The sequence below is a fragment of the Protopterus annectens genome, chromosome 1.part1 (assembly GCF_019279795.1).
Source record: "Protopterus annectens isolate FY-2018-M chromosome 1.part1, PAN1.0, whole genome shotgun sequence".
Lineage (NCBI taxonomy): Eukaryota > Metazoa > Chordata > Ceratodontiformes > Protopteridae > Protopterus > Protopterus annectens.
The window spans coordinates 1,305,551,113-1,305,623,201 of NC_056726.1; the positions used below are offsets into that span (position 1 = coordinate 1,305,551,113).

Consider the following 72,089-nt stretch of genomic DNA (forward strand, 5'->3'; position numbering starts at 1 on the left):
CTGGGGACCCAAGTTGATAGCAGTCTCTCATTTGAAAACCATGTGGCCAAAGTGGTTAGAAAAACGTTTTATATAGCCCACCTAATCATGAAGGGATTTACATCTAGATCAGGGGAGGTCATAGTGCCTCTACTCATCCCTCATCAGGCCCATAATTGATTACAATGCCCCTTTTGGGATGTACCTTACCAGACACCTGCAGCAACTGGAAAGACCCCAAAAGTACCTCACCAAGAAGATCAAAGGGCTCAAACAGATGCCATACGCTGCCTGGAAACTCCAGCTCTACTCAGTGGCATACTGCCTGCTCAGAGGCGATCTGCGCATGACATATAAAGCCATGCCCAACCCAGAATTAATGGACATGCTGCACCTCAGAAAATCCAAATCCATAGAGCTACGCGCTCGAGAGACGTTAACCTCAGCACTGAAATAGGACATGCTGGAGGGACAGATTCATAACCCAGAGGCTCCCTTCACTCTGGAATAAAATCCCAGTCCAGGTTAGGCAGAGTCCCTCATTGACTCTAGTGGATGGAGATCGTAGGTTTACCCCGGGTATCACTTGTGTCAGACAGAAGCACAGTATACTAACCTCGAAAAAGGGCATAGCAAAATTCATTTAAAATGGGTGGTGAAAGCCAAACACACTGGCTAGGCTTATAAATGCCCTAGGGCAGATAGCCTAGTATGAACCTATGAAAAGTTATAGCCCAACCACTGAAACATTTACTAAACCTAAATAAAGCAATAGTCTTACAATGAACAGACTTCGCATTAAAGCTTCTCTACCTTTGAAACTCATTCACTGAAACAGCATGGAAACCCACATTCAAAGAAAATGCATTTGGCCAGTGGCAGTTCAAGCAATAGGCTCCTTGCACACCTTGTTAGGGGCCATGCAAAGCAGTTATTTTGTTCATTTCTGAAGCTAGATGAGCCAAAACCAATGAAGTGCTATCCATAATTATGTCAGTAACATTTTTCCAACAGACTCATGCAGAATTGTCAATGTCTGTAGACAGAAAGCAGATTGCAACAGTCATTTTGGCGACAGTGCATTGTGAGTGGACTTATGGAATCACTGAATATACTGTAAAAAGCACTTTCCATACCTTGATAATCACTTTATTCAGTACAATACTTTATCTTTAAGTATTGCCTTGCACAATTTAAATAAAATTCAATGTGTGGCAAAACATCTGCTCTGCATAAATCAAACAGTAATGCAAATGCAGAAAACTCATAACAAGGTAGGTAGAATTGCCAATGATTCAAAGGGTGAAACCCATCATCACCAATCTATGAAATACATAGTATGGAAAAAAAAAAAAACAGTTAACCATGCAAATTGTTTACCCATAAGCTTACTAATCTCTATTCAGATAAAGCCAAAACTTCTTCCTAGTACACTTCTGCCAACAAAAATCAAGACTGGTGGCAAATTATTTCTAAAATCATCCAAGTATGATAGTAAGCCATATAATCCCTTAAAATGGAAGAGTTTAGCCAATGTCATTAAAAACATGTGCAACTTTTTATAGCAATAACTTTAGTTTAATAAACTAAAGCCAGATGACTGCACATAAGCATCTAGTTTGATGCCATACAAACTGTTCAACATGAGAAATTTACAGCATGGTAGGAGTCAGTCAACACACCTTGCTTTTCCCGCTCTCCCTACTAGTTCCTCACAATTTAATATCTCCCACTATTACTAGTTTCTCTTCACTCATTCCTCAATGTATAGCAACCTTAGCAGATCTACAATACATCTGTGCCCTTTATTAGACTACTCAACACTCCATTAAATTAGTTCAGTTTCAAACACTTAGTTTCATACTCCTGAAATTCCTCAAATGCTGCCCTCATTCAAGACTTCTATTTTACTTAAGGAAACAGGCTACCTAAAATTCCAAACCTACTACCATGAAGACAGAAAATAAAGTCAAAAGTACAAGTTTTGTACATGTAACACATCTGCTTTTCAAGTTTGTTAAATGGTTTCCATGCTGTCAAGTGCTTAATGTTTCTCTGTCAAGTAATGGTCTTTTTTTCTAACCGACTCCAAAAGCTCTAGACCTCATTGTAATGTCACTTTTTATAACAAAAAAAGTGCACCATGGAACAGTCCAATTAGAGTTAAGCTGCAAGTAAACATCCAGTGCATGCCTACAGCAAAACCAAGTCACATTCAAACACAAAAGTAATACTACCCCATCCATTGTCACAAACAAACCATATAAAATTTCTTGCACTTTGCCACAACATGAAACCCATCTCTGAAGTCAGAAGTAAAATGCAAACCAATGTTAATGCAGCACTCTGAATCAGAAAGAGTCCAACTTGCTGATCACATATTTAACAGAATGATTATGCTAAGACTTTAAAGAAATCTGAAAAAACAGCATGATTATTTTCACAACTAATCACCGACTTATATTCTAAACACTTACACTCCTGCCTACCTTACATACACACACACTCCTGCCTACCTTACATACACACACACTCCTGCCTACCTTACATACACACACACTCCTGCCTACCTTACATACACACACACTCCTGCCTACCTTACATACACACACACTCCTACCATACACACACACTCCTACCTACTTACTCAAACACACACACTCACTTCCACTTTCGTCTGCACAGTCCGAACGTCCTCTGGAATTCAAATTCCCAGCAGGCGTGAAAGACTAAGACGTAAACCATCAGTCACACAGACTGAAGACCAAAACAGGTCGCAAACACAAGTCTGTGTGACTGGATGGGGATGCAAAGGGTGTTCTTAGAGGACCGCCCTTTTAAAAAGTTTAAATTTAAACAATCTCGGCCTGCCAGTTGCAGAGGGGGTGCAAGTGCACTCCCTTGCACCTGCCTGTGGGTGCCCTTGCCCAAAGGCTACCTTGTCTAAGGAATAATCTTACCCATCTTCATAGATGAAAGCTAGTCCCTCACTTTCTTCAAAAGGAACGTGAATAAATGAATGGGAAACTCTAAATTCACTGCCACTGTAGGCCCATGTCCCTTATGGACAGTGGCAGTCTAAAGTTACTCAAGGCTCCAGCACCCAAAGACCCAGTACCCAATCCCATATCTGGAAATTGGGATGGGTCATATATTGGGCATTATTGGCTAGGCTTGTAAAGGCTCTTGAGCCATTAGCCTAGTAATCACCTATGAACACAGGCTACATTTACTGGGACCATAAGACCTAAACCATCATTAAGGAAACCACCAATAAGGCTCACATTTTTCCAATAAGATGTGCAGGGACTTTCTATTTCTTGCAAACCAGTAAACTGAGCCAAAGACCCCTTTCAGCCACAACCTGGGCCCAGATGGGTAATGAAGTAACAAGTGGAAGACATGCAAAATAGGTACGTATTATACACAAGCAAAAAGTAATATTAAGTGGTGCAAAAAATAACTATGCATATACAATAAAGTGAGAAATAGTGTGGGATGGCAGAATGGACAGCCACCAATGAAACATTGGTATGAAATGCCAACATGGCATTACTCAGCTAGAGCAGTTTTGAAATTTACTAGGATTATACCCCCCCCCCAAGTTCTACCAAGAGATCACTCCAAATGACAGGGTCAAGTCTTAAAAGGCTCTTAATTTAACTACAGTTTTGAATTGGGGTCTTTGAAGGATGATACGAGCAGGCAGAGTGTAAAACTGAGTCCAAGTGACCTTCTTAGTGGGAGGCAGTAACCTTCATGTAAAAGAACTGAGCCAATGTAATTTGTGAAAAGATGGTAGTGAGTGGTGTTATTTGCCAGAAGGTCAAACCTACAAACTGTGTACTGCAGTTTGAAATTCTGCAGCGTTTTGTGATGACTGGATGGTCAGGGGAAGGCAGTAAAAGTTTGGAGTGCAAAATATTTTTAGTAATTGCAAGTCTAGCAACATGGATAGAAGGTTATGAGTTTGTGGAGAAGGGACTTTATGGGTGATGGTGTTGGTATAGTTGGATGAGGTATTTTCATTCAACTGACTACTTTGAGACTGATCTGACTTGGCTGCTTCTACCAGAAGAGATTCTAGAAGTAGAGGTCCTCCCATTAACCAGAATGCCCAACCAACCTAACATACCACAGAGTTTGCTGCCCCTAGACATAAAAAGGGGCAACTGAAACTGGAGATTAAAACAAGTAACAGAGGTTCCTGTACAACTGTTGGTCCTCTCCAGAAGCAAAAAAGGAGGTGGTAGGTGGGCAGAGTTGAAGAACGAAAATGGACAATACAGAAAGGCTGATATATAAATTTGATGTCATTTTTTTTTTTTAGTTCAACTGATGTGACAAGAGTTCCCAGCTACTGTAACCTGGGGGGGTGCTTATGGAATGCTATTCTAGAGCACTGCTGAACCAAAGGCCACTCTGTTCCAGGCAAACAAATTAATTTTGACTGAGCAATGCAAGTGTGGGGATTAGCACAAGTTGCAGCTGCACAAATATCTAAATGCTCTAGGCCAAAACGGTGATGAAGCCACCATAGATCTTGTGGAATGAGCTCTTTCAGGTCTTGGTAAAAATCCAATTTACCATTGACAGGTCAGTCAACAATTTGGCCAATTAACTAGATACTGGATTGCCTAACCTGGTAGGCAGAGAAGGAAACTTAACTGGTCAGACATCCTAAAGCCTTTGGTACTATGCAGGTAGAAATAAAGTTGTCTATGCCCATCCAACGGGTGTAACGTACTCCTTTGTTTGAAAAATCGGGAAAGGAAACTGGAGTAAGGACCTCGGTAATATTTGAGCCAGAAACTACCTTGGGGTAAAATGACTGGTTAGTATGCAATGACACCTTGTCTTTGTGAAATTATTAGACAAGAAGGCTTTGAAGAGTGGAATTCAGATACTGGTAAACAGCCATTAGAAAAATTGTTTTCCTAGACAAAAGTTTTAGGTCAGCTTTGGCTGAAGGTACAAAGGGAGATGAGAGTTAAGGCCTGAAGCATTATATTTAAATCTCAAGGGGGGAGTAGGATCTTTTAATGGAGATGCAAGCAAAAAGGCTCCCTTGAGAAAGCCTTGAATAATTTAGAAGAGGCTAATGTAAAGTTATTTGCCCATGTGGGAGAAATTAGATAAGACAGCCTATTGAACTAACTGGAAAAAACAACTAGCTCCTTTATTAAAGATTGAACCTAAACATTAAAGTAGCACTGGTACAGGCACTGAAAAAAAAAAAAAATGTCTAGATCTTTAAGGGCCCAGAAAGCAATTATTTTCCATTCACTCGTCTTTGTAGAAGACATCTGGGAAGATAGCAAGATAGGAGACGGGGCAGTCAGTGGAACTGGAGAAACCATGCAGTCATGTCTGGCTAAATCATGCTCATCAAGTAAAACGGGTTTGGAGATGGAGCCCAAATCCAGGGTGGATGCTGAAGATGAGGCTAGAGAAATGGAAACCAAATCTGATGAGGCCAAAAGGGTGCAATGCTGCTGTTTGAAGAAACATTGGAATTAATGGCAAGTGTGGAAAATCTTGAAGACCATTAACTACAGCTCACTGCTAGAGGAAATCAAATTATTTTTGGCTAACCCCAGCACACAAAAGATGAATCTTTGACATTACTAAAGTTTGATCCAATTTAAAATAAATGCTGCACAGTAAATGGTCTAGAATTTTATAAACCGTATCACGTTATGCAATAATTCAGTTTTTACTTAAAATTAACATACAATTTAACTACTGGTAGTATTTAGAATTTTAAAATTCAGTAATCCATTCAATGCTTGTGAAATGAACACACCAAGTGCTTTGCAAAGCTGATTTGGGCAGCATGTGGCTAGAAAAGCTTTGTCAAACCTACCAATACGTGCAGGTAAGACGGACTTAATTTTCAACTGGCACTGCATATTTTAGTAACATGGATATTTAGTGGTTAATTACAGCTGAAGTTATGGGTATAGACTGCTGTGACTTCAGGTAATTGGCTCAAGATGACCAAATTTTCCACAATTGTGGAGTTGAGAAGGTTATTGTAACATTAATCTCTGCATTAGTGCCAGAGTGGGACAAATTTGTCAAACATCACAGCCTTACTTTTTCCAAAAGTACTCCCCACATTTTATTGCAATTACACAGTGCTTTTATCCCACCAACACACCCCCTATATTTTTTCTACAGAGTAGGGATGGGATATTTGGCATTCCCCACAAAGCCTCCCTCTAGAACATTTAAGTTGTGCTCATTTTTTGCTACTGCTGCTGTTTTGAGAGTCAGGATCCTTAAGTTATTCTTGCTTTAAAAAGTAAGACACATTGCCACCACCCAGATGTCAGGCCCCTTCACAAGTGAGCACAAACATTTTATGTACATCTACAACATTTTGTAGGGCCATCAGGATTAGCTTATATACTTTCTCTAGCCCAACGTTAAAAACACAGCATACAATAAAAGGTTACATGTGGTATGTTGCTAAGACACTGGTATTTCTTTATATTGCCTTTTGAAACATTACATACTTCCATTCTGCATACTGCTTTAATAACTTCAAGACGGCAGACATACATAAATCTTTATTTTGGCATTATGCACTGTATTTAAGTTATCAAAATTTGCTTTTACAAACAAAATAAATATAAAAACTTTATATACAAACTTTAGACATAAATAGGCAGTGATCCATCAATACCATATAAACAGTTTCTTGTAACAGATAAGTGCACAAAGAACCAAAACAGCATTTGCCCTTGGAAAGCATTTAAGATTCCCCTGCAAAAGTACTGTACCCCAAATCCAGAGCAGGGTAGATTGAGTCTGCCAATATTGGTGCTAGAGAGCAAAACCATATGCTGAAGGTCCCTGCCAAAAGGACTGGGTAAAGGGAAAGTATACAAATTAAGTGCATAGGGCTTTCTTGGCAACAGGACCATTTATCCATAGACTGCACATGTAGTAACAAGCAAATCTGTTAATTGCAGCATGCAGTCCACAGAATGAGCCCTAACCTGAATTGAGAACTCCCTGCTACTCAAAGGTAAAGTTTGCAACCAGTTCTCTGACAAATCATGCAAAGTCTGCAGCAGGAATGTACCACACAGAAGGGAACTTTACAATACCAAAATATTGGTAATCCATATAAAATTTGAAGCAGATAGAGATGTTCATAGTTCAAAGGGAAGGTGGTAAACCCCTTTGCTATGCTGCTTGCACACTATAGTATAAACTTACCAATGTAAACTTTTCCCTGCTTCATTTGGTCATCTATGCAACTTAGACATGCAGTTTTACAAACATTCACAAAGATTTCTATCAACAGATAGATAAGGGACTAAATTGTTAAGCTAGAGTATGGAATAGTTAAGAACAGCTACAAAATGTTATGACTGCACAACACCCCCCCCCACAGAAAACTTGCCAATATAAGCCCTCCCCACCCCACAGAAAACTTGCCAATACAAGCCCTCCCCATTAAGTGGTGTGAAGTGCCATTATGCAGTGAAAGTCATAAGGCTAAAGTGTGCCTTCAACATTAGTGCCCTTCAATTGCAAACGCATACCAATGACATTCAGATACCATGAAGTCTCACCTTCACCATCCTAGATACAGTATAGTAGCCTTTTCAACATAAGTACAGAGGCTTCTACAGGAAGGAAAAGCCAGTAAAATATGGTTACCATATAAAATCTCTTCAGATCTCTGAAGATGTTAATTTCTATAAAGAAATGTTAAATATGCAGAAGTGCTATCTCGTACAAACAAGAGAATTCAAACATTGACTGTTCCTAGAACAGAAACCTAGGAGCACAACCGTCCCATAACAAAGTGCATATCTTCAAATGAAACTGGGTTCTCTGGTCTTCTTAGATTGGTCACAAAAGTTTTGATCAAGAAGGTATCCTGGAAAGGAAAAAAAAAAAATCAAAATAACCACATGAATATTTGCAGACCTAAACATGTAAATATCACAAACACCACATTGCTGGTCTGATTACTGTGCCTAGTCAAACATCTTGGCATTAGGAGTGGACTAAAATATTTTCAAACAAAAGGAAGTCCCCTTCTAGCTAGTAATCACTTTTCTAAATGCAGACCTCCCAGGTATGCAGCCCCCACCACATCTTCCTTTTGGTTTCCCCACATAGTCAATGCCCCGCCCCCAAGGTTCCATTATCAGCCAATACCAGTTCAGTTATAAACAGGAAAATAAGCCAAGGTCTTCACTTTGGTTACAAAGGTTAAAGAAACATTTAATGTTGTAGATGGCAGATAAGGTCCCAAGACAGGAAAAAAAAGGTCCATCAATTTGTCGAAGGTTCACTTCCACAAACAATTAGACCCAGACACAACTGAACATTCATTCTGTGAAAGATTAGAAAGGAAGCAGTTGGCCAACAGCACAAAATTTCATAGCATCTTAATTGCCCCCCCCCCCCACTGTAGTGGGATCTCAGTTGTATATAGGTTAAGGGAAGTATGGGGGATGCAGCCACCCACATGGGTGGGGGTGACATACTGTGGTGTTCTTATGGAAGGCTGACAAGAGCTGCCTTTTCCTGGTGAAATATTTTTATGTGAAGCAGAACTGGACATTCAGTGGTAGAGTTGCTAAAGGTCTGTGAAGTGGACCTTCGGCAAATGCAAACATTTTCTCTAGGTGTTTTTCAAGCAGAAACAGTACTATTTGCCCAAGGGTGAAGTGTCAACGTGCCATGTTCAAAAGGTAAATCAAGTTATAATACGTGTCCATGCATGATTTACCAAACATGTAAAAGTTGCCATACCCTATTCAATCCAGTTTGTGCAGCTCCCCCCCCCCTTACAGACTGATGTGGAAAGTAGGTTGATACTACCCAGTTCATGTGAGAAAGTAATTACTGTATATTGCAGGGCCTGAGGACAGGAACCAAGCATTACCATTAGAAGTTGCATTACTTAAGCACAGGGTGTTCTGCTGGAATTTATTCTTTACAAAATCAGGTAAGCCATACACTTTTAGGTTAATGCTGTCTAGGGTCCCCTTCAGTTCCATGATGCTGCTTTCTCAAGCTTCTCATCTATTTGCTCAGCAGTATCCTTCTCTATACCCATTCCCACCCTATTAACACATGGTTTCACCCAATGGCCTCTCACTGAAAGCCTTCCCATCAACCAGTCCTTGCCTCTGTGTCTTTGTTTATCCCACCAGGCCTATGGTCCATTTTAAGGAGACTTTTATACTACTAGGAGCACCATGGCCAGGTCATTAAGGTCTTCTGGGAGCAAGATGGATAAAAAAGGGATAGCCCTGAAAGAGTTGACCCCCCCCCCCAAACAGTAGCAGGGTCATAGCTCCCAGATACTGCTCTAGTTACTGCTGGCATCACAGCCTCCAGTGCTTTAAGAGTACAAAGCCCCACAAGACAACACTTCAAGTAGAGGAACAAGGGTACCCAGAGTACTGAAGTACATGACTAAAATCATGCAATAGAATAAATGAGTCAAGGAAGAAATCTGATCCATATGCATTATGTGGGCATACTACAGAAATGTGTTTCCACCTACATTTAATTTCAGTAACAAAGCAAAATCAATTCAAACTAGTGCAAGTTATGGGGTGGTAGAATCGGGTCAATGTTGAATCCCCGCAAAAAAAGAAAAAAAATACAAAAGCTAGAGATTTGGCAGGGTTACAGTGCCACAGATAGTGTAGTTTTCTCCAAGGTGAAAAATGAATTTTCACACTAGGCTAGGGAAGCCCTAGAGACTTCCAACAGTAAATCAGACTAGCCATGGAACAAATTGCTAGTCTATCTGGAGAAATGGAAGGCTTAATGCACAAAAGATTTTGAAGAAATTTAGGTTAGACAAAACACACTATATTCCCAAGTTGAGAAAACTTTGGCATAATCCTTCATGTGAAGGAGTCTCCACAGGGGTATTTTGATGGTTTCTTGCAGGAACTAAATGAGATAATCGCCACGGAGAAAAAGTAATCTATAAACTGAAGTAAATGTAAATGTTTCCCAGCATTTAATTTTACCTTTGCAAAATTCGCATTAAAGAAGCACCTTTTCTAGGAAATGCAACTTTCTCTAATCAGAACCTTTGGCTCTATAGCTCATCAATAGCAGCTGGCAACCCTAGCTTAGTAAAACAGGTTCAAAGGATGGACCACAGAGGGTAGTGGGGCAAGTATGCAAACACAGCAAATAAAGTTACAAGCAACAGCACAAGAACGAACGTCAGTGGCAGAAGGCGGTATATAGTGGTAGTGTTCTGCTGCTATGAGTGTGGCACAGCACAAGAACGAATGTCAGTGGCAGAAGGCGGTATATAGTGGTAGTGTTCTGCTGCCATGAGTGTGGCACAGCACAAGAACGAATGTCAGTGGCAGAAGGCGGTATATAGTGGTAGTGTTCTGCTGCTATGAGTGTGGCACATCACAAGAACGAATGTCAGTGGCAGAAGGCGGTATATAGTGGTAGTGTTCTGCTGCCATGAGTGTGGCACAGCACAAGAACGAATGTCAGTGGCAGAAGGCGGTATATAGTGGTAGTGTTCTGCTGCTATGTGTGGCACAGCACAAGAACGAATGTCAGTGGCAGAAGGCGGTATATAGTGGTAGTATATAGTGGTAGTGTTCTGCTGCTACGAGTGTGGCACATCAACTTTTGACCAAATGTTACAAGCTGATCACGTATGCACAACTAGCAGCATTCCATCTCACCCACTCCCTTCAGATTGTCAAGATAATCCGTCCCCTCCCCACATCAGAAGCACATTCACATATGCAAGTGGGTTAATTTAGGGCAAGTATTTGACCATTTCTCCACACTGCTAGCTTAATACATGCAGGTCACAGAAACTTCAGCACATGCTACAAATTTTCTGAACAAAATATCTTACTGAACATGTATTGCTAAACACTACTTGGAAATAGTAAAATAACCTTTTCTGATGTCTGACATCCCATCCATCTCCACATTTCACATACGAGACTTCAGTGCCTGGAGAAATAATTTGCGAATCCTTTTCGGCACAAAAAGCAAACCTATGCAAAAAAGGTACAACAGGCTTTAGAATAGAACTAGTTAAACATATACATTAGTCTACAGCCAGGGTATGGTCAAGTTTATTCTGACTTCTACAAACTTTTCTACAACATTTTGCAGCTAGAAAGCTGCCCTACCAAATTGAAACAAAGTAAATTTTTGACTTGTGGTTTATAGTTACAACAGGTAGGAAGGATTCTCTCACATATGGAGTCATGTTAGATGGTTCAAATACAGTTTTGAATAAAATTTACCCCTTGCAATAGTAGTGGTGGCACATTTCATAGCAAACATAAGTTACTTACTTTTTCTGCGTTTCACCAGACTTTACCCGGATACGCCTGATCATGACATCTTTTTTTTCTGCACTCTTAGAAGTACCAGATGACCAGTAATTCCAGTAACTTGCCAAGAAAGAGGACCAAGAACTGGAAGTTTCTTCCCAAGACAGTTTAATTGTTTTTATATCACCAATATCTGCCTCTGTATACACAAGGAAAGTGTGGGTAGAGTTAAAGCCCATATAAGGGGACCTACAAAAAAAAAAAAAAAAAAAAAGAAAAACACATTTAGAAGGGTACAAATTCTAAAATAGTCAAAATGTTAAATGGCAAAATGCATACTGCCTACTACATGCCACCCTACCATTTAAGAGGGTTTACAAAAAATAAAAAAAGTCCCATGTCCACAAAGGCAGCCAGCTTGACAGCCAGCTCAGTTTTTATTTTGGTTGTACCCCCACACCTAGTAAACCTTCATGAAGTGGCATCCGTTTAGTTGCCTAGCCTAAAATTTAACTTGGCAAAAATGGTCAGACTTCGCATGCCCAGACAACTGCAAGCAAGTGTTGTTTAGAAAGATTTTGCCTATAGCCCTCTGATATACTGCATCCCTCCTTGCAATGGACGCAAGAGTCCTGCTGCTTTACAAACCTCCACTTTCCCAGCTGTAAAACCCAGTTCATTACATTTCATTCTCCGCTTCTAGTCAGCCAAGGTAGGCCAATATTTCAAAGTCTAATTAAAACCCACACTAGCCTGCAAGGAAAATGCAATAGTAGTTGAATTAAAAAAAAGCCTTGAAATGACGCACAAATTTGGGACATTCAGTTATTCTGAAGTGTGATGCGAGGAAAAACAAAACATTGCACAGACCAGAGTAGCCACAGATTTCTTCTGATCCACAAGTGCATCTCCATTTTCCCTGAAGTCAGACAAACTGAAAAATGAACGATCCAGGTAGCAGTACAAAGTATACCAATATTTCTTGTTTATTGGAATACATTAAGCGCTTTTGGCTTATTTTAGGTTTGATCAAAGCAGATTTTATGAAAACATTTTGTATAAGATAGCGTGTAGTGTTTTGATTGTGTCTTTTTATAAAGGACACAACTTTAAGGTGAAGCAGTGGATTAATAGGGTTAATTAGTAAAACTGAAATGATTGGTTAATAAAAAAAAATAGGTTCATTCTGATGAAGGCTACAGTGGTGAGCCGAAAGTGCTTAATGTATTTGGTTTTAAACAAGAAATATTTTTGGGGGAAATGAAACTTGCTAGTCAGTCCAGTCATAGGACGGTGAGAACCAACAGCACAGTTGCAGACTTGTCCCAAATAGTCCTACAACTTATTCTGGGTCAGATGTGAAAAAAATGCACATTTAGAGAGCCAGCCAGTTAAAGTGGCACTTTAACAAAGACAAGTTAATGTTAAATAAATGGCCAAGTAGAATACAGGACATCTTCAGCCTACCATTGTCTAAGCAAATTCAGTGCACATTCTGTAGCTACAACTGTACCAGAGGGTCATAGGGAGTTTTACTATCTGGTACTGTGGTAAATTAAGGTGCATTAAAATGGGAACCACCTGAAAAAAAAAAAATCAGAGACAGTCAACCTCTAAACAATTTTTCCCTATGTGCTGAAGAGCAGTCAGGGCAGCAGCTGGTTGCAATACTTACAACTCAAGAGGAAATCTTTCCAAGTCATTCATGGTGCCATACAGGGTAACAGAGAACACTGGCTCTGTAACAGCCACATCATCGAAGCTAAAGATATGCATCTTTATCTGGTAGTGATAAACTAGAAAAAAAATGCAATGCAGATTTTAGATTCTAGTGTCTTTACATATCTAATGCCTGCAAAAAGTCAGAACAGCAATAGAACAGGTTTATAAATATGCTCACTAAGGGCAACTTGCAGCCGATGGATATAAAAGATAAAGTGACCATAGATTCATAGCACTATGCAATACAAGTCCAAAGGAAAGATAGGAAACCACCTCAGCAGGTATTTTTCACACACTGCATTAAGGGTTTATAAAATTTGTCATCTTGCAAGAGATGCTTACCTTTAAATGGCATATCTGCACGTGTTTTCAGATACATTTTGCTGTTTCGCTTCATCCTTTTAACATTTATATTATAGCCAACTTTGTTACACCTGGCCTTTCGGCAGCTGAGGCAGACACCCTTTTTAAAGCGACTGGGATCTGTACATCGATAAGCCAAACTCTGCTGCTCTTGATTTAGGAGAGAGTCCACAAAGAGCTGTACTGATCTCTCGTGCTCACATTTGATTGCTTCAGTGATTCCTAAACAAATAAGAAATTCCAGGCATCTGAGACTTGCATTCTGCAATTCAGCAAGAAACCACAGCAGTTTCATATGTACCACAGACAAACATCAAGAATTATGAATAATCTAACAGCAATAGCATTAATGGCATACATTGTCAGAGGCAGCAGTCTTGTCAGTTTAGAGTAATTCATGTCCCCAGAAATGCAACCAGTTCCTTTACTCAACAAGCTCCTATGGCTAAAGAGAATGTCCCTCTCCTATACACAAGACATTCCTGTACCACCAAGAATGTAGAGGTCCTCAGTTGGAATATCTAACTGGCTCTTCTGCTGATCCCCAGGCTGCTCCATGGCCAGCTTTTATTATCCAGCCTCCCACAACACCCTCCCCCAATATTATCCACACAAGGAGGGTCTCCCTCCTGTAAGACCCCATATATTTGGGTGGGGACCCAATCCCCCCTCCATGTGCATATTTTAAGGGATTCGAACAAACGTTGCAAGTTGGGCAGGGTCACATAAGGAGCAATACTATAATTAAGTGCCAAAGGGAGGTTTACACTTCTTGGTAAATTGTATATACTAATGACAAAGTGGCTGCAGATAATAGCTCCCCTCAGGCAAATAACTGGCATTCCTATTTTTATGGGGGCACTTTGAAACTAGGACAAAACTAAGCTTTCAGTTTCATGTTCCCTTCAGAAGAGAAAATAGAGGTCCCACACAGGATTGTACATCTCCACACAGGATAGTACATCTCCAAGAAAGATAAATATACTGGCCAAATTTATTTAATGCAAGTTTGATAACTGGGCCAAGAAGAGCCTTTTTCAGTGGAGCCCTGGGGAGAAGCTCCACAATTTCAAGTTACATTTCACACGTTACAAAAGGACAGTTCATACAGCCAATTAAGATTTACAGAAACTCCATAATTACAATTGATTTGTCACAATTACAAAAATGAAGACAACTCAATACAGAAATTAATTTAGTGAATATTTGTTATAAACCCAATTGTAGGTTTAACATTTCAAGATATATAGCTACTAGCAGTTAGGTTAGGAAAATATTATGCATGGAGAGGCATGGAGAGGGCAATAGTGAGATTGGAGTATAGTACAATAGAAAATTAGTTTAGTAGGGGAGGGACTGTTTTGGGTGGGATGAAGTAATAGAGGTAGTTGGAGGAGTCAGTGAAGGTGGAATGGGGGGAGGGGGTTGGAGCGTGGCAAGGGCATTCCTTCCCATTTGGAAGATAGATAAGTAGCACAGATTTCAGCAGTAGATGGCCAGGTTTGTGGACCTGGAGATGATTTTGGTTTCTGGATCTGAGTGAGCGGTTGAGAATGTAAAGTTTTAAAGGAAGTAGCAAGAGCTGGGCAGTAGGCAAGTTTTAAAGATTAGCTTGTGGGCAATGGTGAGTTGCAGGTACTTAGATGGGCAGTTCAAGCCAGTTGAGGGTTTTTGAATTGGTTGCAGATTTGGAGATCTTGTGGTAGCAGTTTGGTGAAAACAGAGGGGCACCATACATAAGGGAGAGGAGTAGGAAGATGGATGCAAGAGTTTGACAGGTAGAGGGAGGGGCTTAGGAAGCTGTGCCTGTAGAGACCACCTAACTTTTGGTTGATTTTGACTGGAGTGGATGCCAAATTTTAAAAATCAATGCCAAGAAGCTTGGTGCTGGGAACAATTTCAAGGATGGTATTTGGGTCAATGGAGTTTTTGGTAGGGGGAAAAAAAGTTTGTTTTATTTGCATTTAGTGCCATCCAGGTTTCTGTTTTGGAAAAGGTCAGTTGGGTTTTGCTAGCTCAGAGGGGGAGAAGGCTGAGCAGATAATGGAGTCATCTGCTTATTGGATGCTAGAGGAATCTGGGATGGATTGAAAGTTAATGAATAGGTTGGAGAAGAGGGCCAAGAACAGAACCTTGTGGGAAGGAAGGGAGAGGTTTAAGTTTTCCATTGGACAGCTTGTTGGCAGTTGGACAAGTAGCTGGAAAACCAGGAGATTGTGGTGTGCGAGATGGTGTGGAGGGAGAGGATTTAAACACGACACCAGATATAAATAGAAGGGACGTATGGATTTGAAAGATGGGATAGGCAATGCTGTCTGCAGATTGTTTGAGGAAGACAAGTCTATAATCGTGTGCATTGCAACAGTTTGAGTAGAAGTCTTAATAGTGCTTGTGGGGATGGGCTGGAGGCAGGATGTGGTGAAAGGTTGAGGACTGGGATGGTGGTGGAGGAGGGCGGTGGGAAGGAGGCCGATAACTATGCAGTCTATGAAAACTGACTGGCTGTTTCAAGGATGGGGTCTGGGCAGGGGTTTTCTTGGTGGCCAGGATGCAGTATTGAGGAGATTGAGTCCCAGGATATTTTGGGATTTGAGTGCAAGGACTGGAGTTGAGTAGTGGGCTTTGTGGTCTTTAGTTTGTGGAGTTTCATAGTTGCCTATACTCTAGGAGAGTGCTAGGGTTAGTTTTCCATGTTGTGCCCCTTTGCTGCAAGGTTAATTTAGTATCCTTTGATAACCATGGCCAGGGATTGGTTTTGATGCATTTGGTTCGAGGTGGGGGCTTGCTTATTAAGGGTTAGGAATGAGTGGTAGGAAACAGCATCTAGAGGAAGGGTTTTTAAGAGACAAGTCAGTATGCTTTAAGCATTCAGAGAAAGTTAGAGGGCTGAAAGAGGAGAGGTTGCAGGTTTTGATGTAGTGGTGTTTATGCAGTGGAGATGGAAGACTGTTGGCAAAGGCTGGTAGGTGATCACTGAATCAGGTAATGTTCTAGCTTTGGTGATTCAGGTTGGGTGAGTTTAGGATAGTCAATGATGGTACCAGAGGGACCATCTTTATTTGGTCTGTTTGGAGATTTAGTTGGGAAATGTACAGGGGGCTTCGGAGTTAATAGTATTCCAGTTGATGTTGACTGGTTCTCATACATTACAGTATTAAATTCTGTTAGAAGTCAACAGAAAGCAGAGTTGTTAATCATTATGTTGCAAACATTTCCTCTCCTTCCCTCCCCCCCCCCTTACCTTTATTACATAATGACAATGTTTAAATGTTTAAATGCTTAAATGTGTATGTTTGGACTGGTTATTCTTGTAGTTCATATTACTCATACTAGTTTAGTGATTTCATACTTTAAATGGGGATTTACTTGTGTATTTTTACCCATTGTACTCTTACTCATTTCATTTTTAATGTTTTAACCTTATTCTTGTCCTTGCAAGTGAATTGTGTATATTACTGAATGGGTGTAACTAGGAAAAGGAAATGACAAATGCTTTGTGATCAGGAAATTAGGTCATTCAGATTGTAGCAGGGGAGGGGCACAATTTGAATTTGAAATTACCTTTAGAACACAGGCTGGTTTCTTGTGTAGAACCATTTGTCTGAAGTCTCTGTATGGTGAAAGGACGAAAAGCAGTATTTTTGTACCGTGTTTCTTAATGTTTCAATAAACTTCTGGCCCTGTTTGGTCCAGTTTGGTTTTAGTTCTACCTTTTGTCCACTATTTATATTTGGATGCTTGAACGTGGCAATTGTTTGGATAACCTTTGAACAAGAAAGGACTTATTTATTCCAGAGCTGCATAGCGGATTTACCATTCTTCACCAGTGTGTGTCAACTTACCAGCACCATCCTGAATTGGAGAGTCAGTTGATGTTTATCAGAGTATATAGGTTTCATTTTTTATACTGGAGGAGAACCAGGACAGAGTTTTGATATCACCGGGGGGGGGGGGGATAGAGGGCACCAATACATATGGACTTGTGGTGGTTTATTTTTAGCAAAGCTATTATTTCACTGTTGGCAAATGACCACTCTGGGACCATGGAAAGCGAAAGCATCTTCAGAAAAAACAATTGCCACCACAAGACAGTTCCCCCAACAAGCCAACTCCAACATCTGAGCCTGGCAAAGAGGTTAAAGGGGAACGCTTATGAATTCAAACAAGCAGTAGTCTCATACCAACTACCACAAAAAGGATACCTGCCCCATTCCAGAGCCAATTCCTCACCCACGATAACTGCTTGCCTATTCTCTAGCTCTGAAATATGCTGTGGAATATAAAGTTACCACTAGCACACGTGAATACTACTTTATACACCCAGTCTGCCAGGTCAAAAGGTAGCCAAGTGTGGACAGCAGTGAATAGGAGCAAAACAGATGGCCACCCAGGACCCACAGCCATTCAATGAAATAGCACAGCTAGATATACAACTGTTTTTCCTTACTTTGTTACAAGAGTCCTTAGTGCCCACCACTTGCACAGAGACTGATGCTTTAATAGAAAGCAAATGTCACCAGCTAAACACCTGACAACTGCTGTCTAAGAGGGACTGCAACCTAATTAACTGCCCTTCACTTTGTAGAGCATCTCTGGTTTGAGAGATCACTATATGGCTTTGTCACTTGCAGACATTTTCGGAACATGATTTCACATAAATGACCCCCCCCCCCCCAATTGCTTTTGGATTTGTCCACAATTCAACCAATATCAATGTTTACTTTAATAAATTGTGTGAGCAAATTGAGAATTGGTCCTAAACCTAAACTGTGGAAGAGGGGCTGTCCACAAAGCCACACCGAGTTGCAGTTGAGCCATTGAACCACTGTGCCCAGGGTTGGCTTTATCCCTAAATAACTAAAATGTCATGACATGCTAATGGTTTATCCACTCATACATTATTCTCTGCAGAGGTCTGTGGGAGAAGCAAAAGTTGAAACTGGTTACCAATTTCACAGAAAACCCAAACAAAACACTTCCTTGGCCTTTTGACCAGTGCTACAAAATGTGATGGCGAAAAATCATTGAAGATTAGTGTCACTAACCAATGACATTTAACAGTCCAGCCTTCAGAAAAAGCATTAGACTAAATGGTCCCTGATTTTGGACTTTGTCCCTAGATTTTTTTTTTATAGGTTACAAGTTACCTAAACAGTCCTTTGTTACATGGATGCAATTTACAGAGTCTATAAGACTACCCCCTGTCCATACGAACAAGGTCAGAGAATAGCTCAGCTTCATGTAGACTGGAAGTTTATTCCAGAGTAGCAGCAATCTACGGGAGACTGCTCCAGCAGATGTGCAGCATATCCATCAGGGTAGGGTCAGAGAGTGCCCTGTTGGCCAGGCACAAGATGTCTCGGCAGTTTTTATGATGCACAGTACTGGAATAGGGCTTTGTCTATCCACAGAAGTCATTGGAGGCACCATATTTTCTTGGGAAGAAACGTCTGTGGTCTCTCCAGCTGCTGCAGGTGCCTGGTTAGGTACATGCAGAAGGGAGCATTGTACCCTATTAATGGTCTGATGCAGTTAGAGTACAGTGGAATACATCCTCAGACCTGGATACAATGCCCTTCCTTATGAGACGCATAATGTAGAAGGGCTTTCCTTACCATTGTGGAAACTTGCCATCTACCAGTGTTCATATCTTGCACCACTGGGTTTGAACTTACAGGTGCTGTCAATATTGTAATTCGCAGGTAATTCTGCTTTGCCACATGAGATAATCCATTTGTATTAGCCCCTCCTATGATAATCATTTGGAGTCTCCATGATTGCACCCAATTTGCAATCAGCAAACAAAGGCAGTCTGTTTTAGACTGGGTTATGCCAAGTTTCCAAACGGTAAAGGGCCCAGCACAGATCCTTAGGTTATACCAATGTTGGTCAACTGGTAGAGGTAGAATCACCAACTGACATGGCGTACTGTCAGTGAGCAAATTAGCTACTGATCTAGTGATGCAAGGATTATCCCCAGCTGGGAGAGATAAAGTGGGGGTACTGTGACAAAAGCCTTACCTTCATCCAGGGCTTTGACAGAGTACTAAATTTAAGCAAGCATGTCCTCAATGACCCACAACTATTATTTCCATGGGTAAGCAAGTGAGGCTTAGACTTGGAGGATTTCCCAGGGTCGGTAGATGGCTCCCCCTTTATGCAAGGAGATTACTGCTATGGTTATCCACTCTGCTGAACAAAGCTAGTCTTCAGGCTATGACTAACAAAAACACCAAATAGGTCCACTAGGTCTCACTTTAGATCACTTAAGCAAGCTGGGATGTTGTGGTCCCACTGAGGCTGTGATGTTGGCCTTTTGAGAGTTCAAATATGACCAGAGGCTAGGCAGAGGACTGGTGTCAGGTATGCTTTCTGGTACAACTAGCAAGAGTTTATGGCAAATCAGGGGTGAATGTATGGCAAATCTGTCAGCCAACAGGCTGTCAAGTTCATCTGGTATAGTACGAGTGATACTATCTACTACCAGTTTGGCTTATAGCTGGGCATTCCCTTTTAGATTTCAGACTAGTTAAAAATGATCATCCATAGCAAGGAATGCTATTTTAGCTTTAGTTTTAGAGGACTTATGATTTCCAATTTGCTTGGTTCAAGCTGCAGAGGGAATTCTTCCTCTGCTGAGAAATTTCCTTGTTCTTGGGCAAGAGTGTTTGGTATATAACCAGTTTATGCTTTTTAGGTCCACCAGGGTTTTTTTTGGGAGGATCTGGTTTTAATCCAGTCAGGTACAGCTGATTAGTTTTGGAACCAGTGGTTGACGCGTTCAGTTACCTTGAACAAAACTGATTTATGGTCAGACCTTACCAGGGAGGCCACCACACAGATGGGAGTACAGTGACCTCCCATATTGACAAGTATGGTGTCTAGGACATTTTAGTTACTTTGTGGGGGTGCAGAATTTGCCAACCTGTTAAGACAGATTTGCTGCATTCACCCCAGTCCATGCTAGCCATACCCCAAAGCATGGTCCCCCCAACACCAGTCCTCAATAAAGTCATATTTGCACTCCCCGGCCAAAGTCACTGCCTCATTGGGACCACATCCCAGGTTGCTTATCTAAAATGAGACTTGGTGGACCTACTTGGTGTTCTCATTAACCAGAGCCTGAGAACTGGCTTTGTTCCAGCAGAATGGAGAACAGTAATCCCCTTGCATAAGGGGGGTGGGGCATAAACCAACCCTGGGAACCAATTTCTTACTCCAATCAGGCATCTGAAGTGTACATCTTCAGCAATGGACCAAGTGTTGGGTTGGGGGAGGGCAGCCATCTATAAACAGGATAAAGATAACCAGAATCATAGTTGATCTGGCTTTGCAGAACTGGTGGTTCTGAGGGTTAGCCTAATGGTCAAGGTGTTTGCCTTACAAACACAAGGTGCAGGGTTTGAGTCTCACAAAGGATGATTGGCTAGGCTTAAAGTGGCTTGTAAAGGCAGTTAGCTTAGCACTAATCTATGAACCTATGGTGTGTAAACCACAGTAATCACATCTGAAGTGTAAACAGTCAAGTGGTTGTAATTAATGGATACAGACCTCTGTGGAATAGAACAGTTTAAGGATCTTGAAATAGTCAACATTTATGCTAGAGAGAAAAAAAAAAGGAAAAAACAGCAAAGACATTCTAGGCAGATGCTGAACAGGATGAGCCATGCCCATAGACTCAGACCATGACCATAAACAAGTAGACTAGAGAATCTTCAGCAAAGATTATCCCTATTAAAGGTCAAGAGAAGACAGGATCAATAATCCAGACAAGGGGGAAAGTCATGTGACTAACATGACTCACAAGCAATTGGTCTGCACCCCTTGACAATCCTGAGAAGCATCTCAAGAGGTCAAATATTTGATTACTGGGAATGTGAGCAGAATGACTGGCATACCCAGTTTTCAGTGAAGGCCCAGGCAGAAAAGCTCTAATGAAATACAAGTACAGTGAAAACTACATCATAAAGTTACTTAAAATGCAGTTAAAAGCAGTTATGTAAAATTATGCTTAGACTAATTTGAAAGATTTAGAGGCATAGGAGAGAAGAGTGCATTCACTGTTGCAGTCATTACACTTGGGTTATCCTGCTGGCAGACTACCTGCAGTCGGCCTGAATTCCAAAGTCCTGGTCCGGCATCTGTTGCAGTCACCTCTTTCCTGACGTCAGTACACCAGGGGTATAAAAGATGCAGCCAACACCATTTTCTTCAGTTTCTTACCCCAGATGTCAGGTGCCCCCATAAATGGTAGGCTAAAAAATTCTGCTTATAAAAAAGCATGCACTAACATTACCTTCATCTACAAGCAAATACACCACATAGGTTGTATAGAATAGAATAGAGAAGTACAGAAGTCCCAGCAATGAAAGGGGGATTTGTGTGAGGGTAACCTGGACTGCAACAGTGAATAAATCTACATTTAGGTTAGGTACACAACTGTACTAGGTTTGTGTTTCACTGTTGCAGTCATTACACTTGGGTAGAATCCCAAAGCTGAGGTTGGGTGGCTGGGCCTAAATAGAATTAGGAGTGGCTATAAGGCCCTGCAGAACTGCAGTGGCAAAGCCTGCTCTGGATTTAGAGTAAAGAGGTTAAGTGGTAGTGCTTTGTAAGTGTGTGCACTGAAGTCCAAGTTGCAGCCTCCAAAATATCCTTGGTTGGTACTCCTCTGAGGAAGGCTGCTGAAGTGGCTGCTGCTCTGGTTGAATGTGGCCTAATTGCCCTTGGGCACTGATTTGCCATGTTGTGAATAGCAGAAACTAATGCAGTGGCCTATCCATTTTGAAATAGTCTGCTTTGAGATGGCCTTTCCTTGTGATCCTACCCCACACATACACATTCCTTGTGATCCTACCACACACACCAGAAATTAAGATATAGTACAATGTATTACTTATGTCAGCTTTTACCTAACCATCACTGAATTAAAAAAAAAAAAAAGGAGGAAAGTTTTTACTACATATATTCTTTGAATACTCAAAGGATAACTAGTCATCTACCTACATTGTTTGTCTAAAATCTAATATTGGTTTTAATGTTACTGTTATTTAAACCTATCTGCTGCTAACCTAATCCATTTATATTCTGACATTTCTAACTTATTATTCTGGTCACCTAATCAAAGATTCTTATACACCACTTCTTAACACCTTAAATTTAAAAGTGTAAATTACCTTTAATCTAACCCATGTTGGGCTAGTGCATTAGATGGAACGTCTTCACATCAGACCTATGCTCTATAATGCGGTCTTTTAAACTTCTTGAACATTTTCCAACATAGAAACTTAAACATTTGTATGCATGTAGCGAAATATACGACCATTGTCCTATAGGTTGCTGCATAAATTTCATATTTTATATTTATAGGATGTTATTGCAGATATCTGAAGAACTAGATGCCTTTGTTCAATATTTAAAATACAAGTTTAAGTTTACTAGTAATTAGAGATATTACTTTCTGGATGTGGAGATTTATAAAGGTATTGATCACAAACTAGAGACCTGTGCATACAGAAAGAATGTACAGGTGAATAAGTACACATGCTAAAAAGTATGCATGCAGCACATGTATTTAAAGGTATTGTTAAAAGCCAATCATCAAGAATTAGTAGGTTGAACACAGATCCAAGGAAATGTACACAAATGGAAATTGACGGAGGAATTTCAAAATAGGGGGTACGACAAGGAAAGCATCAATAAAATGAGTAAAGAAATAAAGGAATTAAGGACAAAACAAGCATCTCCCTACTTTAGTAATTATATTGATACTACAGACAAATATAGGTCCTATAGTAAGATACATTACCACTTACAATAACTTGACAAGATATGTAGAAGCAATTATAAAAAGGAACTGGTGTATTTTAATGGTTCAACCAGAATGGAAAATAATGTTAGGAAAATAAGCCTTATGAGCAATTTAAAAAGAAAATTATGTTTTTAAGACTAATTCTGTGACATAATATAGGGACAGTTCCATGTTGTAGTTCAGATATCTGCGATATTTTGAACATCCTATAAATATAAAATAGGAAATAAATTGTGCAGCAACCTGTAGAACAATGGTCATATATTTAGCTACATGCATACAACGTTCAAGTTTCTACATTGGAAAATGTTAGAGATGTTTAAAGACCGCATTAGAGCATAGGTCAGATATGAAGAGTAACGTTCCATCTAATGCACTAGCCCAACATAGGTTAGATAAAAATAATTTACACAATTTTAAATTTAAGGTGTTAGAAGTGGTGTACAAGAATCTTTCGATTAGGTGACCAGAATAATAAGTTAGAAATGTCAGAATATAAATGGATAAGGTGAGCAGCAGATAGAGCACCAGGTTTAAACAGAACATTAGATTTTAGACAGAAACAATATAGGTAGAGGACTAGTTATCCTTTGAGTATTCAAAGAATATATGTAGTAAAAACTTTCCTCATTGTCTCTATTTACTGTTTTTATAATTCAGTAATATAGTGATGGTTAAAAGCTGACAGATTAGTTATACCATGAAATAATCCTAATTTCTACAATAGATTTTATTATGTGTGATATATATATAGATATATATATATATATATATATATATATATATATATATATATATATATATATATATATTTTTGCATCTGACTTACAAGTATTTTAGAATAGCGTATTTAATGAAATGTTAAGTTATGGATTGGATGGCTGTGTCAGGTGGGGTTTAAGTTGTTTGATTAACTGAACACTGAAGGGATATTCCCGAAAGCTTTGTTTATAAATTGAGCATTTTTCCATCTATTTGGTTTTCTTTTTTGGTCGAAAATAGTGGAAATTGGTGGAATTAAACCGAATTGAACTTTAAACTTTGTATTTGAAACTATATTCAAGACCCATTTGTCCTGGGTGATCATGTGCCAATTTTGTGAAAAAAGTGCTAGCCCCCCCCAAGAGTGCTGCCAAAAGATAAGTGCTTGGCATTGGGACTGCTTCCTATATGGCTGCGATTTGTCTTCGCTTTTGGAAGTAGAAGTACCCCATTGTTTAGGCCTTATGAACCTTGGGGCCGACATCTGCCTCTAGGGCATCTGTATCTGCCTCTGTGGCCTGTCAGACACTGGAAAGGACCAATTCTTAGACCAGTTCCTGCTAAATCTAGGTGGCTGTACCTGTAAAAAATCCTGTACTGTCTGCATAGATTTCGCTTTATCCTCAAACACCTCTTCTGCCTTAACACCAAAGTATCATGCTGTAATGGAGCATCAAATAATTTTGCTTTATGATCAGGCAGATTGTTCCTTTAACCAAGCATGCCTTCTAATGAGAGCCTGTAACAGCGGCCCTGCAAGAGACCTCCAGTGAATCAAAACCACATTGCAAAGTATGCTTTCCCACTTGTTCAGCTGTATGCAATAAATCCTGCATTTCCTTGTTTTCAGAACATTCAGAATTTGACTGTTTTAGCAGCGTATTGCTGATATTTAAGCACATGAAACTTGACAATTTAAAGCCCTTGCAGCCAAGGTAGTAGAGGTGTAAATCCCTCCCCCCCCCCCCTCTGTTCAGTGCTCTAGAATCCCTATCAGAGAGGCCAGGGTTTTTTTTGCAGTGGAAGCCTTGACCCCTTTGGGACCAGAGATACAGTTTCTGGGTCAGCAGCAGGGTTTTTATATAGAAATTTGCGAATCTGGAACCCTGTAGTACCCATCGGTACAAGTGGGTGCAGTCAGGCTGGACTCTACAATGTCTAGTGGAATAGCAAGAGGTCTGTGCTAAGTAAAAGAAAATCTGAGCCTTTTCTTAGGATTGAATAATCTTGGCTCTCCCAGTGAAAATGCTCCCTCATGGTATGCAGGGTTTCCCCAAAAGAATTTAGTCCTCAGGAGGAGAGGCTGAAGGAATATAGATTCTTCAGCATCCTCATAGGGAGGAAGAGTGTATCCCTGTTCTGAAGAGGAGTCATGAGAAGAATCACATTCAGCGTCTTGCCTAGGGCCTCTTATTAGAAGGGGAATGGGAACCCCTGATCAAAGTAATTAGGTCTTCGGCCATTTTAAGCATCTGTTTTAGGCATGGAAGTCTGTCCAGGAGAATGCTGTACTGGTTTGTCTTTAAGATTGTTTTAGGTCTTTGCCTTGGAAGCCAAGGTTGGCTTGATATACAACTGTGTAGGTCTGAAAACACCCTAAGCCGATGCCTGCTCAGTGGCTCCAAGCCCATCTGAGGGAATAGTTTCTGAAGGTCCAATACCTTGAGTATCCAGAGGCCTAGTTGTCCCCACATGGGAGTCAAAGTGGCCTGTGACTGAGGCAGTGGGTGTCAGGGGCTGCGAAAGCACCTGCAAACCAGCGACTGGCCTAGCAGAGGCCTACTCAGTTTTGGACCTCTGATGTCGGCCCTTGTTTCCTTGCGCTTAACTCCGGTAGTCTGCTGTTAGAACGGCATTATATATTTTATAGTTAAACCTTCGGACAAAGTAATTAAGGGCAAAATCGTACCGACACTTTAGTGCATTGGTTAAATCTAGCACAAAACAGCTAGCAACGTTGTGGTCAGGGCCTAGGCAAGGAATACAGTAAGAATGAAAATCCTTCGGTATTTGCTTCCCACAAGAAATACAATTGTTTTTCTGACATCGGTCTGGGTTTCCCCAACTGGGTACTAGGAGTCGGCCGACTGGCACTTGGAAACTGCTTTTGCTTTGGGCACCGTGCAGGTAGCCTGCCAGCAGGATAACCCAAGTGTAATGACTGCAGCAGTGAAACACAGATTAGGGTGTAGCATACAAAGGATACAATAGTGGAAAAAGTAGAGCTAATAAAAGGAAAATTCTAGCCACTCTGGATTACAGCAGGGACTATGGCCAGGATTTGGAGAGGTGTTCTTTAATAGTGGGTTAAGAGTAGGGACGAGTCTAATTCGGAACAATTTTTGAAACACTTGGCATGGCGGCCTGCTACATTAGTAGATATGCAATGGACAGACTGGTTGCTAGATCTTCTGATGGAGTAGCACTAAAATATATTTTTGCTCAGTACAGGAGTATGGGCGAGTGCAAGTAGACATATCCAGCAGCTTGAAGGCTTTGATTTTAAATTTTCCATGAGGAAAAAGTGAATAAATCAGACCCATTTTATTCTGGATGGAAATCGCCTGAACGTCTCATGAAACAAATTTACTCAGCCACTCTTCAGACAGTGAGTAAAATATTCAAAGCTGAACTTAATATCTGTACTGTAAGAAGGCCTTCAATACAAATGAAAATTCGGACTCCAGAGTGGGAGTCTGCAAGCTGCTTCCTTTAGTATATGGTTTTAAGTCCCTCAGCCATCGGAACAGAAGTCCGAATCCCCAGTGAAATATGTAACCAGGCATAAGAGTCTACATTGTCCAGTACTTTACAGTAGTGCACAAAAGATAGCAAGAATAATCAAGCACCTCTACTACAGAGGTGCAAGTCCCATCCCCCCCCCTTGGGCTGCCACAGCAATTTCATCATGAAATGCTGGACATTCAAATCTTGAAGTCAGGGCCCTTCCATACCTCCAAGGCAATCTTGCCCACAGGGCAGTATAGGATACTGCATGGCCAATTTTCTTACATGTGCCATTAACTGTTCCACTAATGCTTACGAAACATTCCAACAAGGATAAACTGCAACCACAGTTAAAGCCCCTTCTAAAAAAACTCAGCTGCTAGGAAATTTTAGGAGGTTGTCAGAGCTGCAGAAGTCATTTGAATAGTTGCTGGGAGAAAGAAATATGGGGGGGTGGGGGGCTGTAGTAGCTTTAAAGGGGCACCTGCATAGTTTTGAAACTGCAAGTGCCTCAAAGCCCCATCCTTATATTTGTCTCCTACAGGCTGTTAGGGGATATCTAGGTCTGCCATGTAAGGCATTGGTCAAACCTTACACCCTGATGGACCTCCTGTATAGCTGCAAGACACCAAGAATTACCCTAAAAAGACTTAAACCTTGCCTGCGACATAAATAGGACCCCATACCCCTTCTCTAGGGCAGGCTCCCCATTCATGTGAAGGAGAGCAGCATGGACAATAGGAAACAAACCAAAAAATCCAGCCCAGATAGATAAAATGAAATAAAAACGAAATAGAAACCAAGTCCCATTGGTTGGCAGAGGCATATGACAAAAATAAAATCAAGCTCTCAAGATGTAGAAAGGACACCACTTTATTCTCATAAATGTTCAACAGTGGTTTCACGGTTCCAAAAGACCGCTTCTTCAGACAATTTTAAATATCCAAAAGAACCTATTTAAAACATTAAGACACATCACAACACTCCTAGTTAATTAAAGTGACATATCCATTTTAAAATATGCATGTAAAGCAATATTTTCAATAGTGCTGGTGTAAGACATCAAATGTACACACAGTAAGTTATAAATACAGAAACTTAAGAATCACTAATAGTGAATTTACCATCTGAAATTACAGTTGCTATATTAATAGGAAATTCATCCCTGGTTTGGCACCCATGTCTCTAATGGCACAGGCTGCATGTAAAGTGGTTCACCCCCCAAGCCCCAGTTTACACTCTGGTACCAGAACATCTGCGATGCATGGCTAGGCTTTAAAAAGGCCCCTGTGGTCATTAGGCTAGTACACCCCTATGAACATGGTCTCAGTAGTTAAATGTCTCGTTTCTAATTCGGACAGAATACAGCAAATAAAATGGATCCAGAATTAACCCATGCAGAGAAGTCCCCTTAAGATTTTAAGTGACAAGAAAGTGTCTACAAGCAGAACTCCCCAAAATTTAAAAGTACAAAAACTAAACTTAAAAACTGCATGGGGAACTGGCTTTGGCAATATCAAAATAGATCAAACCAAAATACACCTCACAGCCAAGGTCCTCCAATACGAAAATACAGTTTAGTCACAATAAAAGGTTAAGTGCTTTCATCAATAGACTTCATCAGAACCAACTACATATAAAACCCTTAATCATAATTGGATAAACTGATGACCAATAATTGAAATGATTGGTCCTTCTTAAAGTGGAAATTCCAACTGCAAAAATTAGTGTGATGGATAAACGCATAATATAATAGAAAAAAATATATATATATATAAAACCCTGTTATACTGAAAATGTTTGTTGCATCATAGGAACACCTAAAAACTATAAAAATATATAATATGCATAGATGATCTGAAATACCAAATATGAACAATATCACTGCTGTCCCACAAATTAGAATGTTAGTAAGGCTATTAGTATGTAAACAAATGAATACAAATACATTATAATTTATAAGACCTAAATTTCAGTTCTGATTTAATGCTAACATGATCATTGAGCCCAGGTGGAACAGTGGCATTTAACTAACCGCCATCTAGCTTCAGCCCTAAGTTGATTAGTCCAGTCACCCCCTCTGATATCTTTACCTACTACTTCCAAAATGCTAAACTGAAAAAAAGTGTTCAGGAAAAGATGTAATATGTTTAAATAATGCATTCTTTTCATCATGTTTAGAAATGTTGTATAGGTGCTCAAATTCTCCTACATAACTTCAAAATAGATCACTCACTGTCAAACTGGATAACGCAATTGTAAAAAAAATTAAAAAAAAAATAGTTCAAAGCTCAATCCCTGCTGGTTGCGGCTCCTTCTGCAGGTACAAAGCTTTAGCTACCAAGATATGCATGCTTGTTTGGGTTGCCTAGTCCCCTAGTTTTGTTTTCAGACCTTTTTTTGGACTGAAACACACTTTGACAAAGGGTCCCCTCTATCACTCAAGCTGGTAGAAGTTCACTATGTTCAGCGTTTCACATATCCAAGGTTAGGTCATTCCTATTCTAAAGGATGGGCTACAGTAGTTTGCAAGTCATAGTTCGGCGACTGCTCACATTTTAGAAACTGGACAGCTAAAAGAAAACATTTCAACATTTACATCTTTTAGGCAAGGCTATCCATATACATTGGTATTCCGAAAGAGCTTCTCTCCATTACCTCATTTATAAACTTGTACAAATAGTGGCCACACTACATCCCAAGACAGATGTACACGAGTCCAGCAGTTTCAGACTACAGTAGAACTGCAGTGTGCATTAAAGAATCACTTTCAGAACACAAATGCTTAGGCATTTGAGGAAGACCATTTAGAACCAGAATCCCAACTGGTAAATGGAACACACTACGTTCTGGGCAAGGTTAATGATCCTTCATGGCTATAAGAGACCATCTGGGATTAAAAAGCCTTTAATAGCCTAAAAAGCTAAACTTACTCTACACCCCAGTAATGAAGGGTGTGGCCCAGCTTAAGAATTTTCTTGAATCCTTTACTTTAGGCCAAGGATGCCCAGACCATTTAGCTGTATGCTTATCCTCAGCTAACTAATCCAGCTAGCAATCCAAACCAAGAATTAACAGGGTACCAGATTTGGAGTGTGAAAATTTCCAGCCAAGTGAGGACAGCTGAATTGGAAGAGTTTGCTGAATATGGTCATGTTGTGAGGATATACACAAACCATTTGAACATTAAAAAACACTGGTCCATTTATTATGTATGCATGTTAAGCAGTGGACTTTAATGATGCCCAACATCTGCAATTATAAAATTGCTTCATCATACTATCGTGTGTATACTAAAGCTGGAGCAACTATTTGTGGGAATGCCTGGTAGCACCCAGTTACTCAAAGTTGCAATATTGTTCTTGACAAATACCCCCCCCCCCCCCCAAAGCCTCAGTTGGTCAGGCCTGCCACAACTTACTACCTGGAGAGATCTGCTTTCATTGGGGCAGAAAATATTATTTTCATGTTCTTTAAACATCCAAGGCTTTTGTTGACCAAATTTAATCTATGAACACAGACTTGTTCAATACATAGCTGGAATTCTACCGTCAATTTACATACACTTGACCTGCACAATCTTTTCTGGATGTAATGCACACACGTAGCACTTTAGAAATTTGTTAGCCCAGTGATTATTAAGTTAAGTCAAGGTAAGCCAGCATGCAGTGTGCACATTATCTGACTCAACTGCAGGTCACCTCATTTTATACACATCACACACCCTCTAGACTTCCCCTAAGAACCAAACAGTAAAAAAAAAAAAAGTGTCACTGCATAATTTGTAACCTACACCCCCCAGTCTCCAGTACAAAAACTGGACTGTGCCAATACCCTCAGTCCAAAATGGACTTACGATGAGCATGCTGTCACTTCTAAAGCAGTTTCAGGCTACATACCCAAGGAGGCAAACCAGCACAAGAATGGCTTCCTGTACATGGAGTTCTCCTCCAGTAAAGAGCTGTGCATCAAGTTCTGCTTTGAAACTTGTGCCCAGAGTCAAGTCGTAGAAACCCACAACAGCAGTAAAACTGTACATACAGCACTTACTGTAAGGGGGGGACTTTGTTGCTTCCACCACCAAGTCGGTTAATGGCGTAAACAGAATTTAAAACTTTATAAATGGCAACAGAAACAAGTACTGATATTGTGACTACAGTTCACATCATGAAGCAGAGTTACTGTACTAGGTTTTTAATACACACAAAAAAGGAAAAGTGAACTGGCACAGCCATTACAGAACTAGATACCTTAGAAAGGCTTATTGCCAGATGCTACTAACACTTACCACCAGATGCTATTGTGCCAAGGACATCACTTAGCCCACATCCCGGTTGAAAGTCACCACCATTAGGATATAGATCAATGTGACCTACAGGCATTTGGATGCCAATGCTTATACCAAGGGCTTCTCTTGTGTAAGTATGGAGCACATCAACAAAGTCTGCATCATCAGGGGAAAGACGCTTGTGATGTTCTACACCTTCAAACATGGGCCCTGCTGGATCCAGGCCTAAAAAACACAAGTGGACAACTGTCAAGATGAACAGATTTCATGCACCATGACTAAAACAGCTGCATATCCAAAGTACTGCACGTGCCCATAAAGAATCAAATTAACTCGTAGCTGAAATGACATGTACACATTACACAGGTGCATTGCACACTTTAGTCTGCACCACAACTGCCCTACCAGTGTCCAGTGCAAGTCTAATTCCATCACTTCAACAAGACAGTTTTTTCATATGTATTACGTTAACAGCAAAGCAACTTTTGGCTCTGAAGCAAGTGTGCATCATTAGCTTCTCTCAAGAATAAATTGTGTCTAGGAGTCACTGAAGATAAAGGACAGTGAAAAAGGTGTTTCATAGGTTTGTACTAGGCTATCTGCCCTAGGGCATTTATAAGCCTAGCCAGAGTGTGTGTGGCTTTCACCACCCCTTAGGATGAGAATACTACACCCATTTAGGGTTTAGTTTACTGTGCCTCTGTCTAGTAGTGACACAGATGACCCCCGGGGTAAACCTACGATCTCCCATCCACTCGTCAAGACTTCTCTTGAATATAGTGAGGGGCTCTGCCCAATATGGATTGGGATTCTGTTCGAGAGTAGGGAGCCCTCAGGGTTATGAATCTGTCCCTCCAGCACATCCTATTTCTGTGTTGAGATTTAAGTCTCTTGCTCTCGTGGCTCTGATGTACAAAGCCATTCACATGGCCACTACAAAAAATCAAGATCAGATTCACCATGACTCACCTGTGATCCTGCCTATGGTTCCATTTACATAATTCCCAGCATAGCCTGCAACATGGGCACCCAGACTGTAGCCAATCATGTGAACATTCTGCAGTGGAATATGCATCACCTCCTGCAGGCAGGAAAGGAAAAAAGTTTGAGTACACAAAAAAAAAAAAATCATGCATTATAACAGTATGAAGTCTCATCCACCTCAACTTCACCCATTTTAAAGCAGTAATTACTGGTACAGAAAACAGTCATGTTGGGGGAGAGTTAAGACACCAAAACAGAAGCACAAGTAGCCAATACCACAGTCCCTGTGATCCAAAATAAAGCTGCCCATCTCCACCAGGACTCCCAAGACAATACACCAGGGGACCCCCCCCCCCAATCTCCAGTGAACAGGAGAAATAGGACAGAGGTAAAGGACCAAACAGACATGCCTTTTTTCAGCTCTTTTACTGCATTGAACTTAATCCTCATTCTTTCTGAAGTTAAATAGAAACAAAAGTGCTCAAAGAATGTGTGCCCCTCTAATGCATTTAGCCCATTTTACAGCAGCCAGAGTGTTATTTTGTTGATTTGCCTCCTATTACAGGTGTTTTTTTTTTTTTTAAACCAAATCTTAGTGCTAAACCTTTTGAGCAAAAAATAGCCATTTCCACAAGGGACACTGGTTTCTACAAAGTTTAAAGGTGGGAATAGGCAGTGACACGTGACAGATGTGCATGAAGTGAATGGCACGTGGCAGAGTCAAGTGCTGCAAAAACAGTAGTACTAGCAGTCATGTCCATCACTCATGATGTAAATCTGAAGTACTGGCCCCACTGTTTTAGTGTTACAATCCTTATGTACTCCGGGCTTAATCTAAAACTGTGGCTCCATCCACTAAAAATAATAACGGTCACAGGATGACCAAGTTGATGCGTGCTGTGCCTATCATGCAGAGGGCTGCTCTGACTCAATACTAAAAAGGTTGGCCATGCCAAATTAAAGTGAAGGCAGAGAGCCAAGGGAGGAAATTAGGATGGAACCACTTCTACAAATGTAGAATCAAACTAGTGGCAACCATCAGCTAAATTTATAGGAGAGAATATGTAGCTTTGGGGAGAAAGTCCCAACTTTTTGCAAGATGATGTAACCATTGCAAAAATTAAGGCATGCTGTGTTAGGCTACCAAAGTAGCTAGAACTCTCCCAGAATAGCTTAAACATGGCTTCTTATGAATAGAAAATGCTTGTATCAAACTTAAGCTATATGATCCAAAGGATTTACCTGAAAAGTGCAGTGTTCATGAAAGTCACAGTATTAGATGTAGATGATGCATTTAAAGAAAATGCTTGTGCAGACAAACCATGTTACCATGAAATATTCACCCAACAATCCATGGGGATACTGGCTTGGCAGTGGTGTCCCTCTTTAGAAGGCTTCAAAGAAGCTAATGAAGGTGCCATCCTGCACTGCTGACTGAACAGCCTAAACCAGGATCAAGTTGTTTCCTAGTACAACTTTAGGAATGAAGGTCTCAAAGTTGGTCGCTTGATCCATTTGCTAATGCAGAGAGAAAGTACATTAACCACCACCGGAAAACATAGCAACTACTGAAGTTGATAAAATGCAGTCTCGCCAGACAAGACCCACCCAATTCCCACACTCCTTGTGTGTGCAGATCTGCAGAGTCCAGTATGAAGACTGTACACTTTGGGTCTGGAGTCTAGCTGGCTACTTTTGGGCAGCTGTATCCTTGGTGACTTCCCAACTTCAAAGGGCATCACAGGGCAAGTTAAGACTGCAACAAGTAGTCTCATTTTTGCAAGGTCTTGTCAAAAGAAGCACTAGTGTGGGAGCAGTAGACACCTGCTACTGTGTTAAGTAGCAAACTAGATTTTTTGGGGGAATATGGAAGAAACAGTTGTATACTGTACCTACTTGCTCAATCCACTATTACATAGATTCCTTAATTCAGTCCCTGCAAGATAGCATGGAATTTTCAGAGGAAGGAGGTTCTGAAGAGACCCAAATATCCACACAAAATTGGACACATCTGGTGAATGCTGAATGTTGCCATGGGGGGGGGGGGGGGGATTATAAAAAAGAAGAAGTTGCCAAAATCCTGTACCCCAAAGTGATACAAGTCTCTACCTTTAGAATGTTTCTCATGGACAGCCTAAACAGTCTGCATGGGGTACTGCTCTGCATAACTTGAGTATACACATGTAAGATTTAATGAAAATGGTTTGATATTAGATAAAACAAGAGTCAAGTTACTTTCAAATGGAATCTGCTGAAAAGAGAGAGTAGAAGACAGCAAAGTAATTACAGGACTGAAAATAGAGTACTGAGGTGGTCCAGAGAGACAGAGACAGAGACAGAGACAGAGACAGAGACAGAGACAGAGACAGAGACAGAGACAGAGACAGAGACAGAGACAGAGACAGAGAGACAGAGACAGAGACAGAGACAGAGACAGAGACAGAGACAGAGACAGAGACAGAGACAGAGACAGAGACAGAGACAGAGACAGAGACAGAGACAGAGACAGAGACAGAGACAGAGACAGAGACAGAGACAGAGACAGAGACAGAGACAGAGACAGAGACAGAGACAGAGACAGAGACAGAGACAGAGACAGAGACAGAGACAGAGACAGAGACAGAGACAGAGACAGAGACAGAGACAGAGACAGAGACAGAGACAGAGACAGAGACAAGTGGATAGGGGTAATGATAGTTGCATAATGGCCTGAAGGATTACATTTGTATGGAGGTTAAAAAGGACAGTTGTATGGAGGTTAAAAAGGACAGTTAGTTTATGCACAATGTTATGGATTTGTGGAAGCTACAAGTAGATTGGAGAGAGTGGGGAATTCCATTAACTAATTCCCCTCTAGGGGAACACAGTGGTGGGTTCCATTTGTAATGCTGACAGCAAATCATCCCATCGCCACAGATGCCTAGGTTTAGTACAGGACGAGGTTGATTTTTGTTTTGTTGGGTGAGGTTAACTCATGTTGATTGCAACCAGTTTGAGAGTAAATAGGATTAGTTTAGATTTACTTGGGTTAAGAATAGCTGGTCAGATGACAAGTTTAGATTGTTTATATTTTTTGCGATTTAGATAACTGTGTTGTCATCTGCATACTGAACTAGGGATGCATTTTTACATGCTTTAACAATTACCTACATGAAGGGAATGTGAGGGCAGACACTAGGTTTCAGTCATTCCTATTAGAGTCATGGGACGGAAGCAAAGCTAAGATGGAGAGGACGTAGAGTAAAGAGTGGACACTGAATGCATAGAATATTTTTTGCTAGAAGAAGAGGATGGCATTGTGCCTGTAGCTGAAGTTGAATGCCCTTCTATGGGGAAAACGTAGATTTTTCTGAACAAGCAATTAGAGATGGGGCAGGCTTTTGCTTCTGCAGCAATCACAAGGTATTAGCCAAATAGTTTGTAGGGGTACTAAAGCAGTGGGTTTCAATTTAACGTTATATACAGGACTGGTTAGAGGATGTTAAGAGGAGGAATGGTTAGTAGTACTGTGGTCTTGTTGGTATTATGGAATTTTGTAGTGAGACTGACAAATGAATGTTGAAAGCATCAGCACAGCAGAGTGGTCCCCAGAATGTTTTGGGATTTTGTAGTATTTATGTTGCAGGTCAGTGAAGTATAGGTTGTTTCCAAGTTCTCTAAAGTTTTGGAGATTATGGAATACATGCCTACTCTATATAAAGCCCCATCTCCAAGTCTCATAAGGTGTTGATGGTTGGATAAGATGCACCTAGGTGCAGGTGCAAGTTTGCCCAAAACTCAAAAGTGGAACAAATTCATTTAGGATGCTCAAGTACAATTTTAGGAGGTACTGCATCATCTAGTGGAATGCATTTTAGAGCATTCGTTATATAGTTTTAGGTAGAGAAAGAACAGAAGTGTATGAGGTTACATGGTATGCTGCTTAAGTGTGGCTGCAAGTTATTATATGGGTAGGGAAATGATCAGTTGGGGTATGTTCCCCTGCCTGTAGTTATGAGTGGTGAATAGCTGAGAGACGAGACATGTTGAATTGCTTAGACAAGTCAGAGGAGAACGAGAGCTTCACCTAGCATGTATTTTTCTTGAGACATTTGAGCAGACCCAGCAGAAGTAATCTTTTACAATACAGAAATAGCAAAATTGCATCTCCACAAACATTAAATTCTACCATCAAACCATGTTTTTTTGTAGATACTTTAAGGTTGTGCATAATGTTAAGAAAATTTGTATTTGAGAAGTGTATGTTTTGCAAGGGCTGTAGAGTTGAAGGTTTGTGAGGATGTAGCTGGAAGTTGTTTGGAGACTAAATTTCACCCAATAACTTTAGCATTCCGACTTTTTCCGATTGGGTGGATATTTAGACATATACCTGTGCAGGCCTTTTAAAATGGAGTGGGACATCTAACAGAAGACTAAGAAAATGCATTTTAACATCTGGATACGAATCGCCTAGCTCTCCATAGCAAGAAAATTCACTCAGCCAGATGGGAGAAGCTACTTCAGACTGCTTCCAGAGGGCTGCAATTGGGTTAGGTCTCATGGCGGCTACTGGTAATTGCCAGAGCCAAAGTCATAAGTCAGAAGCCAGACAATAGCAGTGGAGCAACAGTCATCCAGGAAGCAACTTTGGGGCAAAAGGATTCATAGTCCCATCATGGTATAGTATGGGAATCTGAATGAGACCTTTTGGCCAACAGGAATGCCAAAAGGCCAACTTTGGTAGAACTTGCAATTTTTACTGGTCCAGACTTGGCAATTTTTCCTTTACTGGTCCAGATAACCATCTGAAACCCTGTGTGAAATAATCATATGGGAGGAGAAATAAGCATAAACACTTTACCAAATTTGACAATACTGTAGACTCCTTGCATAGAGGTTGGACTGTATGGTTTGGGTGTTGAAGGCACTGCCAGTGTATGGTTTGATATCTAGAATTAGATGCTCCAATCCTGGTCAGGTGTGAACACAATATACTGGTCTGGTAATGGGAAAGTCTGAAGTGTCCTTTGCAGTGTAGTGATCCAAGATAGTTGGAGGTCTTCACCAAAAGAGACCGTTGGGAGGACTAAATACCTTCAGTAGCATACCCTAGAGAAGAGACCTCCATTTAGCATGGATCAATGTAGTGGAAGGAATCAGTTCTCCCGCATATCCAGATCATGAAAACAATCCCTCATGTAGACTCCACAGTATATATTCCTGTGCACTCCACAGTATATATTCCTGTGCACGTAGTGGACAAAAGTTTACCAAAGGCAGCAGGTGCACATAGTGGACAAAAGTTTACCAAAGGCAGCAGAAACTGCTGCAGAATTTCAGTACTATCCTATACAAGTAGGATATCTGGGGCAGAACAAAAACTGCAATAAAGGTTGGCACAGATGTTGGATTATATTGATAGGGTACACTACAGAATAATGTGGCTTCAGAAACTGGAGTAAAGATCAGCTGTAAAACAAGGGCATTACTGTCAAATGGGCAGTCAGGCCACAAGTAAAGACCAAATCTTTAAAGAATGCCAAGCTAGAAATCAGAACCTAGGGTGAAAATGAATGCCAAGCTAGAAATCAGAGCCTAGGGTGCCAACACCAGATGCCAGGGAAATGCATTTGCCAAAGCTTGCTGCATCTGAACAGGTGGAGAGGAAAGTCGTTTGATCAGTGTAAGAGATCTCCCAATCAATCCAAGAAGCTAAACAGGAAAGTAGTGTCACGCTTCAGCAGTGCTCAGCGCTTGTCAGTGTCAGCAAAAATTCCCCTCTCTCATCCAGTATAGACTCTGCTATTGAGGGAGGAGAGACCTGTATAAATGGAGGGAGGCTGCTCAGGAACTTTTTTCCAGAAGATTTGAAAAGCCAGCAGCCCACTGCTACTGAAATGAAGACCTTTCAAAATTCTGGTTTACATAACAGTACACTTGAGAAAGTTCTGCTTCAAACCTGAAACTGGCTTTTCAGAATCCAGTCAACTGTCATTATATTGCACATGTGCCAAAGAGTAAGTTTTCCAGACACACAGACAGTACCAGACCTTTGTCTACTTTGCAACTGAAAGTTACTTTACTACACCATGTTCTGGGGCAAACAGAAAAATACGCTATGCTCAATTCCCTCCTGTACTGCACACCTAGGCCCAAACTATATTCTGGCAAGGTCCCAGAATCAGTTTTCTGGAAGACTGAAATTTCTCCAGAGTACAGCAAGAGTATGAACATCAACTTACACAGCCTGGCCTTTAAGAGCTATTAAAAAGGTACAAGCACATACCTGCAGCCAATGCAGCAACTTTGCTATGTCTTTGCCAACAGATTTGGTGTTATTAACAGCTTCAGTATACAGCGTGTGAGCAAGTGGAATCCAGTCTACAACAATTACATTTGCATACTTCTCGCGCTCCTGTATAGCACGTACAAGGTCATTTAGCCAGGTTTCAACCATACCACTCATCTGCAAAGAATCAAAAAGCTCCATCAGTTCTGCACACCACATACCAAGGTTAAATTTTATAAACACACAATATAGTCTTACTATGCAATAGAGCAGCATTAAAGGCACATGGTAGGATATGGTTTATGTGGAGCTTGAAGTAAAACTAGCCCAAAGACCATACAAATTATTTCAAATAAAGAAATTGAAGGAAGCTTAGTCAAGAAGAGTCTTAACAGAACAAATGGAAGGGAGGAGAAAAATCAAATATTGCTAGATACAATATCTGGGAGGAGGATTATTTCAGTGTGCATCAGGATTATCCACTTGTTTGGTTAGTAACTCTTTAGAGGGCTGCCCATCTTAATAAGTCAGATAGTAGCCAACATCAGAAAGGTAGTAGCTAAAATTAAGTGGTACAAATGTAGGTACAGGCAAGATAAGTCACCCAAAAGTGAACCATAACTATAAAGTGGTAAGGCACAAGATGGTGTATTGCATGGCATCTCACTTGCACAAGTAAGGATATATTCAAGTGCTATGACCAGGCCTGATGGACTAAAAGGAAGGCATCCCCTCCAATACATAATATCAACACATACAGGCAGTCAACTAATTAGAGGGATTGAGACAAAGCCTCAACTCTTACAATGCATAACAGCCATTTAAAGATCCAAATGTGGATACGGACTTAAGATCACTCTGAGAAATGCCAGCACTACTGCTGCTCCTGCCCATATGCCCCATACAGCATCATGGGCTATCCATGTCAAGAGATACAAACTGTACAAAATGTATAGGGAAGGTAAGTGAGCCTCTTCCACAACTGTACGGTGCCATATTTGTTTGCACAGCCTTAGCACAAGCATGTGCACGATCAGATTATTCAGTGTATTCACCGTGGATTACTACCCTGAATTACTACCCTGAATTACTACCCTGAATTACTACCCTGAATTACTACCCTGAATTACTACCCTGAATTACTACCCTGAATTACTACCCTGAATTACTACCCTGAATTACTACCCTGAATTACTACCCTGAATTACTACCCTGAATTACTACCCTGAATTACTACCCTGAATTACAGTGGATTACTACCCTGAATTACAGTACAGGGAACAAAATTTTCTGGAATGGAAGCCAATCTAGAGTGGAAAGCATCTTCCACAGTCTTTAGTATGCTCCTCAGAAAGGTGGATAATGCCCTGCGACAATCACTGTGTCCCCTCCTCTTGGGTAATTCTGTAAGAGCCCAACATAGAGTTGCTTATATCTTGACGGAGGCAATTTGTCTAGTGGATACAGGCAGACTGCCACCTTCCTTCAAACTGAGCTGCCTAGCACCGCTATCCTTACTGCTTCTTAAACAGGTACCCAAGTGTTAGTCTCGTCTACTCAGAATGCCAAAAACTTGGCAGATGCTTTAGTCATACCTCTAGCAAGCACATCACAGCCAACTACATTTCAGCTAGGAGAACGTAAAGCACCTATCAATAGGTTCAAGTGTACTTCTGACCCAAGCCAAAACCCTCATCTCCAAGATTTAGGAACAGTGAGTGGCCCAGACACCATCTTGCTGACAAGTAGCCATTCACTGCTAAACCTGACCCAACTTCTCTGCTCAGTTTTAGAATGCATTTTCTGGATACAGATCTGACCAGTGACTTGCCCAAAACCCTCACAGGCTTGGTGCAGGCAGAAGCATGGTTCAGACTATTCAGAGGACATCACCAGCATTCTTCTAATGGTGGTCTGGCGCAATTATTGGCAACCTTCACACCTCTGTAGTGCCAAGGACAGCAATAAAGACAGACCAATAAGCCATAATGCTTGCGTGATATATTTACTTGCCTCCACCACATACACTGGTAGAAAGCAATTAGGCTCTTGCACTGAGGCCCTCTATGCAACTCTATGCTTGCTGGGGGGGGGGGGGGTCCTCTGCACCAAAAATATCTTGTGTTCCTAACCTGTGGCTCCGCTTGGGTTTCTTGACCAAGTATCTGTGCTGCTGTGAGTGTTATTTTCTGCAGAAGCCCTTTTCCCCACAGTTTGCATTTTACTTGCAAACAGTCTACCTCTTTCACGGGTAAAGTCACCCCATCACCCACTTTTCCCCCACCCACTTTTCCCCAGTTAAGTGGTCTTGATAGTCCTTGGCTGGAGATTTTCTGGGATTCAAATGCAGAAGTAAAAACTGTTTTCCATGTTTTGTACCAAAATTAATGGCAACATGCCCCATCAACTGTACTGAGGCTATAAAACGAATTGGTCAAGAACCAACACATTTTTAAATTTAAATTAACGTGGGTCATGAACAATGAGTTATGTACCCCTGCTTGTAGGAGAAAGTCAGACTGGAGTATTGGCATGGCAAGGTAGTCAAGATTTTACTGTACATAGTGTAAGCATTGCTAAATACAGATGCTTTTAGTAGTAAAGGCTTCTGGATTTTCAGCAGCAGGCATGTAAACAGAGCATCCCTAAAGCTGGCATCTAAACTTTGGTACTTCACCCCAAACTAAATGTTTGGTTATAATATCTAAACACAACAAGAGGGTGAAGGGCAAGTGCAGCTACTGCAACAGTGAGGAACGTGAACATCTCAGTGTGAGCTTGCACAATGTATTAATTTTCACTGCTACAACAGCCTGTACAGGCTGATTACCAAAGGAAATAGGGAAGATAAGGTCCCAGGAGCCACTGGAGAGTGGTGCTAGCAAAGCCAGTCCTACAGCTACAAAAATCCAGTTTGCAATTCCTTGTTAAAAATATGTACAAGGAATCATGTAGCTACCTCAAGAGGCACACATTTCTGTGTGAAAGGGTTTCCAAAGGGCTGTTACCTACCAGAAAGGAACTGAAAACAAGCCCTTTGTGAAAGAGCAGCTTGGAGGTTTTACAAGGTGGCAAGATTTTCCCCACTCCATTTGCCAAGTTTTTCATCACTGAAGGGAAAAGTTAGCAGTTTGAGTGGAGGGGATCCCAAGCTTTTGGAAGCAGTCATGTCTTAGCAAGGCAACACACAGCCCAAAGGCTACTGCAGCAGTGGGAATGATGAACATCCATGGTTATTCTCTGCTACTTTGGCAGCAAACTAATTCTTTGCCTTAAAAGGCCTTCCTCACAAGAGTGAGGCCATTGAGTATAGAAAGACTTTAAAACTTTTCCATGCGTTCTGCGACTTGCTTGATGCAGAAAAACTTTGTTCAGAACCAAAGAACAAGTTACTTTATAAACTGCTTTAAAAACCTTTGCTTGAGTATTCTAAATTGACATCTATGCCTTTGTATTTGTGCACAAACTGTTCCCCCAAAACAGGTCTTGGTAAGACGAGAACCATTTTTTTTTTTTGCAACCCACAGTTAAAAGCAAGACAAGAGACTTGGAGCAATTTTGCATATGCTAGATTCTAAAGTGTGCAAAAACTAGAGCAAGGCAGTTGGGGCCATTATATGACCAAGTGAGCATACATGGCCAGCCTGTAATCTTTGGACAAAAGCAGAATGTATAGGTAGACATCCCCCATACCCACCTCAGTGGATTAGTAGAAGTCATATCCTAGAATGAACTTTAGGTTCAACATTGAGACAGCCCATCCCCCCTTCTACTGCTTTACAATCCTTTTGAAAATGAAGCAAGTCCAACGGCTAGCTTCAGCCATTGGAAGTCTCATGGAATCTTTGATCCAGTCTTCTGGACAGAGACCAAGACAGAGATATTATACATTCATCTTAACCCCCCCCCCCCAACAATTTCAGAAGAGGGCCCAAAGAATATAGTTTGATATGGTCTTCGAGCAAGTACTCCCATCTACATTTTTCTTCCATTGCAAAATGGCCTTGGCAAGTACACAAAATATAGCAGAGCAAATGTGCCCAAGTTCAGATATGCACACACATTAGTTCAGATATGCACACACATTCTCCAGCAACCCAGAGTTTAGGTGTAAACCTGCATATGTAAGTATGCTGTAGAGTTAGTGATGGCAGCACAGGTGTTCTGACACCAGTTACATTTGTGCCATGACAGGATCATAATGGACAGATACCCCGATGAAATGCCACTTGTATTCACCTAGGGAGGTGGAAAAGTTTACTACTTTTCTTCATAAAATAAGAAAAGTATCCCTTGGCAAATTTTGCAGTTTTTCTTCATAAAAAAGAACTTCTGAAGTAACAGGCCGAATGGTAGTTCACCTCAGAACAGTTGCGCCTTCCTTTCTTCTGGCACAGCATTGTGGAGTTTGCTTTTCCTACAAAGGCAAAGTCTTCCTTAGTGGCTACAATCTCTTGTATTAGCCACACAGATAACTAGCTTATGCAGGGCAATAGATTGCTTGTGGTACAGACTTTAACCAAAAGTAAAAAAGGTCAATCTATTGCTTGTGGTACAGACTTTAACCAAAAGTAAAAAGGAACTTATTTGCCTCTCTCAAGGTGCAGATACTAACAGTCGATTCAGCAATGGCCTGCCTGCTAGGACATCTTCACGGATCCCAAGTCTCGGGGAAAAGTACTGAGCACTTTCTTAGTCATTGTAAAGCAATTAGGCACCCCCCCCAATGAAATCCCTGGCTCCAACAAACAGCATATTTAACACATGCCAACAGTTAAATCAGTTATGCAGACTCCATTCTGAAACAATTCATACATTAGCAATTTATGCTATACGAGACATTTACTACATACCGTCCATCCATGAATGACCAAGAAAATCTTCTCAGTTGCATTGATAACGCATTTCTCCAAACAAGCTTCCTCCCCTATTATAATGTTACAGCCTTCGCCTGCTTGGTCCATGGTATGAAGGATGTATTTTATATGGGATTGAGAGGGTGCAGCAGTTTCAGTTTCAAGTTCCTCATTGAGAAGTTCTGCGATTGTGTTATCTGAAGATAAAAAAAACACACGTTAGAAACAGAACTTATAGCAAGGTTTGTGCAAGTGAGCAATCCATTTCTGTGCCAGAGCTCAGAGTCAAGATAAGAAAATAATTCTACATCCCTCATTTGTAATGACTACTCCAAAATCCAATGTCATTTATAGCTTGTAAGACCATTTATAGCTTGTAAGACTTCAGACAGAAGTCTGCAGTGACTTTAAAAAGGTACATATCAGTTCAACCACTCATGTTATGTACAAAACTGAATATCCAGCCAGAAGTGCTCATACCAGAAAAAGAGTTTGCAGTAGTCATTGCACAAGACTGTTTCACATGGGCTTCTACTATGGTCTTTAACTCTAGAATTATTTTTTAACATTTGTTTACTGGTAAAGTTCAACTGGGACAGAGCCCATTTTCAGCAGAGTCCCAGGGAGAATGTGCAGACTCCACACAGAAGGCACCCCCAGCTGAGAATCAAACTGCAGTACCTCCTGCTGTGAGATGCTCAAGTGTGCATTAGAAATGCCTGTATTCAAATTAGACTTGCAGGTTTTACTCCTTTCACTAGATTTTTTGTAGAGCATTTATTGGAGTGTTTTGCAGTTAAGCAGGATTACTATATATGAAGTGACAGGACACACAAAAATACAAGTGGAGTTGCTGAGCAGACTATGCATGCCTACATAAATTTTGCCTGCTTTTCCGAATCCACACGTGTGTGCCAGTATTTAAAACATTAGATAAAACAACAAAAGGATACATTCAGTCTTGAGGGATGGTTGCATGAGGCATTGCTCTTCAGCTGCACAGTTACGTGTTAAAGATTCAGAACACAACTGAACTGCTTTCACTACATTGGTAGAACTTGTGGCTTTATTCTCAAATCTACATATACAGGTTTTAGGCTGGCATTCAGAGTCATTTAGCTGGTACATTTGCTCAAGGTCAGATACGATTGCATGAACGAAAGATACAAGGCAGATGCATGAACGAAAGATACAAGGCAGATGCATAACTTGGCAATTCATCTGTTACATCTGGTGTCAAATGTACAAGTTTATTGCTTCAACGAAAGCATTTTAAACATGCCCGATTAAGTCCATGCGCACAGTTTTACTGGCATTTGACAGTCAGACATCTTGGCAGCATAATTTTATTACATGGCTACTTTTGCACTTGTGAAAAAGCCAGGAAACCACATCTGAATGTCATTTCTAACCAACACTCCAGGTCTCATTGATGTGCAAAGCTTTAGGCACAACTAGTTTCCTTAAACTTTCCCCTCATCTACCTACTGGCACACATTAAGCTATTACTATTAACAAGCTGCTGGCTGCACATGTTTAATACAATTCAGATTATGTCCCATTACATCTCTGTTTAGAGACAGACAATGTCCATTATATTCACCTTGTCCCCATCTTCCAGGGCACAGCTGGCTAGATACCATGTACTCTAGCACATGGTGAGCAGGCTACTGCAACACCTTCATAGCAAGTTGATGATTTTATACCACGGCAGCAGACCAATTTAATAAGTTCAGCCAACCAATTTAAACATCTGATGGCTAGAAGCAGCCTCCCTCAGGATATTCCAGCACAACTGAAAAGATAGCACCATTTTAGTCAAAAGCTCAGAAACACTGGAACAAAAAAGTCATATGCACTCCCAATTCACCTTCGCAGGTTACAGATGTCAAGCCTACCTAAAGCAACCATTGTGGGAATATGCACAATACTAGTGGAACATCCAAACTACCTGGAAATTAATTTCTCAGAGATAATGCCAATGAATGTTTCAAATTACTGAATGGAGATCCCAATGTATGGACTTTGGTAATGTATAGTGATACTCCTGCTTGGAGAATCAGGAGCCATGATAATCCCGCTTGGAGAATCAGTATGTTAACAGTTTGGACTGTTTCACATGAAAAACAATGAGGGAGGAAGCAAGCAGCAGTAATCAGACTATTTACAAATGGTTGTCCAAGGCGGTTTTGACACAGGCTGCCCCTTTACCTCCACAAAGGAACTGACCCAAAGATCTGAAAGACGTTTTCCCCCCAAGATAGTACCAGAGTTGCCTGTGGACATCCAAGGTCTAGAGTATCCTCTCTCCCTTTAGATTCAGAAAAACGAGGAGACAAGTATGCCTGAAGTGTTACTCATGTGACCTTGCACTCTTCAGTAAATTACTTAGAACCAAAACAAGTAACATGCCTCAGTGCAAGACAGCTGAAAAATATTCTTGGAAGCAATGCAGACTGATGTCAGATTGGTTGATCTAAAGTAGCATTTCTGTCTCCCCTTTCCTTGTGTTATGGCCAGTCCTTCACACTGCATTACTCCAAGCAATGCTAGGCTATAGAGGAAATACAAAAGGGACACTGAAAAATGCCAAACCTTCCAAGAAGAGTTGAGACTATCCATCTGCTCAAGCTCCAGTAGCTCAAATGGGAGGGGGATGTTATGGCACTTTCCTTTGCACCCTAGCCATACACTTGTAAAAAACAGGACAAGACTCATGTGGCATGGTGCAGGTCTGTTAATACAGGCACACAAAACTAAAACTAAATTCAGTTAAAGTATAGTGATACATCACTTGCAGATAGAAAATGTGAGTTTTGGAGATGCATATATTTCACCATTAACCATTATAAACCAGTTTGCCTGGTCACTAGACAGGAGTCAGACTGCTGTGACACCACACTAAAATGCTTTCAGTGCTACTATTACCTAAAGATGCATCGGAGGACCGGGTGCTACCAGTCTAGTCCCTATGCTCTTTCCAGGTCTGGCATTGATGGATGGTAACTTGACACCTACATCTTTAAGGTGCATATTAGACACTTATATCCTGCTTAACACTCCACAGTATGCATTTAGCTATTTTGCAGCAAAATGCTGAAGTAGCACAAAGTCTAGGTGAAAAACCACAGTTGCAAATGACTGGTGGCCATCCAATTAAGTTTTTCCATCTTGTGCCCACTGACATTGCATCCTCCAATTCCCCCATCACTGACTTTTTCATCCTTAAGTGGATGAAGTGAATTACAGCAGTTGAAAATGTTATGGCTTTGGCTGTTCAAGAGAAGAGATACAGCTCTCTCAAGGCACTATTTAACTGCCTCAGAGAAGTCAAAAATTTACCTAGGGTGTCTTTTTTTTTGGGGGGGGGGGTAACTGAAGTCAAATTTACCAGCACCATGGAAATTGTGCCTAGGTCACAGAGTCCTAGCTTGCAACTGTCCAGATTGTCTGTTCCACACAATGTGGTTTTCTGGCAAATCACTGAGGACTGATGTCACCAGTCTTCCATAGATACAACTTTATTCTGTAAGAAGCATCTGAAAGGCCACCAAAATACAAGACAAACACACGTCCTGTGCATGGACTGGATAAGCATGGCACTGGACAGGAAATTATTGCAACATCCGCTGCAGGACATGATTCAACAAGCAGCTTCTACCTTACAGTAATTAGACTTCTGAACTCTGGCCCTAACTAGTCACATGGATTTGGGCACACAAGTAGATTTGTGCAGTATATACTTTAACTCATTCAAGTGTAATATTAGGCAAATAACTTAGGCATTTCAAGCTCTAGTGCGTTTTGTATTACTTTAGATAGGCTAGTTAATTTAACTCAGGGGAGGGTATTCTTTTTCAAGTGTTGGTAAGCATCTCTGCTCTTTCTTCCTTGTACTGGGAGTAGTATTTTTTATTCTTCCATTTGTATGAGTTTCACTTTCCTTTGTAATCTCAGAATTGAGCTGATGTATGCAATTTCATTTAGGCTACATGTGTGCAGTTCTAAGTGACAAGTTTACTTGGACTTTAATACTAAACATTTGAGTTTCAGACTTCATAACCTTCAGAAAATTTATAATGTAAAATCTGTCATTCTAGCAACTTGCCAAGTATATAGGAGCAGTACTTAAAATTAGTCCATTTTTGTGGTTTTGTCCATTCTTTTTGGCTTTGTCCAGATTTCTTGCACCGAGAAGTTGAGGTATGCAGGGAATAGGTAGATGCTGAAACTGCTCTTGTACATTAAGTAAAATTGTGTCCTTCATAATTATGCAGTTTCATACTACATAACAAGCTTGGCCAAACTAAAACCTACTGCTGTACATCACCACCAGCATAGTTAAATGCCAATCTAGATATAAAAAGCTTTCTACAAACAAATTCCAAACATTGGACAAACATGAGCGCTTTAAAAGTAAAGTTATGCAGGAAAGGCCTTTGGTCAACTGGTGCCCTAGGCAAAAGTTCTCCACAGCACCCCACCACCTGTGCCCCATCCTGGTCTACCTACACCATCCAAATTACTGGAAAAAGCACCTCTGCTAGAGCAGTGGCCTAGGCAGCCACCTAGTTGGCCTAAGGCTAGCTATGAGTTGTGACATAGCTGTTCAGTTCGCTTGCTGTAGTCAAGGACATTTGAGTCATTTCACCTGCACTTAGCTGTTCGGTAGTTGTGTCACTTAACTCTAGGTTAAGTAACAAGCATTCTTTTGGTAAATTAGAGCGACTTCCAATATTCAACATTTTGAGTTTCAGACTATCAATAATGCAAAACCTGATATGCTAGCCAACTTTTAAAGTTAAGAATATTAAAAGTATGTCCCCATTTTTAGGGCCCCCCCCCATATTCTTTTTGGCTTTGTCCAGATTTCTTGCACTGAAAGGTTGACCGGTACAACTGCCGTTTTAGAAAATGGTGTAGTGTCTGCTCGTGGGAACGACTAGTTTTAGGTCACACCAGCAGGCATAACACACAACTCTCACTCAATAGTGAATTATTGTGTTCAGTTTTAGTAGTGCCTATTTCACCTCTGCATCTAACCAAAACACCCTCTATATGGCACAGTATACAGTTTTATTCAACACAGCCCTTAGCTTCACACCATTGCATTTAGACTACAAATATCACATCAACTTTTATGAGGTAAGTGGGCCTTCCTTAGGCTTATGGACAGAATTGGGGGGGGGGGGGTGTACAATGCCTTCCTTTATCACATTAAAATAAACCCATTAGCATGGATTTGTAAAGAACAGTTGCCCACTGAACACACATTCCCACCATAACTCTCAAGTGTACCTCATTACAAGGAACTACCTCATTTAGGGTCTTTAAGTTAATGTTCCTTGAAGTTCCACATTGAAAGACTGTCAAGTGAAATCCATGGTAAACAGAAATCATATTAATTCATTAAAGATCTTCTTTACAAGACCAGCATATTTCAAACCATTCTATGACCTTCCTAGTTGAAATTGTTAGTAAGCCATTAGTATGTGTTCCCCATTTGTTCCACATTGAGGACTAGTGTTCCTCATTTTGGCGATGGAAGGTTGAGCGCTACAGTTGCCACCTTTTCAAATGCCCAAAGTGGAACAACTGTGGTACAGATTTTTAAAGGGTAAAACATTCATACCCACATAGGGTTGCCACCTTTTCACGTGCCCAAAGTGGGACAATTGCGGTACAAACAGCAGATTTTGCAGGTCAAAACATATCCACGGTCAGTACAAAGGACGGAACTTCACTTTTTTGCCTAAATAAACTTACTAAATAAAACCTTATTCTTGTAGCATTTTAGTTGCTTATTCTGTTTCTTGTAACATTTAGGTGTTTGCTTATTCTGTTTCTTGTAACATTTAGGTGTTTCAGATACTGGATAACTGCTTTATGCAACTATTACACAATATAGGAAATAATGTTGCCCTAAAATCTCAGGACATTTGCCATTTTTACAATTTTTTTGTAAGACACAACTGCCAAAAGAGGGGCTGTCCCTCGCAAAGTGGGGCAGGTGATAACCCTATACCCACGGCCAGCACAAAAGGACAGACCTTCACTTTTTGCCTAAATAAAAGCGTATTCTTGTAGCATTTTATTCGATTATAACATTTAGGCGTTTCAGATACAGAACCGTTTCATGAAGCTATAATATAGGAAATAATTTTGCCCTAAAAATCTCGAGACATTTGCCATTTTTAGTTTTTTTTTTTTTTTTTTTTTTTTTTTTTTGCAGGACACAAGTGCACAGGTGGTAACCCTAAGCCTTGATCGGCGCTGTACCAGAGTAAAGAAGCTACTACCGACAAGAGGTTGGTGGCTAGAGGGCGCCGCCCAGCGGCTACGCAGGTGAAATTTCAGTGCTTGGCTATGTTAGGCAAACTCCAACTTTCACTGCAAAGAATCGGATTTTCATTCGTACAAAAAATACAAAAAAAAAAAAAAAAACAAATCTTACAATTCGGAAGACGCTGCGGTACGATGCGAAATGTAGCGATTTGAGGTCACAGGTGTAAAATGCGCTGCAATATTTCAGTTTTGATTTGCTGCCTTCCAGTAGAGTCAGAAATCGGGAGGAAATACTGCTTTTGTTCCCGATCTACAAGTATTAAATGCAATCCTCCGTTTTAAGCCTCAGCTAGATGAGGAGGGCGCGCACGCACCAATTTCTCCAAAAGGAGAATTTTGGGGTAGATTAATAGGCGCAGTATTATAATACGAGCCAAATAAGGGACAGCAAGGCGCAAGAAATAAATCCAAGTAATATTCCTACTATTGATTTGATTACCTTGCAGCGGCGGAACTCAAATTATCCCTATCCCATGTAAGGCGCCCATACCATTCTTAGTCAAAGTCAGCAGCTACTGAACCACCAATGGGGTGGCGTGGCGGTGGGTGCAGAGTCCTTGGCACGGTGCGCGGCAGCTTTGCTATGTCCACGTAAAACGAGATGTGCACTTGGTCACTGGATCTTAGTAGCATGACATAAGCATATGTTGTGGTTTATGAAGCCTGCCTACCCATATGCGTTCCTACACTAATAGCCAGAACGTCTGGATGCATTGTGCAGGGAACAGAAGTCAAATACAATTATGTTCACGCTTTTAGCTGAATTTATAAATTACAACCTAAAGGAGCTTATCCGTCGTAATACTTCCCCCTGGTCCACAGAGTTAAATGCAATAAAGTCGTTTCGCAAGTCGTACGACAGGCTGTTTCCAGTGTACTGATTGCAGCCTTCCACTTGCTCGATACGATTTGGGTTACCACCTTTATCTATAGCTAAAATGAAATATTTCCTGCTGATTAACCAGTGAGGGATACTTTTTTTTTTTTTTTTTTTGCTTAAATCAAAAGCTAGATTAGCATGGTCTCCTGCAACGTTTAGGGGAAGGAAACGAGGACAGCTAGTAACATTAAATGTTACGGAAGGGTTAGCCCTTGCTCACCCACGAGGAGGTCTGCAGCCACTTCCTTATGCTATAGTAGCATCTTGCTTTACATAAAGCGAGAGAGTTGGGGTGGAGGGGTTAAAGTCAGACTTCAACTTCATCTGTAGCATTTTACTTCCAGAATCAAGGACAAATCTCCAATCAGACCTTAATGCTATTAAAGTGTGGAATGTAATAAGCCCACTTTTATCCCAAATAGTCAAGCGCTGAAAAGGACAAGACATTTTGAACCAAAATGGGGAAGAGTTTAACAGTTTGATTAAAATCTAAGGGTGAATTAACCCGTTACCACGACCTCCCCTTGCAAGGAAGTCGGAATCCATGAGATTAGCCAATAGGGGAGGAGAGAGACTAGTTATTAATACTTTAGTGATGGGCTGTTAACTTTAGGAAAAGCGAGTCTGCAGTTCTAAATAAAAACAAAAATGATCCTGAGCAGCATGTAATCAGCCCCTAAGAGGGAGGGGCGCTTAATTAACTTTGCACCGGTGGAATAAATCTGAGAAGAGCCTTGTCATAGCCAGTTCCAAATTACACATTACAGTCACTTCTTTGGAGAAATCCGCAGTATACACTCCGCATGCCATTTTTAAATGTATGGGAGTGCAGGCCCATGTTAATTCCTATTCCCAGCAGAAAGCCATGAGAATTTGAGACAGTACCTCTTGCAATAACAAAACTATACTTCAGCCTTATCTTGTTCACCAGCTCCAAGGATCTTCCAAGGAACATGCACCAAAGCTTTCCTCAGACAAAGCCTTGATTGTCTTTCAGCACAGCCCAGGTTTGTGGGTCTGTTATAATTTAGACTTTATTAACAAGTAAGCCTATTCGACAATCTTTACAGCTACCAAACTATGTGCTAACGAGAAGTTCCCACAGATTTGTCTGGTACCAAACTATGCCAGCTTAAAAATCATAGAAATGTAGATACTCTTAAATTGCAATTGTAACTGTAACCTCCTTGTCATATAATTCAGTAAGGTCTGTAGAAAAAGAAACACATACAAGCGCCCCCAAAAGAATCACAGATAAACACAGAAATAACCAGGGACATGAGGGAGGGAGGCAAAACATACTTGCTGGAGATGAATACATAAAATACAGCGACCCTTGTAGCCACGGTCTCATTAAAAACAGTTTTTACATTCATTTAATGGGACACGACATAGCCCCAAGTCATTCGTTGCTTACATTACTTGTTTTATTAAATTAGTTCTCCATTCCTGTTAAAAACGTCGAGCCCTACCTTGTAAGAGCCCCTCCTTAGCCAGCTGCGATGCAGTACCAAATCCGATATAAAATCCCCACGGAAACAAAATTAAAAATTGGATGTATGAAGAAATCCACCTATATGCATGCATTGCTAGAAGGATCAAGACAGCCTCTCAAAAATCAGAAAATAAGTTATTCAATATTATAATATAAATAAATATGCTTATAATGAATTAAGAAACAACTAAATTACACACATCCCAACTAATGAAGCACCAACTATACAAGTAAGCTTCAATAACCTACTAACAAGAGCGCCTAGTTTTTAAATGCAGTGCATGTGGCTCAGATGAGTACCATTTGACATATCAGCCGATGCAACCGAGGCGCTGGTTGGCTGAAACAGGTCCGCTGATTGGTCCAGCCCTAAACAAGCCTCCCGGAAAAGAATGGGGGCGGTGTAAGTAGGTTACTTGAGCAATACACCCCCTATTCATTTCACGCGTTGGTTAAAAGATTTAGTTTCTGTTATTTTGGATACATTATATGGGGCTATCAGATTTCTAGTTTTACATTAACACAGACAAACCAATTAGTAAAAATTACAAGAAAAACCTATCCAGGCTAGAGATTTCATTGAGAGGTTTATAAGGTTTCATACAGTGAAATCTGTAGCTTGGCTAGGTTTTTCTTGTAGTTTTTACTAATTTCTAGTTTTACAAGAAATTGGAAAACTGAAAAGAAAATTGTAGATACACACACACACACACACACACACACACACACACATACTTCCAGAAATATTGCAGAAAACTACGTAACATAAAACGCTTTAGGGAAAGACTGAATTTCCATAACAATTAGCTTTGATCTGAATACATTTTCGTTGGATGGGGTGTGTAATACGATGTAAAACCTTCAATGAAATATCTGACTTAGGAGTCTGAAAAGGTGGCACCGACGGTGTTAGCTCTTGAGCAGGCAAAAGCCCCACTTTGCGCTCAGCCCATTGCCCCAACCATTTCATCAAATAATTCCCCACTGCTTCTCTTTCAAAGTCAGTCACGCTAGCATAGCTCTCAACTGAATCAGGACAAACCGCAACAGAATCAGGGACAAATGCAGAAATAATCAGGAACACTGCTCAAAGTATTAGTACAATTAACTTGAGAGTGACTGAATATCTTATTCTGGCTTTTTCCGGTTATGGGTCGCCACAGCGGATCACCCGTCCGCTCATGACTGGCAGTGGAGTGTTATGGTGACGAGTTGCCAGTCCGGCGCCCAACCTTCCACAGAAGGCACACACATGCACGCACTCACTCCTAGGGCCAATTTAGAGTGTCCAATCCACCTACAGCATGTCTTTGGGATGTGGGAGAAAACCGGAGCACCCCAGGGTGACAGAATATGAGGGTGTGAATTAGTACACATTTTTTCTGAGGTAAAAGATGTTACATTTCTGATTATTGCCATTATTAATTAAATGTAAATCACCACCTTTCCTCCAAAAGTCAACGGATTTAGAAGGCATTGAGTAGGACAGATCTAAACTCAGTGCAAAATTAGGGACAACCGAGAGGCATGCATACTAGTAACAGTTCTGAAGAAATTATGAATTATATGGTAAATGCAATAAATCAGCAAATGTAAAAACATGCTGCATGTATTAAAAGATACATGTGATAATGATTTCACAACTGTATGTTTGTTGAAACGATTAAACTAGATAAGCTCAGGAATCTAAAAATCAGGACAGTAAGAACAATGCATACCATCTGTACACTGTTTCCTGAAATGTATACTTTACAACTTCCATGAATCTAGGTTTTATTCATATCTACATTATTATTTATAATGAAGACAAAAAGCAGGTGTAATGTTACCACAGAGAACAAACTCTGTCTGGAGGACAGATACATTGTTCAACATTTATGAAAAAAAGAAGGCTCAGACTTTTTATGTACTTCTTCTAAAATGCATCATTAAGAGGATTCTTCTGATTGGCTCAACTTTTTTCTAATGGTCACATTTCAAATCAGTCAGGATGCCAGTTAAAACAAACAAAAACTATTCTGACAAAATAAATTAAGTGCTAATATGCAATCTAAGTGAAACAGTCAATATTTTGTGAAATGCACTTCAGAAATATGCGAGCCCTCAAGATGACTTAGAATACCTAAAAAGTACTCATCACAACTGAACTTCCTGACAGAGACCTTGATGTACTGATTGTCAAGAAAAAAAAATCCTGATAAGTGGCAACCCAGACCCCTTATTAGTCCACAATACCCCCACTTGTCTTCTTTATGTAGGACACGCCTTATTTGGGCAAAAATGTGAATAATTACAAATATCCTGAGATTTTAACAGAAAAAAATATTTCCAAAGTTTTCAGTTATAGTTGTATAAAAGACTTATTCTGTATCTGAAATATTGTAATATTATATTGAACAGTAGCAATTAAAGTTCTGTGACAGTGGGCTTACTTTGGCAACAAAAGTGAAGTGTAGTCCTTTGTACTGGTTGTGGATATGGTCTGAACAACAAAATATGGTGTTTTCATAAAAAGACTCAGGTGGCACAGTGGTGTAGTGGTTAGTGTTGTTGCCTCAAAGCAAGAGATTCTTTGGTTTGATTCTTGGGTGGAATGCCTTCTGTGTGGAGTCTGCATGTTCTCTCTGCGTTCGCATGGGTTCCCTCTTGGTGCTCCAGGTTCCTCTCACATTCCAAAGACATGCCATAGGTGGATTGCGCACTCTAAACTTGCCCTAGGTGTGAGTGTGTATTATGCACCCTCTGAGGAGGGTTGGGCCTTGGTCTAGCAACCTGATCCATTAAAACCCATAACTGCTACAGAAATATTGAGCTCTGAAATGTGCTCTTTTCCCAATGTACCACATGTTGCATAAATGAGAGAGAGATAAAAAGTCTCACTTTTGGCATATGAAAATGTGGCTACCCTAGTGTCACCTGCCCACTAACCAACACATTTGTCTTTATAAGAAAAACAAGTGTCCATAGTCTGTTTTCAGCTGCTGTAATTATGAAGAATATGTGTTTCACTCATCTCTATTTTGGCCAGAATGCAAATATTGGATTTACTGCATATACTTATACTAATTGTAGTAATGCTTTTTGTATATAGTAGGATTGATAGTATTTTCAACTTGTTTTTTTCTTTTTCACTTGCATTATGTGAAAATTATTTACTACTTCTGTATATGTATGCTCAAAATGACTTTTTTTTCTGTTTACATGTATTTGTTAAATATTGTTACAACTGTTGTATTTGATTTTTGCCCCAGAACATGTCTGTAAAGTGCCTTGTACCCGCCCATTCACCTGGTTAACAAATATAAATAAAATAATAAAAAATAAATACATAATAAACCTTCTGAGACCGTTGTATTGGTTGTAAAATAAAAATTAGCATCCATTACCTAAATGTTTCATACCCATGTAAACAGTCAGGGCCCTGCAAGGCAAAGACGTGGACATCTCATTTTTATGGTGATGTTGTATCTTTCGGCTTTTCCCGGTTAGGGGTCACCACAGCGGAACTCCGGTCTGCTAATGATTGGCAGTAGATTTTTACGTACCGAGTTGCCAGCTCTGACGCACAATCTTCAACGAAGGTACGACCCATTCACGCATGTCTCCACAATGCTACCGCAGCACCACCACCGCAGTTTCTTCATTTTTATGGTGATAATGTTGTAAAAAGTGTTCTGTCCATACATGTGCAGATAACAATTTTCATTAAAGAATCCCATTAAAAAGTATCTTTTGATTTTTATTTTATTTACTTTTAAAAATATATTTTTGGTAGTATAATACAGGTATAATTTTTGATATTTCTAGTTGACCTCTGACTTCTTTCCATTTTCATTCCTCTTAAATTCCAGTTCAGCAATACCCTTGAATGCTTATGATACTTATTAAAATTTCCCTCATTTCAACCATTTGCTTCTTATCTTCCTAATGCCTTTGCATTTCTTACACTTTATTTTAAACCCAACTGCAGAAACTGGTAGATGCGTTATACTGTAGGCATTTTGATTTAATGTAATGTTTAGTTTCAGTTTGTTTATTGGCTATTGCATTTGTATGTATGGTCCAATTTGTGGCTGAAAAAGGTCCTAGGACCAGTCTACTTATCCTGATTAACAAAGGTTAAATAAAATAAATAAATAAAATATAGACATATTTTGTTTTTCACTTTTTTATCATTCGTACCACAATGTGGTTTGTATCCCCATAACATGACACAGTCTAGATATAATAAAGAAGGTATTTTTGTGCATTTAGGTACAGGGAGAGAACAGTGGCTCATTAGCTTTTTAAACTACATGCAGTAATTGTATTACTGTTGCTGTATTCTGAATTACCCTAATTTGTTATAACCATAGACAGGTAAAAAGCCTTTCATGGTACATTTAAATGTCCTCTATCCAAAGCTACAATTCTTAAGCATCCCCAGACTCCCCACAGCTCCCTTGGGGCACTACTCATAAATGTCGTACACAATTGCATAAAGGTGATATGCAGCAAAACCTGTGTACCATGCCCTGCTCAGTTCATAAAAGTCTCCAAGTCCCCTTCTATACACCAAGACATAGGGACATACATGACGGCATTATCTTTAGGATTACAAGTATATAGACAGTAAAGAAATGAGGAGTCATAGCATAGTCAGGAACTGACAACAAAGTGAATGGCAGATTATATTGTGGAATAAAGAAAGGAAGATACGGGAGTGCAACAGCAGGTAACATGCTATAAACACAGCAGTGCAGCATCCAACCTCCAACAAATGTTTCTGTGTTACCCACTATAATATAGCATCACCATTCTCTGGAAAGACACTGCTTGTAGGATGGGAAAGGCACCATGCAGCATAAAGGCATATCCCAGCTTATATTGCAGTGCAGACCAGCATATACCCACAACCAAACACAGCCACCCCATAATAAAATGATGCAGCTGAGCTCCTGTCAGAAGGACTGGTTGCCAAACATGACCCAGTCATTAGCATATTACGGTATTACAGTAATGACTGTCAATTCATCATTGCAAATAGGGCCAAGTGTTTTATAAGCTGGCCCTTGCCATGATGTCAAAGGTCTATGGATGTAGACTGAGCTTCTCTATACTATCTATATACTTGGACTCCTACGATATGAAGTTGTGTTTGTCCCTACTTCTTGGTATATAGTAGGGGACTTAGTGATTTTATGAAATGATTGAGGAGAAAGGGGGTCTGCTCTTGGTGTGTGTGTATTAGAAGGACATAGACTGTGTCCTTTTTGCCAAGTTTTTATGACAAAGCTTTTTCTGCCTTTGCTTTTTAAACTGGGTCATAAGTCACTGCACAATTTGTAATGAGAGTAGTACAGCTCCTTTTATTAACTGACCAACTTCTCAAGGATTTGTATCACTTCACTGAAAGACCATTTCACTGACACCCATTTCACTGAGACCAAATCACCTAAAGTTCATTTCACTGAAAGTTCATTTCACCTAAAACACATTTCACTGACAAGTAGTACTCTAAGGCAAGTCAAAGGTATATGTCCTTGTCCCCACTGTAGTGCGATCCTGATGTTAGTATATATATATATATATATATATATATATATATATAGATAGTTGGGGGGCACAGCCTCCCACACTGGGGTGTGGGGGCATAGCCCCCCACTTAATTTGATTTTCTGTTGTCTTGTTTTGTTTTACATTATTTAGTAAAACCCAACTAGGTGGGGGGCTACGCCCCCCCTCACCCCCCAACTATGTATACTAACACCAGGATCGCACTACAGTGTGTGTGTGTCTGTGTGTGTTTATATACTGTTTTCCTGGATCTTAGCAAAAAAAACATCCATTTTGAATAAGTCTGTTTATAAGATGGAATACCAGTAACCAACCACTCCACGTAGCTCACTCAGGAACAATAAATACACTAATACACAGTCCGCTAGTCAGCACAATAAAGGTGTATCCTCCAAAAAATTACACACCAAGATGCAACAGTGTGTATTTATTGAATCAATGCCAATGACATAAACTAAAAAACAATGATTCTGATGAAGTCTCGTGGGTAGAGACGAAAGCGCGCTAAATCCTATTACATGTGTTTTTTAGTTTATGTCGTTGGCATTGATTCAATAAATACACACTTTTGCATCTTGTTGTGTAATTATTTGGAGGATACACCTTTATTGTGCTGACTAGCGGACTGTGTATTACTGTTTATAAGATGAACAAATGGAAATAAGCAGTACAGCCTTAAACATCTTTTGTCATTATTATAGCTTAGCAATAAACAGAAATTTATACTTGTAGATAAATGCCTGGGCACAAGCACTTAAATACACAGGAACACATACATACGTAAATGCACAACACATATTTTTGTTTTGAACTTATGTATTACTTCTTTTGTAACATCCCACACTGACCAACAATTCCCTTTCTAGAAAAATCAATGACTGACTGGTGACAGGTTCTTGAGATCATTCTACTGGTAAAGTTTTTTTTCTTGGATGCTTTACTCAAAGTCCCTCCTCCTATAAATGTTTATTACAGCATGTTCAGAAGACTGTATATGTTTTCAAATGCCTGTTCTCACATACTCCCTTACTAACTACATTATAAAACAGATACACAGGTATTATAATGGTTTACAAGGATTGCCTCACTCTCAGTCTCAGAAAAGGCAAAATGCCCATAGGCAGGTCAGTCTTATTCATCTGGCTGGTCCAACAGTACTTGTGTTACCCACTGAATCCAAATGGTACATATGAAAGTTACATCTCTGAATCATTAATCCACATGTGTAGGTTGCCTATAATGGCTAGATTAGGTATTCACACATTGTATAGAAATTAAAGGATGACTGTTTTCTGCAAAACAATTTAAAAACACAAATAGAGAATTTAATTCAGCCTTAGGCAAAAAGAAACTTCTTAGTTTCTGATATTCTTGTTATATGTCTCAGTTATAAATATCTAAAACTTTCAGCTGTTGATTAGCTTGTAAATTTTCATTATGTAGTGGTCAGCATAAAGGCTTTCTGTTGGCTAGTTATGAAAGGTGAGGGTACAGAGTCAATATCCACCTTATCACATAGTTAGCAGATCTGATGTTCTCATAACTCCTCTGCCAGCCTTTCTGATAATTATGCAGACATTAACTGCCACTTATCTGTACAGATTCTGTGACTTCTCATTTTTTAAATGTATAGCATATAAACTATTTAGAAGTCTCTGGCTGTTAAGGTTATATTCATTTTATTTATTCTCCTTTGTTTACCAAATTAGTCCCTCTAGGATGGTGGTTTCTTTTTATGGGAGACCAAAGTTGGTATTTATACTACAAGGAGAAATATGGCTACAGCACAGAGGAAATTCCCCAACTTGAAACTCTGGAGGTAACAAGACAGCATTCACATCCCATTCCTAGCACATTGGCAGCTGGTAGGCTGGAGTGTGACATGGAGAGAATGACAGAAGGCACAGAGGTGAATGACAGTGCTGTGGAGAGTTCAAACAAAATCATGGAGGATTTGGAGGTTATTTTTCATTAAATCTATTTGCTGAAGCTAAAAAGTGGAGTTGAAGATCAAATCTTGTGCCATTATTGTGACATGTGATGTATTGCCAGCCATGCTAAGAGAAGTAAGGTATTGGATGTGTAACATATGCCAGCATAGCTAGCTGGAGTTTTGCAAAGAATTATGTCATTTGTATATCAAACTGATTTGTACAGGTGCTTGTACTGAAAATGTATTTGTAAAGCTGCTTGCATTAAAAAAAATGTACCAACAGTGGGTCCTGCTGGACAGAAAAAGAAATACACTTGTATGTCAGACTGTATTGTAACTGTGGAAATTAATATATTGCAACAGAGAATACTGGAAGAGAAGAGGTTTATCTCAGTCCAGCTAACTCTGAATAGTTTGAAATTAAATTACCAGGTAGGCCATAAAGATTGTATCTTACAGTTTTGATTGCACCCAGATACAAAATGTCTGTGAAAACAAGGACTAGGAATCCTTGTTGTATTGTCCTTAGCAGTGAACTAATTGCCACCCTGGAAGGGTGGAAGTGTTGAAATGGTTTTATGGCTTCCAGATGCTATAACACATCTTAGCAAAGCTCTATCTGTGTGTATAGTAACACATATGTGCAAGATTCTGGTTCAGTTTCTAGTAATGGGGATAGTATGGGAACTAGAAGTGAGATGACCAGATGTGTGTGATGTCATTCTGTAATCCAGGACTGAAATGATTTTTAATACAAAATGAGACTGAAGTCTTTCATGCACTCTGTTTCATAACCTGAAATAGAAGGATCTCTCACCGACTTAATCTTGCCTTGCTTTAGTCAGTAACCAGTGAATAGTAATTCTTTAAATCAGCCAGGAAAATATAGTGAGATTAGTTACGTACTGTTTTTCTGTATCTGTGTGAATTTATTCATCAGTGTTATTTTAATATTTCCTGTGACTGAAACTCTGGTGGTTATTTTAAATAGCTATTTAGTATTTTCACATTCTTTTATTATTTATTATTAAATATATTTAAACTTTTCATTGTGGCTGGTCCTTTAGAAAATATTTTAACCTTTGAGAGTACTCATATTTATTTGGTGACACTGTGGCCAATCCAGAAAGCCTTGCATTTGGTCAAAATACTACCATTTGTATTAGTATTAATTTTACTCAATATAATTGGGTACCCTTGTAAAAGCCTTAAAGTAGCTGACTATGGAGTGTCTGGTGGCACTAACTACCTTATAGTCTAGGCAGAGGGGCATAGCTAGTAAATCTGTGTCAGCCTTTCCAAGGTGTGTGTGTGTGTGTGTGTGTGTGTGTGTGTGTGTGTGTGTATATGTGTGTGTGTGTAAATCAAATCTCAAAGTGTGTGTGTGTGTGTGTGTGTGTGTGTGTGTGTGTGTGTGTGTGTGTGTGTGTGTGTGTGAGCTACTTGGAGCAGGGACACAGAGCACTGGTTTCACAGAGTGTGTGTGTGTGTTTGTGTCAGCTACTTAGAGCAGGGACACAGAGCACTGGTTTCACAGAGACAGTGGTGGAGGACTTCATTTGGACACTCAGCTAAGGACTCAACTCAACAGCTGTGCCAGTGAGGATTCTTACTGAGGGCTTGGAGAGAGAAAGAGAGAGAGGGAAACCCAGCCCCTGGAATAAGTGTGTTTCTTGTGTGTTCTTAAGGGAAATTGTGCTTGGTGCAGAGAGTTGCATCTGGAAATACTGTGTGTGCCTATTTTTGTTCCAAGTGAGTTGAATGTTCCTGGCTAGTGTCAGTGGTAAGGATTCAGGCTCCTTGATTACTGTCCTGGGGGGGGGGGTTGTCACAATTATAACCATCCAGTTCGAAGGCTTGGGGGATGATATATATTAAAAGAAATGTTGATGCAGAGCAAGCCAGAAAATGAAGCAGATGTTTCATGTGAAGATATTATGGATAAAATATGAAAAGAAGAAGCAGAATCAGTCCTGAAAGATGACTGTGGCACAGAAAAGACTTCTTATGCAGAAAAGGTGCTAGGGAAATAACAAAACAGAAAAAAGAAAACAGAAGAGAATGTGAACCAGAAGTATGTGGTGAGAATTCAAAATAAAGAACAACAAGAATTTGATACGTATGACATTTAGGACAACTTAATGGTTCCTTTGGGCAAGAAAGCCAAGAGGTAATAGCTTTTGTTCTTATAAACAGAGACATTTTGTGGCATTATATTTTAGACTGTTTATACAATGGAAAATTGTCTCAAAGAAAGGACTGTAACCCCTGCAACTCACTTGTAATAAAAAGTATTTAACAAGGAAACAAAAAGGGAGATGCAGGTACAATTTTGAATGGAAGTAGAAATACAACCTTTAAAAGAACATTTCAAATGTTTATGCAAAGAAGTATTGGACAATGCAAAACTCTGTGATAAAAAGGGTTTATGGACTAGTGGATGGGAATGTAATACTGTGTTAAAATAGAAAAGGAAAAAATTATACATATTCAAAGTATGATAAATGTTGAATGAAATAAGGATGTTGTAAAATATAGGGGGCAACTCAACCATGTGTCTTTTGTGAAAAAAAATGACTTTTGATAAATAATTGTGATAAAAGGAAATGTTATATCTGTGGGGAACTAGGTCATGATGCAAACAATGTGAAGTGAAATGTAATGAAATTGGGCACCAACTTATGGATGGATTGCAGGACTCAAAATAATGACAGTGAAGGAAAAATGGAAGAAAAAAGAACAGAGAGAAGAAACATTAGTAGTGGTAGAGATAGAAGACAGGTTAGAGAAAAAGATAACAAAAGAAAGAATGGAGGAAAGTTCTGAAATAAGTGATGAGGAAGGTATAAATTAGTAGTAAAAGAAAAAAAGAAGAATTTGATTGGTAATAGGGTAAAAGACAGAAAAAGAAAATTTAAAGGAATATGCATAAATGAAAAATAAAGGAAATGGGTGGGAATTAAAATATAATTATCTCTAGAAATTTAAGGACAAGGGAAAGTGCTAACTTTAGAATACGTTTAGTGAATGTGAATAGTATTAAAAATATAGTAAAAAGAATAGGGGGTTGGCAATGGTGTATACATGTGATGCAAATGTAATTGTAATAGAAGACACAAGATTCTTATCACATGAAGAAAAATTATAAACAGAAAGATTATGGGGAAGATAATTTGGAATTTGGGAAATGATGGATCTTCTGGAATAGGAATTCTTTGTAGAAATACAGTAAAATATTTGATATAACTTTAGCATAGAATATTAACTATTGTGGACTTAAATGGGAAGAACAAGTTAACAGAATTATAGCATTATATGCTTATGCTACTTGCAAAGAAAAAGAAAGTTTATTATATCAACGTTTAGATTATGTAGTGGTAAATATGAATATTATATTGGCAGGAGATTTTAATTGTGATTTAGTTAAACATAAAAATAAATAAAGTTATGTAAGAAAACTATTAGAGGTTATGAGATGTGGTAAATTAATACTCTGGGATAGAAATTCACGGACTTATAGAAGGGGCACCTAGAGATCTGAATCAGATTATTTCTTAATATCAGAAGAACTAATTGTAAGGGAAGGAAAATCAAGTGAAATGGGGTTTTCAAATCATTTAGCAATATTGATAGAGTAAAGGAAAATAAGGAATATCTATAAAATAGGCAAATGAATAAAAAGGTTAAATAAGAAAATTTGGGATAAAGAAGGAAAAAGATTAATAATGCAGATCATTATGATCATAACATGCTATAAAAATTGGTCTGAATGGTGGATGACTTTTAAGATTAAATATAAAACATGTTATTTACATTGGTTATTTAATGTAAGAAAAGTGAATAAAGAAAGTATACAAGAGTGTATAAAGATGCATTGGAATATTTAGAAAATAATGATAGAGGCTGTTTTGATAAAAATAAAGAATTATATAAAAATAGAGAAAATTAAAGAGCTATTGTTCAAATATACTTTTACAAGGAAAAAGAGACATTTCTGTGTATTTAAATAGACTAGTAAAGGAAGATAGTGGTGTAATGAGGGAAATTAAAAATACAAAATGAGAAATAAAAAGAACTCAGGAACAAATTCTTAATATCTTTGTAGAATATGTACAAGAGATGTTTAAAGGAAAAATAAATTAAAAATAATAGGAGAAGTAAAAAAGTTTTCAGAATAAGAAAAGAAAGAATTTGAAAAGGAGATTTCTTTATATGAATTAGATAAAGTATTATGACAAGTAAATATAGATTTGGCTGCAGGGCCAGATGAATAGGATATGAAATGTATGAAAACTTAACAGAATAGCAAGAAGTATATTTTTAAAGATTTTGAATGAATGGCTAAATAAAGGTATGATGTATAAAGAATTATGAAGTGGAATACATAAATATATCTGGAAGAAAGAAATTGTATGTGAAATCATGAATAAATAACAAGAGTATGTAACACCTGAAGACTTGAGAATCACAGTCTTGTTAACTTATGCAGATAATATTATATTAATTGCAAAAAAAACAAGATGTGGATTAAAGAAGTAATATCTTCATTAAATTAGTGTTTTAGAAGCAATAGGGATGATTTTAAACAAAGCGAAAAGTAAAGGGTTAGGCTATATGGTTAACATGGGAGAAATACTATTTATACTGAATTAAATTTCTGTCTTAGGTTTAAAATTTGATAAGATTGTAAGTAGGATGGAATGGGAAAAGATAATAGAACTGTTGAAATTATTTTAATTGTTTTGGAAACATATAGACTATCATTTAGAAAAAAAGGTTTATTTGATAAATGTGATTTTAATGGTAAAAATAGTATATTTAGAAAATGTATATCTACTACCAATGATACTGGAAAAATAACTGCTATAGATTTTTTTTTATTCATATGGAGTTCAAGATCAAATCTAGTAAAATTAGGAATTTTGTATGTAAACAAAGAATATGGAGGTTTAGGGATAATTACCCCAATAATATATGTTGCCTCTCTACATTTATATAAAGCATTAAAGTGGATAAATGAAAAAAAGATGAAAGTTTGGTTGTAAAAATATATAAATATAAGTATGAAAAATTTTGGGATACAAGTAAAATGAAGAAATGAAATTACACCAAGAAAAAAGAAAAAATAATAATGTGGTAAATAAAAATTGACAAAATAGAAAAGGAGAAAAAACTGTGGGACAAAAATATAATGATATTATATTATTTTGTTAAACCATGGAAAAAGTTAGCAGAAGAAAAAAATGAAGCTATAAAAGTAAAAAAAAGAAATAAATTGTGTAATAAAAAAGTAGAATGACAAGATTTTTGTGGAGAGTGGTGTGACGCATGTGTCCTGGCCCAGCAATCAAGGAGCCTCAATCCACACCACTAACACCAGAGAAGGGCATCTCATACAGGTTCATAGGTTCATAGACAGGTACTAGGCTACTGGCCCTATGGCCTATATAAGCCTAGCCAAATGGTATCTTGGCTTTTGCCACCGAAAAAAAATATTTTCCTGTCCCTCTGTCAAGCAGAGCCACAGAAGTGATCCCCGGGGTGAATTTCCTATCTCCCATCCAATCATCAAGAATTTTCTTGAAGAGTGCTAATGAGGAGCTTTGTTTGATATAGATAAGTAGTTTGTTCCAGAGGATGGGAAGTCTCTGAGACAGGAATCTATCCCTCCAGCATGTTCTGTTTATTGTGGTAACAAGGTTTAGGTCCCTAAAGTGTGTAGCTCAGAGGGATTGGGATTTCTTTACATGGAGCATGTCCAACAGCTCTGGGTTTGACATAGCTTTGTATGTTAGACAAAGATCGCCTCTTAGTAGGCAATATGCAACAGAGTAAAGCTGGAGTTTTTTGAGTCAGTCTGCGTAGGGTATCTGTTTGAGCCTGGTAATCCTCTTTGTGAGGTATTTCTGCAGCCTTTCCAGTTGCTGTAGATGTCTTGTGAGGTACATACCAAAAGGGGCATTGTACTCTATAATGGGTCTAAAGAGTGATGAGTAGAGGGGAACAATGACCTCTTTTTTCCTGGATGAGAAACCTTTTGTGATGAGGTGTGCCACATAGAAAGATTTCCTGACTACTGTGGTGATGTGATTATCAAAGGTGAGACTAGTGTCCACCTGTGTCCCAAGGTCTCTTATCACACTTTCGGTGTTAAGTAGACTACCGCCTATGTGGTATTTTATGGGTACAGAATTTTTACCAAAAGGGAATGACAGTGCACTTTTTGGCACTGAACTTGAGGCCATGGCTTTGACACCAGGCATCTGTCTCAGTGAGGCCCTTTTATAGGATGTCTACATTGTTAGGAGTTTTGATTATGGCTCCTAGTTTGCAGTCATGTGCTAACTTTGATAGCCAAAGACCTTCTGTGTTAGCTTGTACCTCAGAGAAGTAGATACCAAACAGGAGGGGACCTAGGACTGAACCGTGTGGTACTCCACTTGTCACTGGTCTGAAGTTGGATTTAGAGTCTGCTACTTTCACAGTGTGGGTTCTGTCAGTGAGCCAGTTGGCAACCCATCTTGTGACATAGGGATTTATACCTAGTTTAGTGAGTTTATCTATAATTCCAGAGTGGGGGATGGTGTCGAAAGCCTTGGCGAGATCTAGATAGGCTGTGTGAACCACCTTACCCTCATCTACGGCTTTGGTGACCGCTTCAAAGAAGTCTATCAGGTTTAGGAGACATGATCTGCCTTTTACAAACCTGAACTAGATAGGGTCCAGAGTTTGGAGATTACCAATGTCATCGTTTATAAGTTTCATGATGATACGTTCCATAGCCTTGCAGACCAGGCTTGTCAGGCCAATGGGCAGTAGTTCGCAGGGTCCATGGTGGCTCCCCCTTTGTGGAGTGGGATAACCATTGCTGTGCGCCATTCAGTGGGCACAAAGCCTGAGGTGAGGCTATGATTGAACATGGTACTTAGGTGGGGTGCCAGTTCGTTCTGTATTACATGTAGAATGCAGCCTGGGATGTTGTGAGGTCCCATGAATGCTGTGTTCTTGGCTTTGGAGAGTGTATTTTTTTACCTGTGCAGCCATGATTACAGGAACTTTGCATTCTTCCGGTATAGAGATGGGCCTTTTAGGGGATGAGAGAGGGGTAAAGTTAGCATTGAACCTATCTGCAAGGATGTTGGCAATATCAGTTGGTTCTGTATATTTAGTGCCATTGTGCTGTAACTCAGAGCAGATCTGAGTGTTGCCATTGAGATTCTTGACATAGCTATAGAATGCTTTGTGGATGTCTTTAGAATCTGTGGTGATTTTGTTTTTGTAACTAGCTTTGGAGTATTTTATGAGGGATCCCAGCTTCTTACTGAGGCTGACCACGGAGTTCCTCCAATCTTGGAATTTTACTCTTTGTTGCAACAGTTTCTTTCTTCTGTTGTAGAGTTTGTTTATAGCAGGGGACCACCAGATTGGCTTCCTTTTTTTGGAGGACAGCATCTTGGTTCTGTTAGGGATTGCACGATCCATACACTTGTGTAAGTGCTTATAAAGTGCAATTGTATAGGATTCATCAGGTGTACCTCTATTGTCTGTCAGCATGGGTGTTGTGAAGTTTGCCACTTCTGTCTTAAGAAGCGTGAAGTTGACTTTGGAGAAATTGTTTATGGTGGTTTCCCTAATGGGGGGTGGGGTGGGATGTGGATGTCTAGGGTGATTTGCTTGTGGTCGGATCTGACCAACAAGGAATTGACCTCTGGTGTGGAACACTGGTTGCTCATGTTGGTAATGACCAGGTCTAGGATATTGCTGCCCCTGGTGGGAGTGTGGATAAGTTGATCCAAGGTGTTGGAATTTATGAATTCCAGAAATTGTTGATCCATGGCATTGGAATTTATGAATTCCAGAAAATGTTGAGCACAAGAGTTGGTACATGAGTATTTTTCCCAGTTAATGGTGGTGTAGTTGAAATCACCCATTATTAGGGTGTTAGGTTGCACCCTAATATTTTCCAGTCTATCAAGAAATGAGGAGTGGGAATCCTGGGGCATGGTGGGGGATCTGTAGCAAGCTACAGTTTGGATTGCAGTCTTGCCCAGAGTTAGTTGCACTTGGATAATCTCGGATGCATTATGCTGAGCAACTAGCCTGGAGGTGTGGATATCCTTAATGAATATGGAAACACCTCCACATTTAGTGCTTCAGTCCAGGTTAGGTGACCGAAATGTGTGGTATGAATTATAGCCTTGTAATGCAGGGATGCTCTCTTGAGTCTTGAACCAGGTCTCTGTCACTGCACAGATGTCAGTGTTCTCCATTTTAAGGAGTGCCTTGAGTGAGTGCATTTTGAGGTTTAGACTTCTAGCATTAAGTAGCATTACCCTCAGATTTTACTTGCTTGTATCTGTTACGGTGGTGAATTTGTCATTTGAATCTTGCCTAAAAAAGGCACTATAGGAGTGACAAGAGCCTTAGCCAGTATCCGGAATCCCAAAGGTGAAAGGTGCAGGCCATCTCTGGCAAAGCATCGTGGTTTGTCAATCATGTCATCCCAGGCAGACAGATACTGGATCCCCTTAGAATGACACCAGAAGCTTAGCCAATTGTTGAAGTCAATCATTTTGTCCTTGTACTGTGGTATCATTCTGGGTGATGGCAGGATGCTACTCAGGGCTAGGGTCATGCCTGGTCTACAAGATCGGACAGCTCCTCCATGTCTCTTTTCATGTAGTCCAGGGAGGTACGTCTCAGGTCATTCACACCAACATGGACAATGACAGAGCCATATTTGTACTTGTTGTGGAGTGACCTGAGTGCATACATTATGTGGAAGATCCTGGCACCTGACAGGCAGCTGACAGTAACTTTCTCCTTGTTTAGCCTGGTGAGTGGAACATCCAGTGTGCCTGACTATAGAGTCACCTATGACTAGATTGCTGGGTACGTTGTTATGGCTTATGGGCTGTGGTTGAGTGGCACACTGAGTTTGTGGGCTATGTGTCATTTGGGTTGTGTTGGGGGGTGGAGGTTGCTTGCGTTTCTGCTTTGGAGGTCCCTGTTGTTTGGGTAGATTTTTTTTTGAGAGCCTCCGAGAATGTAGGTGTGTGTTCTATGTTTCTATGTCTGTGTTTTGATGGTGTAGGTTTTGAGGGACTATGTGATGAGTGTGGTGTGGTGCAAGTGTTTACCTTCTCCTCTTGACTGTCTAGTCCAGTCTTGGGTGAAGAGAGCTTTGATTCCAGTTTGGCTATATAAGTGTATCTCTCACAGGTTGTAGTGTTGGGTGGTAGGAGGAGAGGGTTGTCTGTGTACATGAGGCAATTGCCGCATTGCCCCAAGATGCCCAGATTCATCAAGTAGACAGGAGAAAGCACCAGGATCTGACCCTTAGACATGCCTGGATAGGTGCTTATTTATTAAGTACTAAAAACTGTTTTCCTCTAGACAAGTGAGGAAAGTTGAGTGCTGTAGTAATTTGTAGCTTATTTAGTGCTTTCAATGAGTTCTGAACAAGTGCTGAGCTCAAAGAAACATATATGAGTGCTGAAACTAGAAAACTGGCTAGTTCTAAGAAACAAAATTAAGCTAGAAGGCTTCCCTCCAACACAGAAAGTCTTGGGGGCTCAGAAGCTTACAAACAGTCCTGGATACAGCAAATCTGTATCTAGACTAGGTGACTTACAGGAAAGGCAGGAAACAAGCTTAGAAAATATTTTTTTTTTGTAAAGTGGAAAGGGAAAGGAGAAGCAGAAGCTAACTGTGTTGGCCTTCTCAAATGTTCTCCCAGGATTAGGTAGAATGAGGTAATGACACTAGACTGGGAGGAGTGTCCCAGATCAAATTTACAGTAGGGGCGGGCAACTGCAAAGCCACCAAGTATAAAAACAGGATACCAATAGGGAGGGAGAGTGGGAAACAAAAATCAGAAACAAACCCAACCAGATGCTTAACAATTGTAGAAAATTCTAGTTAATACCTCACACACAGTGAGTAAAATAAAAGTGCTATAAATAATTCAGAAATAAGCAAAAAACAGGATACTTAAAGTTATATATCACAGATTAGTTAGCTCAGAGCCCTTCCTCTGACTTCCTCTGAATAGCTCAGTGTGAAATGGCAGAAACACTCACAAGTTAACTTCTTAAGTAACAAAGCTGAAACCTGAAACAACTTTAAAACAAGCTTGAAAGAACCAATGAGGTGTTTGCTCCAAGGCGTAGTCCAGGCAACCCCAGTCAGCCAATGACCACAAACAATTCACTCTCACTGAAATGCTATACTGGCTTTGGCTAAGCTATGATGGCCTTGAACATGTGCTCAGACACACAGCCTCTACTAACAAACAACTAGGCCCAAACCACAAGCCTGAATATGGACAATGCTACACTACCAACACTACTTAGGTAGAAAAAAACTGCAAAAATGTTTAAACAGATAAAGGATCAAGGAGACTCTAGAGAATGCTTTTAAATGTAAACAAGTTATATGATACAATCCTAGCAAGAAATCAGAACAAACAAACCCAACCAGATGCTTAACAATTGTAGAAAATTCTAGTTAATACCTCACACTCAGTGAGTAAAATAAAAGTGCTATAAATAACTCTGAAATAAGCAAAAAACAAAATATATGAGGAAAGGATAAAACAATACACACAGTAAAGTACAATTTCCCTTAAGAGCACACAGAGATCACAGTCAGTCCGGGGCTGGTCGCTCCCTTGCTCCCCAGGTCCCCAATAAGACTCCCCACTGGCACAGCTTTAGGGTCCAGATCTCAGCCAGCTGGGCAAGCTAAAATCTCCAGCATCCTCTCTGTCCAACCAGTGCTTCGTGTCCCTGCTAAGTAGCTGACACACACACTTTGAGATAGGAGTTTATACAACCACATAGACACTTCTGGGGAAGTCTGGCACAGGTTCTCCAGCTGTGCCCCTTTTACCCAGACTATATGGTAGGACCACTGGCCACCACCCAGCTAATATTTATCAGCTACTCAAATGCCCTTAAAAGGGTGTCCAATTATTACTGTGCAATATTATTATCCAATTGGTAGTATAACTAAACAGTCAAGGCTTAGTAGAGTGACTTGGTACAGGATCTTTATATACATGCAATGTACTCTTAGAGCTTAACTTATCTCTACACAAACCAGCCACAGTTAAAATGTTTTAAAATATTTAATAATAAATAATTAAAACCACAAGACAATACTTTCTACTACACAGTGCTAGTCAAGAGTTCAGAGATCACACATAAATACTTAAAATAATTCAGTAGTACAGTTCTGACATCACAGAAAAACACTTAGTCTAATCTTTCTAGTTTCTCGGTATTTCTAAAAGAAAACACAAGTTTAAGATAACTTACATATGAGCAAGACAGTGCTGTGAGTTGGATGGTCAAGACAAAAATGATTAATGCCTTCTGATTCTCTCTGTTTAAATTGCTATTGCAGTCCTTGTTCCCATTACATCATTTCACACTTTCCTGGTATTGACAGGCTAACAGAAACTATATAATTGTTATCTTGCACCTGCAGGAAACTACGTTAATAAAAGACATTTCACGTATAAACTCTAGTAATTATTCCTTAAGTTAAAACAATAGGCAGGATGCTTCACTCCAGACTCATTGACTCCAAATTCTAACTTCAAAGGTTCAGACAATAAAGGTTTGATTTAGCTTTCTTTACAGCAGGGGGCAATGTTGCTATATTGTTTTAAGTTCAACATTTCACAGCATATTCTTTCAATTAAGAAAACAAGTCTGTAGTTCAACATTCATATTTACAAATGATAAAATTATCTGCTCAATTTTATCTGGCTAGGCTGGCAGCTTTCATAACTGGTAATAGATAAATTACTAGTAAAAGGGAATATGTGATATATTAAAGAAAAGTGAAAGAATATGTTTATATTGTGGTGAAGAGAAAACTATCAAGTACGTGTTTTTGAAATGTAAAAGAGTGATACAATACAATTATGGGAAAACCTGTGTAAAGAAAATGTTTTGAAGGTATTGAAAAACTGGATAAGATAGCTATGGGCATTATTAAATATGGGTATTATAAAATTACAAAAGAAGTAAACAAATATATATTAAAAGAACTGACAAAAATGCTTTAGGTTATATGGGTTATATGGAATGAAAGGATAAATTAAATTATGCTTGATGGAAAATGGATTTTGAATAAAATCAGATGGTGGCTATGGGAAATAGAGTGGGTTCTAATAAGAATAGAAATTTGTTATAAAATATGTACAAATGTGTAATAAGTAAAAGAAGGATATGGAAAATTGTATTTTATAAATATGTGAATATTATGTAAATATATATTTTTTGAATATGTAAATAATCTGAAATATTGCTTTTCTGTATAAATAAAGGACTCAGTCTTTTTGATAGGTGCAACCACAACTACTACCAACCCAAGCAAATGGATCCCCAATTTAACACCTCATCTGAAGGATGGCACACTCAGGAGTGTACCACTGTGGTATCAACAATCCAGTAACCTGCAACGGGAAGAGATTCCACCACCTTCTAGTCTTCCAGCACTAAAGCTGAGTGTGCTACCTGTTGACCCATATACACTGCTTTGTTTTGTTAATCAGGTTGACTTTGCTTGGCAAAGCACATTTCCAGATGGGACCTGTGGAGGAAATCCCTCTAGACAGGTACAGAAGTAAAAATGCAATGTACGCTAAACACATGAAGAATCAAGGTAAGCAAAAGTCAATACAGTACAGTACAATACAATACATAGTATGACAATTTCCACATTAATGCACAAAATTAAAATACAATATACATTGTGGCAATAAATAGCATACTTTTTATGAAAGTTA

At 39.7% G+C, this 72,089-nt stretch overlaps 1 protein-coding gene across 3 annotated transcripts; it reads right to left on the minus strand.

Moving 5' to 3' along the window:
* Nucleotides 1–6,539: 6,539 nt before the first annotated feature.
* On the minus strand, nucleotides 6,540–52,123 carry LIPG (lipase G, endothelial type). Of its 3 annotated transcripts, none has more exons than XM_044081686.1 (10): nucleotides 52,099–52,123; nucleotides 43,076–43,275; nucleotides 38,220–38,399; nucleotides 31,940–32,051; nucleotides 30,971–31,195; nucleotides 13,362–13,604; nucleotides 12,973–13,093; nucleotides 11,319–11,546; nucleotides 10,911–11,012; nucleotides 6,540–7,879 (listed from the first exon to the last, which is right to left on the minus strand). In XM_044081686.1, the coding sequence occupies exons 1-10, from the start codon at nucleotides 52,106–52,108 to the stop codon at nucleotides 7,867–7,869; spliced, it is 1,434 nt and encodes a 477-aa protein (XP_043937621.1). In that variant the 5' UTR covers nucleotides 52,109–52,123; the 3' UTR covers nucleotides 6,540–7,866. The 3 variants fall into 3 exon arrangements, with proteins under 3 accessions (XP_043937621.1, XP_043937613.1, XP_043937630.1); XM_044081678.1 differs by lacking the exon at nucleotides 52,099–52,123 and adding an exon at nucleotides 51,776–52,068; XM_044081695.1 differs by lacking the exon at nucleotides 52,099–52,123 and adding an exon at nucleotides 49,533–49,551.
* Between the last annotated feature and the right edge of the window lie 19,966 nt (nucleotides 52,124–72,089).

Excerpts from the sequence above, each read along its gene's own strand:
- LIPG (XM_044081678.1), bottom strand. The coding sequence starts at position 51,890 with ATGCATGCATATAGGTGGATTTCTTCATACATCCAATTTTTAATTTTG. Across the intron at positions 31,196-31,939 it reads AACCATAGGCAGGATCACAG|GCCTGGATCCAGCAGGGCCC; the intron begins GTGAGTCATGGT and ends TGTGTTTTTTAG. Across the intron at positions 11,013-11,318 it reads TCTGGTGAAACGCAGAAAAA|GTTTGCTTTTTGTGCCGAAA; the intron begins GTAAGTAACTTA and ends TTTTTTGCATAG.